Here is a 72,089-nt window from a genome sequence, read left to right as displayed (position 1 = left end):
GGGACCAAAATCAGGGAACAGACGTCCTGTCAAGGCAGGGGCTGAGGCCTGGGGAGTAGCGACTTTACCCAGAGGTGGTGAAAGCCATGTGCGAGAGGTTCGGCCCAGTGGAAGTGGATCTGTTCGCGTCTCGAGAGACATCCCACTGCCCTCTGTGGTTTTCTCTCAAGTGCAGACGTGGCTGCTGCGTCTATGCATTTCCCCCGTTCACTCTGCTCCCGGGAGTCTTGGAGCGGGTCTGCCAAGAAGTGATCAGCCTACTTTTAATAGCAACCTGCTGGCCGACCCAGGTATGGTTCTCGAACATCGTAGCACTGCTAGCAGGCCTCCCGTCTCAGGCAGGGGGCACAATATTTCACCCCCGGCCAGAGCTGTGGAACCTTTGGGTCTGGCCCCTGAGGGGGCCTGGTACCTAGAGGCGGGCCTATCGGCATGTGTAGTTGAGACCTTACTCAGCTCCAGGGCTCCTTCCACGAGGAGATAGTACAGCATGAAGTGGAATGTGTTTTCCACTTGGTGTAGAGAGCGTTAGGTGGACCCAGTCAATTGCCCAGTGGCTTCAGTGCTGGAGTTCGTCCAAGATGGTTTTTTATCCGCCGGTCTTACCCCATCCACACTTAAGGTGTACGTGGCTTCCATTGCAGCTTTCCACTCGTCTGTAGGTGATGGGCCTCGGGGTAAGCACCATTTGGTTGTATGTTTCCTCCATGGAGCTCGGAGGATGAGGACTGCGACTTAGTCCAGAGTCCCAACTTGGGATCTAGCAGTGGTTCTGGAAGGGTTGTCTGCGGCTCCCTTCGAACCGAGTCAGATGAGGCAAAGAACCTGACCTTTAACCCTCTCGAGTCGGCAATCACGCCGGGGTGATTGGCTTGCTTTTTTTCTTATCAGTGCCAAAGAGACTCAAATAACTGTCGTTTTTTATCATTCAGGCAAGTGTCATACATCATTATAATCTGTTAAATTCTATTTTTTTTACTACAGTCACAATAAAAACAAATGGTTGTGCTTTTTGCAAAATAAAGAAATCAAACATGATGCGCAATCTGCAGCCTCTCTGTCAAAGACGTTCATTCAGATAGTCTTCAGAAAATGACCTCTATCTTATTGAATACTTGTCTGACAAACATGAGCCATAAGTCTAAAGAAACGCTGAAATGTCAGGTTTTAAACACTGTAAACCAAATCAAAAACAAATATTCTGTGTTTATGTAATCCGTTTGAAAGCAGATCGATGTTAGTTATTCCTGAGCGGCTCATTATAGACTAATGCGACCACGGCCACGAAGCATGCGCTCTATTGAGATTCAAATACTGAGGCGACGCCCACACACACATCAGCTCAAACACATTGTGCACGAGGGCGCACTGAAGAAGATATCTTCTTCATGCATGATATACATCTGCATGATATATATCATGCATGATATATATATACCTGACATATATATTATATATATATGTCAGGTATCACCATGTGACATTGACATAAACAGCTTCCAGAAATCGCTCTAACAATGTTAGACTAACATGCAGATAGACAAGTTTGAAGATAATAAACACACAATTGCAACAATATATGGCTTATCTGTGTTATTTATACCATGTTGGGTGTTTTCATAATAGATTATATATATAATGCAATGCAACTCGAGCTTTAATAATTATGCAGAATATTGTAAAATATATTTTCTGTCTGATTTTTTGATCCAAAGCCAAATGAGATCACATAAGGTTATTTAAAACAATTGGTGTAATAAATCATAAATTATAGTTTAATAAATCATAAATTCTTGTGGCAGAGAATATAGATCCTTTGTTCTGTTGCTCTCTGTCACATAGGCCTACCTGCAGCTCATTCATTATGCAGCTCATTAATGCGCGTCCTTTGTTATCTCAGGTGCTATCTCATCATTATTCATTAGATACCACGCCTCCTCGCATATTGGCTTTGTGAAGAGAAACTGTCTTACAAATTTTAAATCAGTGTATTGTTTTATGTGAATGAGTAGGCTCAATGATTCTCACATCAGTATAAAGAAAAAACTCTATGCAAATACAGACAGGAGTCAAAAGTCTTGGGAACAGATACCTATTGTGTGTTTTGAGGCCTTAATTTTAAAACAAATTTTTTTGTTTTTTCAAAATCTGTGCATAAACATTTTTCTCTCAAAAATACAAGCATGTACATACATGTTGCTCACATATTATAGTAGCCCAGTTTGTGCTGAATACAGTGTAATTACACGTTTGCCATTAATGTGTTTATAAGCAACTGAAAAAATACAAATGTCAGAGCATGTCAAAACTTCTAAAGGGCCCCAAAACAGCTCAGACTCCTAGGAGTTAAGGTGGCCTTTCTTCTTGCTATCACTTACTGAGGAGGGTGGGGGACCGGGGTCGGTTACGCCAACTTGCCTGGAGTTTGCCCCTGGCGGAGTTAAGGCCATCTTACTTCCAAGGCCGGGCTATGTGCCCAAGGTGCCATCGAGTGTGGCACGGTCAGTGGTTCTTTAGGCCTTCCATCCTCCACCTCACGTGACGGCGGAAGAAAGGAGACTTCACCTGCTCTGCCTGGTCAGAGCAGAGTTCTGGAAAAAAGAGTTTATCTGGAGAAGTCTTCACAGTGGATGAAGTCAGACCAGTTGTTGGTGTGCTTTGGCTCATCCAAGAAAGGGCTCCCTGCGCCAAAACAGACAATCAGTAAGTGGATTGTCCAGGCTATAGCCACGACTTATCAGGTGCGTAATTTGCCTTCACTGATAGCCGTGAGGGCTCATTCCAGAGACATGGCATCCTCTGTGGCCCTCCTTTCTGGAATCTCGCTTCAGGAGGATCAGCCGGGTGGGCCACCCCGCACACCTTCATTAGATTCTACAATCTGCAACTCCCTGCGATGCCTGGCGCTAGGGTGCTCGCGTCCTAAGTGTGCCTGGGTTCCAGCTTCACACTAAGGTGGGCGTGATTCTCGTGTGGCCTAGTGGGTATTCGTTCCCCAAAGTGTCGTTAGATGCAGTGCGAGTTCCCTCGAAAGGGAACGTCTCGGGTTACAACTGTAACCCTTGTTCCCTGAGAAGGGAATGAGACGCATGGAGCGTCTTCTTGATCGCTATGCTTAGGAGCAACCCCAAAGTGTCGTTAGATGCAGTGTCTCGTTCCCTTTTCAGGGAACAAGGGTTACAGTCGTAACCCGAGATGATTTCTTTCACCTGAATCCACAATATTTCCCATTTGCAGATTTGGTTCTGATCTTATTTTAGGATTAAACAAGAGAGGAGAAGCGTGGAGGAGAGGAGGAGAAGAGAGAGGAGTGAACAGGAGAGAACAGGAGAAGAGTGATGTGAATTGGAGAAGAATGAAGGATGAAGCCTGAGTTCTCAACCAAACAGCTGAAGAGAAACCTGCTCAGTCCCAACTATACTGCTTGCATAATATGTCAGAAAACAGACAGTGACGCTGGTCCTCTTCAGAAACTGACAAATCAAGGCTACCCTTCCCTCCTATATGCTGTAACCAACAGAAAGGATGATGTCTCATACAGACTTGACAATGGGCTGAAACCTCAATGTGACTTTCTGAGGAGGAATACTTTGTGGCACACACAATGTTGTGCGAGGTACACAGATCGTAAAACTGTTGACCAGAAGAGGAAAAAAGTTGAAAAGCCAGAAGTCAAGCTCTTTCATCCAGCTCATTTCAATTATTCCATGGTGACAATGCGGGCAGATCAGTAAAGCATGCACGACCAGGGGGAATAGATCCCTCATTTTGATCGCCACTTATGACAGACAGAATGTTTGGGAAAAAGCAAACAAACTTGAAGAGGAAGAGATACTACACAAGATTTGTGGTCCTGATGGAAACAAGTGTACTGATATAATTGCTGAGGTCTTCTGGTAACACAAGGAATGCATGACCAACTACCTGACAAAGCGTCTTCGTTCACAGGAAAGGGCTAGTACTGCCACCACTCCATATGATGCTGCACTGAACCAACTCATATCTAGGATAGATGAGCCCTTTTTCAAAGAGCCATATTCTTAGTTACAGCTTTGAGGGATGAATTCTGTAAATACTTGGAAAGCCATGGAGTTCAGAATGTTACCTCATACAGATGTCAGTCCTTGATTGCCCGCCTTAGAAGGCACAATGAAGTAGGTGGCAATTGTAAAATAATGGAACAGAAAGTATGTTCTAGCCTGAATGTTCCAGCAGAAATTAATGTTGGCTGCATGCTCTCAAATTTGAAGGAACTTTAAGGGTTACTTCAGGGATTTAGCATTAAGCTTTGAATCAGTAGAAACCTGGTAGTATATTCAAATTATGGTACTTTCCCCCTCATATCCCCCTGAGACGAGAGAATTATGGATTTTATTTCTGGAAAAAATCCTCAGATGATGCAAATATCTGAGTTGACACCAGATGACACCATAGTCTCTTCCTACAACACTGCAAAGAGAATATGGAAGGACCTCCAAAACCAATGTAAGCAGATCCTGAAGGAAGCAAGAGAAGCCAGAACAGCTCAAGCCAGTGGAAGTCAGCAGATGCCTGGAAGTATGACTGAAGACCCGTCACTGCAGCTAGAGATATCATACCTAGAGACGCATCCCGAAGAGTGAGCTCTAACCTGTATAACCACCTGGCATGGATGATAACAGATGCAACTCCACAGTTAGGTGAGGACGACCGGGTGAAAGTCAGTCCTAAGCAGCAAGAACAGGTTCTCAACCTTGCCCAGGATGTCTGCCAAGCAGTTGCCAAGATCACAACACTCTTCCATTGGGAGAACAGGGTTATGTTGAAATTAAAAAAGATGCCTAGACCATGATGTTTAATAATGTGGACATTAACAACCATGTTAAATATCCAGTATGTCTATCGGAATTTTGAGAGTAGCCTAAAATGCTATTGAGGTTCTGAGCTTGTTGATCGCCAACCAGTAGTGAAATCATCACAGATCCATTGATTTTGGTTGGATTTTTATAAATTTTTCTGTGGAATGAGTATACTATTTGGTGAAAAGAATGGCATATTGACAGATGTCATAACTTGGGGGAATAGTTGATTGCCAATGAAGTAAAGATGAAAATACTGGGAAAAAAAGTGAGAAAACGCCTATTTTTTGCATTAAATTGATGCAAAATCATGTAGAAATGTATTTTAAAAGTTATTTTTTCAGTGGATGTTGTCAGCACATGTGTTCTGTGTATCTGGAATACATTTATTAACAGCCTACCCAACCCACTGAGGATTTGAGGAAAAAAATCATTTTTCACATTTTTCTGATAAAAAATAAAGGGTGCATACTCTAAAATGGCCACAATTTTTTTTCGCGATATTTCCGGCAGAGCAGACCCTCCAATTATTGGTTCTTAGGGTCAACGTTAACAGAAAAAACACAAATAAAAAGTATGGCAGACCATGTCAGGTTCAACCCATTTTTGAGACTTTGGCTCCCCGACTATGGGCAGCGTGAGAGCGTGAGACAGAGCCTGAAAGCGTGAGTGTCACGCCAAATGCGTGAAAGTTGGCAACACTGCATATGGCAAGCTGGCTGCACAGTGCGGTCGATCGGCAGACAACTGTTAACGTTAATATGCTAATATGAAATTAAATAAGTGGTGTAGTCATGGCTACTATGTGTTTTATAGCTACCTGGGCAGAGATGCTAGTACATTTGATAGGCTCACTTGTTTCAAGCAGCACCTGCTAACATCGCCACTGTGTTGTGTCTATATAGACTGTTAATACACATAACGAACACTAGGGGGATAAGTAACGGGGAGAAAGTAGGAAGTGTACAGACATGGAGGAGTTCGGTCTGGATTAAAGAGTAATCCAAGGAATTCTGTTGTCATCGTTTTTTATTGTTTTGCAAAGTTAAGTGACAGTACAACAAAATGGCGACGAGGTTGTCTGCATCTATATTTCTGCCTTTCCCGGGTGAGCCCAGCATTTCATTCACAACGTGGATCAAGATGTTCCGCAACTATAACCTCGTCGTGGGAGCTACAGGTGATGCTTGGCCGGAGGGAAGGAAAAGAGCCTTGCGGCTTCACTGCTTAGGAACTGAAGGGCAAAGGATTTTTTATACTTTACCAGAGACTGGGGATACTAGTCTGCTATCACTGCATTGAGTACACATTTCACACCTGCCATTAATGTCGTGGTTGAACGACATAATTTCCGTAAAAGAGTGCAAGGTGCTTACGAGTCCATAGTGAATTATATTGCTGCACTGAGACAGTTAGCTGCTGCGCATGCACACTCATGTTTTCGTTGTGGGTCTAGTGGACACGCAGACGTTTCACACTGCGCACAGATCATCATAGCGCTAAGAGCTGGACGTGCAGGGATGCGCATTGCTCGGTGGTCAGCTCGCCTTCTGTGCTTCACATATGACACTGTGTATCGTGCTGGCTCATCAAATCACGCTGCTGACTGCCTTTCACGGTTACCCCTTCCTCTTACTTCTGCTTTCAGCTCCGATGATGATTAAGGAAAGATTATGTTAAGGAAGTAAAAAAAAAAGTTCAAATAATTGTACTTCCTTGGATCCATGTTCAGCTGCTTGTTATTTAAAATGTTCTTATTGCTTAGTGGTAAGATTAAGGCAGTGAAGAAAATGTATTATGTGTTGGGGAGATGTTGTCTATACTGTTAATACACATAACGAGCACTAGGGGGAGAAGTAACGGGGAGAAAGTAGGAGGTGTACAGACATGGAGGAGTTCGGTCTGGATTAAAGAGTAATAATCCAAGGAATTCTGTTGTCATCGTATTTTTTTATTGTTTTGCAAAGTTAAGTGACAGTACAACACACTCTAACAACATTTAGAATGGTGTTTAAAAACGCAGATACGTAGGTAATAATTAGTTGCACACTTGTCCTCAGTTATATTTTTAGATAAATTCTAATAGTTCTAATTTGTTACACTGTTTATTTAAATTTAAGTTATATTTTTAGATAAATTCTAATAGTTCTAATTTGTTACACTGTTTATTTAAATTTAAGTTATGTAATATTTTCCTCTATTATTTTGATGTTTATTATCATCATTAATATTATTATTAATGTTCATGTATAATTATTTATGTTTATATATTCATAGCTTTGGCAATATTGTATTATTTACATTCATGCCAATAAAGCAATTTTGAATTTGAATTTATATTTTTAGATAGCACAGATTAAATTTCAGGATCTTATGCGATCGAAATGGTTGCAATTTCGAGCCTTCAGGAAAAGTAAGATGTGTTGTTTTATGGACAGCAGGAAAAACAAGGTAGCTGGGTGTCTTTGACAGGATTTGACCGTGATTATGTTAGTATACTTTTGCATTACTAATTCAGATGCAGAGATTAGACTGTAGTGATGTACGTTTAGTAGTCTGTCTGTTTTTGCTGCAGTCAATTATTGACAAATTTTTGGTTGAAAAAACCATACAGCTATTTCTAACCCATTACTTAAATAAGTTACATTTAACACTGATTTTTAACCTTATTCTAACATGCATTTTTAGATACCCAAGCACTTTTGTGACCTGGGGTCTTCGAGCTTCACGTCCAGGAAAGAAAAACTTCAGAATAGATACAATTACAGCTATAACTATTCCCAGGTAAGTAAAACATAGATACAATTGCAAACAATAGTGTGGGCTCCATACAATTACATTTGTGAAAACGTTTTTATGTACCAACCACCAATAGAAGGCAGATATGATCACCTTTCTGTTTCCTCCTCCCCACAAAAAATCACCAAATAGAGCAGTTTCTTATTATCAGTCAGTCTTTCTCTGAGGCAGTTTCACAAGCTGTCAGTTGCCACTAACATTTACTCAACTTTTGTATGTGATAATTTAAGGTCCTGACATGTGATGACTTAAATCCTTAATCTAGTTAAATATAGTGTTGAACTAAAAACAAGTAAAAAAATAATACATACAGTACATACACGGCTATCACTCATCACACGGCTAAAGAAGTCAACAGTATCTTTTTCATGCTGTGCCACATTCAATTGAATTTCACATTGCTCAATTATGGTAATGGCCCATAGTTGTGAAGACGGGGCACATAAGGCAACAAACTTGACTAAAGATTACATGTTATTCTTGCTTTTTTCATACTTAAAAATAACTATATAGTGAATATGTTTCTTTATTGCTTGACACTATCCATGATTTTCATTGGATTGAAAACTAATTTGTATCCAAAACTCTCATGTTGTTTAAATCACAGACAAAAAAACATATCACTTTTGGTATGCGACTAAGATGGTATACTTCTCTTTACAGATCTTTACAGAGTTCCTGAAAATCAGTGGCATATCACTCTTTACACATAAAAGGTCCACTAAAACATGTTTAAGAAAGCATTTGAGGTGAGACATAGCCAATGTACTATTAGAAGCTTGATTCATATTGATGAACACAGCCTACTTGGACAGTTAAAACTCAATTTTGTGAACTGTCCCCCTCGACTTTTTTTGAGTAAAAAACATGCACATGTTTAAAGCTACACTGTGTAACTTTTTTAGTCTATTCTTAGCTAAAAACACTTAGTTCTTTCAAAAATATATGTGCTCATTAATGTATATTTACTTCTTTCAAGTAATAAAGTATTCTCGTAAGTTTATAATATGCCATTGAAAATACATAAGGTAATGGGATCTAACGGTGGTCGCCATGTTGCCCCTCCATCTTGAAAGTACATCAGCCAAAGAGGGACATACCCGTAAATTCAAGCTTCGCCTTTCGCGTTTTAACCGGTTTTAATACTCGATGGCACTGTACAAAATTCTCTGCCTCGCGCATGTGCGCGTCTCCGCGTCAACTTGTTCAGACTTGTCTGGTGCATGCGCAGAGAGTTTTCATCTCAGCAGCGTCCAGTAACAGAGTTATATGGAGTTTTCCTGCCTTGTTTATTCCTCAAAAGTCTGTTTTTCCTTGTGTGGTATTTCTGTGCGTTAATAACTCCGTAAGTAATAATAGTTATTTTCATTGTAGATGTGTTTCAGAGTGTGTCATGGCGTAATTCAGTTGATGTCACCTCAGAAGTATTTTTGTGTCAACATACAATAGCGTAATGCTCACCTAATAATCATTCAGTTATTTTGTTATCAACAATGTTTATTCGTTTTTAGAAAATATTTGCTTGTAATGTATGTTGATGGAAATATGTATCAGGTCTGATCGGCATATTAACAATTGTTATACAGAGCGCACTGCAGTGCTAACGTTAAAGCGGCGCACACACTTTTGTAACCGGACGCCGCTTGTTAGCAGCAGCAGCGGCAGATCTGCTCCTTTTAATGCAGCTGCATTTAGCGCCTATATATGGTACAATAAGCTCTGGTTTACGGTTACATTATACAAATGTAACTTATAAGTATAGTTATACAGTTCATTGTATGTATATTTACCACCCTTATTTGTTCTCTCACAGAAACCACATTTATGTACATATCCACGCAAACCTGTTTATGCCTTGCAATTGGATGACTGAATAAACATTACTATCATCAAAGTTCACTCTGGATTAGCTGCAGTTCTTTCTAGCCGAATAATTAGGCCAGTTGAGTTCTAACCATCACACTGCGCACAGAATATCCCACAGGCACCATGTCGAATGTGGACGAGGTCGAACTGGAAGCCATGTTAATCTTGGACTAAATCGGCCACCGTAGGAGTTGAAACGAAATCGGAATTGAGAAGAACAGAAACTAAAATTCACTGGATGGTCATATACCTTTTCACCACTAGATGGGGGAAAATATCACACAGTGTAGCTTTAAAAAAAAAAAAAAATGAGATGATGGTGTTAGTGTGAGATCTTATAGTACAGTGTTGTATATATAGTAGGACCTTTTACAGCAATCTGTCATCAGGCTGTGAATTTTGATCAGATTTTACTTTTTGACAGGCACCATCTGCCTCTCTGGAGAAAAGGAGAGAAGTGGTCCTGAGATGCCTGATTGAGTACATGGGGGAGAGACAGGAAGACCTCATCAGTGTCCACCACATATGTATTGGGCTTAAAGCTACTTGTCTATTTTTCTGTCTGTATGTATTAATATTGTGATGATATGGGGTAATTATGTTTGCTCTTGAAAGATATTTAAACTCTGTAGTTTAAAGGATTAGTCCACTTTCAAATGAAAATTTCCTGATAATTTACTCACCCCCATGTAATCCAAAGTGTCCATGTCCTCCTTTCTTCAGCCGAAAAGAAATTCAGGTTTTTGATGGAAACATTCCAGGATTATTCTCCTTATAGTGGACTTCAATTGCCCCCAGACAATTGAAGGTCAAAATTACAGTTTCAGTGCTGCTACAAATGGCTTTAAACAATACCAGCAAGGAATAAGGGTCTTATCTAGCGAAACAATTGGTAATTTTCTCAAAAAAAAGAAAAGATAATGTGTATATACTACATATACATTTAAAGCTTTAAATGTATATAAAGATTTTTGAAGGATACGGAATCGCGTTCTGCCGGAAAAACTTGTGATGTGATCATTTGTGTCTATAGTATAAAGCAATAAAAAGAACAAAAGAAAATGTATATATACATTTTCTTTTTTTTAAAGAATATTACCAATCGTTTCGCTAGATAAGACCCTTATTCCTTATCTGGGTTCGTTTAAAGCCCTTTGAAGCAGCACTGAAACTAATTTTGACCTTCAGCCATTTGAGGCCAATTGAAGTCCACTATGAGAAAAATCCTGGAATGTGTTAATCAAAAACTTAATTTCTTTTCGACTAAAGAAAGAAGGACAAGAACATAATGGATGACATGAGGGTGAGTAAATTATCAGGAAATTTTATTTGAAAGTGGACTAATCCTTTAATAAACAGCAATGTGATGACCAATCGATACAGGCAAATACAATTGCATTGTTTTATTGTAATGCATCCTTTGAACCAGAAAAAGACAACACTCATGCTTAAGTAGATCATGATAGTTTTGTACCCACACTCAATGGCATTGTCATGGTAGACTTCACTCTGGTCACATGCTCTAGTCACTGTCTTCTACCTGTCTGCTATATTCATCTCATTAAAGGGTTAGTTCACCCAAAAATGAAAATTCTGTCATTAATTACTTACCCTCATGTCGTTCGACACCCTTAAGACCTCCGTTCATCTTTGGAACACAAATGAAGATATTTTAGTTGAAATCTGATGGCTCTGAAAGGCCTCCATTGGCACAATGCATGGTACACTCTCAAGACCCTTAAAAGGTACTAAAGACGTTGTTACAAAGTCCATCTCACTACAGTGGTTCTACAATAACTTTATGAATCGGCGAGAATAGTTTTTTTGCGCAAAACAACCCTAAATAACGACTTATATAGTGATGACGATTTCAAAACACGGCCTCATGAAGCTTCGAAGCGTTATGAATCAGTGAGTTGATTCAGCAGTTTGGATCGCCAAATTTCAGCAGTTTGGCGGTTTGACACGCGATCCGAATCATGATTCAACTCACTGATTCATAACGCTTCGAAGCTTCATGATGCCGTGTTTTGAAATCGTCATCACTATATAAGTCGTTATTTAGGTTTTTTTTGCGCACAAAAACTATTCTCGTCACTCCATAAAGTTATTGTAGAACCACTGTAGTGAGATGGACTTTGTCACGACGTCTTTAGTACCTTTTAAGGGTCTTGAGAGTGTACCGTGCATTGTGCCAATGGAGGCCTTTCAGAGCCATCAGATTTCAACTAAAATATCTTCATTTGTGTTCTGAAGATGAACGGAGGTCTTACGGGTGTCGAACGACATGAGGGTAAGTAATTAATGACAGAATTTTCATTTTTGGGTGAACTAACCCTTTAACTGTTTGTCTGACCAAAATCATGATCTTTTTTGTCTCCACCTATAGAGTCGTGATGAAACCGAGGTGCACGCTGAGCTTGGCAGTTGCCCACTGAAAATGTACATGTGCCATCAACCCGACACGATTGGGATTATCATAGAAGGACAACCCATGGTCAGAGGTGTACCAAACCTGTCGAAAGCATGCTGCTTCCTGTTTGGACTTATGCCCTCGACCTCAAGTAACCCCAAAGCTGATGTATACTTTTGAGACATATCAGGGGCTCTTTGTGGGACTGATACTTAATTAATGTGGACTTTGAACTGTGTTCTGTGCTGATCATTACCTCATGAGGTATATACTCAACAGCATAGTGTATGTGATGTTATGGCTTACATTTACCTTCTTCTAAATATTGCAGATTGGGCAGTTTGGATATTTTACTTTACTGTTCAGAACAGGTTGAAAATACACTTATGCAGTGTTTGTTTAATATTATTGTGTATATGTGCATATGTGTATATGTTTTGTAGTCACTGTTAAAAGTGACACTGGTTGATATTGAATAAATATTATTGTCTTCAATCTATCTACCCATCTTTTTTCTTCAATTGAACTTGTAATTTGTATTGACAAAGTATGTTTCTGTAAAGTGGATCACTGAAGTGTTTAGAATAGACATTTAGATTTATTTTCTGAGGTTATAGCCAGGACTCAATTAAAATGTTTATTCACATGTGATTAGGTAAATTTTACTAAGAACATGAATTTCATAAAACCTAATTAAAATGAGTACAGGTTTCTTGTAGCAACCCATAAATAAGTTACCTGTACTAAGAAAAGTAGGTTTATCTAACTGAGTAATACTAGTATTATTAGTTAACTCAACTTGATTTTGTTGCGTTTGTATTAAGTAATGTTATAGTGTTTATTATACTTAAAAAAGTCTGCAAGTTGGCTCAACTTAAAACATTCAATGCAGCCACTTGCCTCACTTTTTATAAGTTAGATCTAGGTATTACTTTTTACAGTGCAGGTTCTGTCAACACTGCATTGGCTCCCTATTAAACATTGCATACATTTGAAAATCTTGCTGATTACTTACAAAGCTTTACATTTAAAAAAAAAAAAACTTTTTAGTACTTGAGAAAGCTCTTAACGCATTATAGCCCTACACGTTTATTGTGGTCTCAAAATTCTGGCCATTGATAATACCTAGAATATCATAATCAACCACATGCAGGATCCTTTTCCTATTTAGCACCTAAACTCTTCCTACCATTGTTCAGGAGGCAGACACACTAAATTTAGATTAAAGATACATCTCTTTAACCTAGCATACATAACAGTTTCACATTTTAATCATTCACATCGTTAAAGGCTTGTTAGGCTGCATTAGGTCAACCAGAAGCAGGGACACTTCCCCTAACACCTGATGTTGTTACATTGTATAGAAATGGCATCTACGCTTATATTAGTCTGTCTGTCTCATTCTTATCCCATGGTTACCGTAGTCAGACAGATCCAGACCAGATGGTGGACCTCAGGAGCGACTACAACAACCCTTCACAGCCCGAAGACCTTGACGGGACAGATCCTCAGTGAAGACCTCAGTGACTATGAGCCCTCATGCACAGATCCCTATGGCCAGCTATGAACCAGTTGAGACCTATTCAGAGTTTTAACAAGAAGGACGTTCATTGTGCTTAGGGCCACAAATAAGCCAGTCCTGTACTGGCTAAACGGCAACTCTACCTTCATGTTTCAGCCTGCTGGACAGACTACAACTCTTCCTTCCCACCCAATACCTGTGGGACATACTGTATTCCGATGTCACCTGATGGAGTTTGGGTTCCTTGACACCGTCACCTTTGGCTTGCTTAGTTGGGCACACTTAATATCCAGCAATATTGTTGTTTTAACTGCTCTGAAACTATTGGATGAGGACAAAACTTGAACTGAATTGAGCTGAATAATGACCTTGGAATTGTAAGGCTAATCTGACATAAAAATAAATAAATAAATAAAAACTCAGGACAAACAACCATCATAAAATAACAGCCGCAGATCATCCAGGTAACGGGAATCTAGAGTACATCAACTTTTGAAAGGGGTAATTTTTATCAATTCAGCTTTGTGTCTGGTGGATGTAAACATCTTTTATGTAAAATATCTTACTCAGGACAGTAAAACAAATAACATGCATTTTGTATAATCCTTATTTTGTTAAAATTATTTACATTTTCACAGATTCTGCAAGGGGTGTGGAAACGTGTGTGTGAGCACCAGGGAATACAATTTCCATGAAAGGGTGTATGGTCTGCATCTGCAACAATGCTTATAGGTGGTACGTGTCAAAGTAACATCCACATGGCAGGACCCAAGGTTTCACAGCAGAACATTGCCCAAAGCATCACACTGCCTCCGCCGGCATGCCTTCTTCCCATAGTGCATCCTGGTGCCATGTGTTCCGCAGGTAAGCAACGCACCTGGCCATCCACGTGATGTAAAAGAAAACGTGATTCATAAGACCAGGCCACCTTCTTCAATTGCTCCGTTGTCCAGTTCTGATGCTCACATGCCCACTGTTAGCGCCCCATAAGCCACAAACTGCGTTGCACTGTGTATTCTGACAACTTTCTATCAGAAAATGATATTGCTAACAGGTCAGTAAATTTTTTGTCTGAGGAATTAATACTTTTGTTCAATAAGGGTGCATTAAATCAAAATTTCACAAAATGCTATTCTTTTGAATTAACTAAAGAATGAGAAATGTATCATTGTTTACACAAAATATTAAGCAGAACAACTGTTTTGAGGTATGTTCAAACATTTTATTCTAAACATTTATTCTAAATTGTAATATTTTTTTTGTACAAATATGGGAATAGAAGCTATGTCAACGTTTGTGACATGACCGAAGGAGAAAAAACTAAACAAATTGTGTTCCCGTGTTCAATTGTGAACTCCTGGCTAATAATCAGCTCTCAGCAGGTTAAAGATGACATTCGGCATATGAATGATGTCACTGGTCAACCTGAAGAAGCACACAGTCCTTGCCACCTTTCTGAATTCTGCACGCTCGCGATCCTCCCTGCCGCTGACGTCACGAGCGCATCTCTGTCCACTGTGTCCAGCAGCGCGCGACTCTATCACTGCCGAGGTTTGCGAGCGCGGAGGAGGAGCTGTCAAAGTTTACAGCTAAGTCGAGCGAGTTTTCTCAAGAAGACGAGAAGCAAGGTCTCTGTACGTTTAGAAACCCTTGAAAGACGAGCTCTTCAAAACAATGGAGTGAAGCCTGAGAGGTTTTAAACACAAGAGATGGCGGGACCAACTAAGATCGGACTGATTTTTATCTTAATGCTCTCGGGGAGCTTCTGTGCGACGCCGGAAAAGAAAGGTAGGAGTAACGTTATTGTGAAACGGCTTGTTGTGTAAGGTTAAACCAGTTGATGATCTCCAGTAGAGCTTGATGGGAAATTCGCACATTCAGTTCAGAGATGTGCGTGCGCTCAGAGAAACCTCAGTCTGTCAGCGTGGGAACAAACAGGGTGGAAGTTTGTGTTCCCTGTCCCACAGAGAACTTACACTTGGACTCTAGTCTTTTAAATCACCCTTTTATCTAACGTAACATATACAGATAATAATAATTATCCTTCTAGAGCAACTGAGTGTCTATAGTTCAAGTCCTTTGAACCTTCAACTTTCCACTTACCAGCCCAAATATCAAGGCTATATGACCCCACCCCATACTTTTAATAAGGTTGTGATTTCATTAGTGAACTGATGTGATTTATATTGCACAGGAGAGGAGAAGAGAAGAGGATATTGCCTTGAACTATTACTGCACTAAACAGTTTAATCAGGTAAAATGTGCTTCATGTGGTAAACCGACTGGTTTTATTCAAGTCAAAATATTACTGAACAATTTTGAAAAAAACGTAACTAAACGCACTTAACTTAAAAAAAAGAAAGAAACTCGTAGCCTTAATATTAAGTAAATAAATAATGTGTAATTTAATAAAAAAAAATAGTGGAATGAAAATGAAAGAATGAAAGAAATGAAAGAAAATGTGGAATTGTCAAGTCCACACAACCTTTTTTTTTTCAATTATGCATATTTCAATTTTTTTAAGTTAAGTCAACTGATCACCTTTTACAGTGTTTTACAGTATTTCCTTGTGTCTATTGATTGATTGATTGATTGTCAAATTTGTCTGCTGTGTGGTGTCAGGCTACCTAAAAATTATTTTATCATAATAACAAAACATGTTTATCATAATCATTCATGATCATAACACATCTCTGTTTTTCACAATTAGGCCTATGTCTTTTTTACTTCATCTTTTATGTTTCAATTTGATTTTCTTAATTAAATTCCAAGTGGTTAAAAAAGTCGATTGAACAGTTATGAATTTTGAATCACTTTGATTTGAAATTTAGTTTGTCATTTTAGTGTGTTGACATTTATTTTAAAAGTGAAAGTGTGTAGTTGTTAACTGAAGGACTTCTACCTGATCTGACCCTAAAACGACTGTTGTCTGTTTAACAAAATGTAGTCAGGTTAATTCAGTCATATTAAATATTATATTTGACTTCATATTGATTTTATTACATGAAGCTTCTATAGGTTATCTAAAATAATATGTAGGTCCACTGCATTTTCTTTGATATGAATTCAATAAAGCCATTTATTTACTCCATGATGTTAGTGTTAGAGATTGTCACATTTATTAGATTTGTTAAAGTGCTTATATGCCACTCTGCATATTATTTAGACCATCTCAGGGGTGTCCTGTGTGTAAACACATGGCTGTGCCAATTCAGACAGATGGGACGCAAATCACTTTATTACAGTCTGCTTCCTCATTTGGACTCATTCAGGTTTACAGTCATGGTGCCAAGAGAAGAATCACCTTCCTTTAATATAAGTTCTGTTTTGACTATCATCAGTGACGTGACCTTTTAGATGCAGATGTTTGTTTGTTCGAATTGGGTACCTTTGGCTTTCTATTACATATGGCATTTATATAGTGGAAGTATAATAAAATGAGATTAATAAACAAGTGGTTTTGCATGGCACTCACTGTCATTGTGAAATGCACTGATTGCCAGTTTTCCAGCCCTCATAGTGGTTTAGAGGACGGGTATAATATTAGGCTTGTTTGAGATGAGCGAAATCTGCGCAGAACCGATCCCCGGTGATCAGCGCGAGATGCATGCCGGTTAGAAAAGTGTCCGAGGGCGGTCCGCCTTGCTCTGATGTCATGCCGACGTATGTCAAAAAACTCTCGGGGACGAAAGGCGGATGTGTCGGATTTTGCAGTCGAGCGCAGCTGCTCTCCACAGACTGCGCGGAGCAAAAGCATGATGGGAAACGACTTGCTGACGACACAGCTTAATGCTTATTGGTTTAAACAACCGTGATGTATGGTTCTTTTTCGAAATGTTTGATTTTAAAACTCTGATATCATGTTTTTATGAGTGAATATTCCCAAACTCTCTAACAAAGGCGATCTCTCTGTGGGTTATGTGATTGTTGTCATATTTATATAAAAAAATATATATATACAAACATGTATGTAGGCCTAATTAAAGTAAAAATGATTAGGCTTGTTTGAGATGCGCCTCGCCTCGCCTGAAATTCAGCCGAGACTAGGCGGCTGCAGTGAGGGGAGGAGTGAAAAAAGTGCAGGCAAGCCGGACAGTTCTCTCTTCTCGTAGTGGATCAGACACCTGCGAGATCAAAGGCGGATATCGTGGGATTCACACTCGTGCGCTTTGTTGCTGATAAACTGGATGTAATTTAAGTTCTGTTACTTTTATATGAAAATAAATATTATGAACAAGACACCCAAAGTTTTTGTTATTTATTTCCATTCGAAAGACGTGTTTATCAATCATTTTTACTTTAATTAGGCCTACATACATGTTTGTATAAATATATTTTTTTATAAATACAACAATCACATAATCCACAGAGAGATCGCCTTTGTTAGAGAGTTTGGGAATATTCACACATAAAAACATGATATCAGAGTTTTAAAATCAAACATTTTTAAAAAGAACCATACATCACGGTTGTTTAAACCAATAAGCATTAAGCTGTGTCGTCAGCAAGTCGTTTCCCATCATGCTTTTGCTCAGCGCAGTCGGTGGAGAGCAAATGCGCTCGACTGCAGAATCCGACACATCCGCCTTTCGCTCGCGAGAGTTTTTTGACATACGTCGGCAAGACATCAGAGCAAGGCGGACCGCCCTCGGACACTTTTCTAACCGGCATGCATCTCGCGCTGATCACCGGTGATCGGTTCTGCGCAGATTTTGCTCATCTCAAACAAGCCTATTGATAAACACGTCTTTCGAATGGAAATAAATAACAAAAACTTTGGGTGTCTTGTTCATAATATTTATTTTCATATAAAAGTAACAGAACTTAAATTACATCCAGTTTATCAGCAACAAAGCGCACGAGTGTGAATCCCACGATATCCGCCTTTGATCTCGCAGGTGTCGGATCCACTACGAGAAGAGAGAACTGTCCGGCTTGCCTGCACTTTTTTCACTCCTCCCCTCACTGCAGCCGCCTAGTCTCGGCTAAATTTCAGGCGAGGCGAGGCGCATCTCAAACAAGCCTAGTATCAATGAGGACAGTCATGACGTCCTATAATGTCTTCGGGCTCCCTGTTGTGCCTCGCTCAAGGTCAGAGAAATGAGATGAGCGAAATCTGCGCAGAACCGATCACCGGTGATCAGCGCGAGATGCATTCCGGTTAGAAAAGTGTCCGAGGGCGGTCCGCCTTGCTCTGATGTCATGCTGACGTTTGTCAAAAAACTCTTGCGAGCGAAAGGCGTCCGATGTGTCGGATTCTGCAGTCGAGCGCATTTGCTCTCCACCGACTGCGCTGATCAAAAGCATGATGGGAAACGACTTGCTGACGACACAGCTTAATGCTTATTGGTTTAAACAACCGTGATGTATGTTTCTTTTTTTTAAATGTTTGATTTTAAAACTCTGAGATCATGTTTTTATGTGTGAATATTCCCAAACTCTCTAACAAAGGCGATCTCTCTGTGGGTTATGTGATTGTCGTCATATTTATAAAGTAAATATATATAAAAACATTTATGTAGGCCTAATTAAAGCAAAAATGATTGATAAACACGTCTTTCGAATGGAAATAAATAACAAAAACTTTGGGTGTCTTGTTCATAATATTTATTTTCATATAAAAGTAACAGAACTTAAATTACATCCAGTTTATCGGCAACAAAGCGCACGAGTGTGAATCTCGCAGGTGTCTGATCCACTACGAGAAGAGAGAACTGTCCGTCTTGCCTGCACTTTTTTCACTCCTCCCCTCACTGCAGCCGCCTAGTCTCGGCTGAATTTCAGGCGAGGCGGCGCATCTCAAACAAGCCTAACGTTATGCGTCGCTCCGTTGCTCTGATTGGTTGTAGGTCTATCCAACTGAGGTCTTTCCTGGTTCGATTGAAACACGCCCCATAATCACAGCCCAACGGAGCAGTATCAGACTCAAATTCTGACTAGAATTGTAGTATGACGACGTCAGGCTATGCTTTTATAGCTGAAATTGTACAACTTTATCAAAATGTTACTTTCCTGTTTATTAATATGAAGCTGCTTTGAAAATGTGAAAAAATATAAAGCTGCTTTGTATAAAGCGCTATATAAACGTGACTTCATATTCATTTTTTGACTTCAACTTTCCTTTTTTTAGTTCCTTGGGGAAACATTCAGGGTTTAAAAAGTCTGCAGGATAAATGTTTTATATAATCTTAAAAGCATGTAATGCATCTTTTGATTCATATTTGGAATTCTTGGACACCTTTAGTGTCAGGTTTTATGTACTAGATGGGACGATTGTGCATCTTCATCCACGAGTCTGCTTGTTGAGTCAGGCCTCTTCTAATCAATTGCAACTTGCTTGTGTTTGTGAGCCAAAAGACAGATCTCCCAAATATTTCAAAACAGCTAAACAAAACAGTCCTCTCACGTGCTGTACCCTTGCTTATCGAGTCGCTGGCATGTTGTGCAAGGCGTGCTTAGGAACGTTTGAGAGTATCAGTAAATAAGAGAATGATCTTCTAGAGTTTCCATAAAAGGAATAGTTCGCTCAAATATGAAATGTCTATCATTATCTACTCATCCTCATGTCTTTCCATACCTGTATGACTTTTTTACTTTTGTAGAACTCAACATAATGAATGAGGAGCTTTCGAAATTCAAATAAGATGCAAAAGCACCATAAATATCCTAAATAAGTCCATATGAACCGTGCGCTCTATATGCCAAGTCTTCTGAAGCCATACGATAGTTTAAGCCATACGATAGTTTTTTAACCACTGCAGCCAGATCATTGAGTCAGTGAGTGGAACTCTGAGCCGTATTTTAACTTTGTAATTTTGATATCCGATATTTGTATTATATAGACATATATTATTATATTGTCTTATTATAGTGATATACCCAATATTGTCAATTTGCCAAGGAGTTGGTGGGATTAAATGAACAGTTCACCCACAAAGGAAAATTCAAAAATGTTGCACCAAATCTGTATGACTTTCAGTAAGAAATAATATCAGTAAGATATTCTGAAGATTTTTATTGGCCATACAATGAAAGTCATTGGGTTCTTATGTTGGTAAAACAATAAGAAATTTTTCTGTACCACTGCAGTTATTCCTGGGTCAAAAATGGTCTTCAGTATGGCGGACAAACACAATACCCTACCCCCTAACCCTACCCATGTGACCTGTACTGACAATACATTCAAAATAAATGCAAATAAAAAGTTGGCAATATTACCTTATCCTATTTATTCATGAAAACAATTATCACTGTCAGGATCAGATCATAAAACAAAGTGCTTAGAACTATTTTATATTTAAAAATGTAAAAAGTCATTGAGTGACTGATTTGAATATTTAGTAATACAATTAACAACAAGTAACACATTACATAAAAAGTGGCTGGTCTGTTATTTTCTATTTACGTTTCTTTTATTTACGTTCCAAGACTTGATACGTGCACAGATCATTTGACAAACAGCATCCAGATTATTGTGTTCCATCCATTGCTATGGTTTCAGTTTCAGATTCAGTTGCGCATTTAAATACGGTTCTTAATCCAAAAACTTTGCAATGTGTAGTTAGCAGCATAAAAAATATTATATACAGAAAGCGGGCAAAGATCACTGCCATTATAATCACTGAATGTGAGGTACACAAGGCTGCACTCATGCACAAACTCCCATTATAATCAATGAAGCTGTCTAAATTGTGCAACAAATCTCTTATTGACATCTTGTTTATTTTGTTTGTTATAATGAAAGGATTTGCTAGTCTGCAGAACTCATGCTGAACAGAAACTCTGCCGGTTTGAGCGGTGTGAGTGATTCTGATTAACTTCAGCACATCTCATAGGCAATTCACCCTTCACCGGGAGTTTGATTTATAGGCGATCTGTCCAATCATAATCCGCCATCCGCCGAATCCGCCATTTTTGTCCGACTAAGCAGTCAAGAGAGTTCGAGAGATTAGCATCGGTGGACTTGAAAACGGTGTGTACTGACGTCTTTCCACAGTTGAAACAACATTCCTTCTGAAGTTCATTCATGTTTATTTGATACTATAAATTAACTAGAAGGAAGAGATGATCGGTTCACGAGCAGCTTTAACTGAGGCACTACAGCGACCTGTCACCACACATTAAAGAGACACAAAACGGTATTTATTGTTTACATTTGTTTCATATTAAAAGTAACCTGCTCTGTCCTGTCAGTCAGTGCTTTGTCAGTATCCTCTTTGCCCTGCGATGTGTTTTTCACTGCGTGAGAACATGATGTGTGGTATGAGAGCGCGGCTTGTCAGACATAGCAACAGTAACTAAAGGGGGTCAATTGCGCTCACACGTTCAACACATGTCTGTGATTGGCTAAACACTGCAAAAACACATTGTAAATAGAAACCTTTGAAGTTCTTCACAGAGCGCTTACACAAACACACACGGGAGCATTTTAAAACAGCTTGCTATCAACAGGTACTGCAGAACAGCAGGTATCGTCACATTAAATGATGAAATACTTATTTGGCGGAACAATATTCAAGATTCATTTTTGCGGCAAAATATTTGCATTGCAGGGATTTTTTTTTATCAGTTCCTTTACGTTTATCCAGGTTTAACTCTCCATTTGGAATTCCTGTTCATCTCAGGTCTCTCTCATTTACTGAAAAATCTGATTGGCTTTTTTACCTGTTAATGATGAAGGTCAAAGATGTATTTGTTTTGCGCTCTTGTGGGGGTTTTGCCTCAGCCTCAGGCATCATACCATTTAGATTTCTTTGGAAAACACCCTGATATCCTTGCCAATGCTGAGACCTTATAAAATTTAGCAAAGACAGACCATTTTCATAATTATAGACTCGCCTAATTTTCAAAACACAGATGCAAATTACTCCATGTTCCTCAGGTCTGCCAATTCAGCTTGTGATAAATAGTCTTTTTGATTTGTCATGTAGCAGATAAAAAAATGCACTGTAATCCAATTGTCCACTATTGTAGTCACATATCCTTCTTCAAAAAGCCACTAATGGCGGTAAACCATCAATGTTCTCCATTGGGATTATGAATTGTTTAGCCAGTGATCTTGGAAAAGACATCAACTCTGTATTTTCCCCTAATTGTGAGATGAATTTAAGATGTGATACGGCTCTTCTTTCCCATTACCTTCCTCCCCCGCGTGATGGAGGACCGTTGCGTTAAACTGTCAGGCATCATTTCATCGCGTTGTCATGGCAGAGAAGAATAAATGTTAATAACATGTGCAGTTGGATTCTCTGGAACATCTTGGTCAATTAATTGACATGGGAACAGTGTTTGGCACTGGAATGCTAGTGTCATGCGACTTTAACAGTGATGACAGGTCTTTCTCTCTTTCTCTGACTCTAACTTCTCAGCAGATAAAAATCATTGCAAAGGAATGCTTTGAGCCTACAGAGTTCCTGTAGTTCAACAGGTACAGCATGGTGCAAAGCGGTTGAGATAACTGGAAGTTTTCTGCCTGAGTTTTGGCTAATTCAAAATGCTTTCCATCATTTTTAGAAAAGAGCAAGAGAAAACGTTTAAACTTTAAAACTCCATTAATATCTAATATTTTACAATTATCATCATCATGAGCACTTAGCCAGAATGACAGCAATTAGTCCCCAGACGGCTAGACAACAGGGCCCTCATTTATCAACAGTGCGTAGAAAATATTCTATTTTTTGTCCTATGAATGAAATTTAGAATGTGCCTAAGTACAATAAAATCCATATTTGTCAAACGTGCTCACACAGTTCTTAAGCACATGAGTAAGCAATCATTGTTGATAAATCAAGCATGTGCGTAAGTACCATACTTGTTCACGTTTACGGTCATTAGCATTCGGAAACGCCTCCATGGGACCATATCATGTTATTGTGATTTTTCCTCACCGCAATAATGGCAAAGGAGCAAAGAAGAGGAATTTCACAAACACAGAACGAGTCTTGCAATGAAGTTTAACAACAACAAATTTGCATCACATATGATTTGCATGTTAACAGAACGAAACCCTTTTCTATTTACATCATTAAATACGTTGCTTGATGGTGCTTTTATGGCAATGTGGGTGCAGTCTATGGCTCCAATTATGTTTGGGAATCTGGCGATAGCACGAAAGCCCCATTTTATTTTGGCTTGATGAGGATTTTGGTAAGGGAAGTGAATGTAGGTTTGGGCCAAGGAGATAATTGCATCCAACATTTGTCACAAATTTGTTACAGGGGTTAACACCAATTGCGCATTCAAACTACAAAATGATAAATTGAGTGTTTTATAACTAAAGGAAACACAGGACATTTGTTGATTGCTTAATGCACACTGTGACCCTCTTAAATGCTTTTTATGTGTAGGATCGCTATTCTACCACTAGATTATCTGTGTAAGCATGCTCAGAGGTGTGCTTATATTTACACACATTTCTACGTATAAGCATGAAACTGGTTTTATGTGCTCATTATGCACAAATCTGTGTGTACGCACCGTTGATAAATGAGGGCCCAGGACTTTATGCATAGCTAGTGTTCTACTTTCCATGTGAAGCAAATGTGCAGCATAATTATTATTCATAATTTACTCACTATCATGCCATTCCAAAATGCTATGACATTATTTCTCCTGTAAAAAAAAAACAAAAGCCTATATTTTAAAAATGTATTTTTGTGTAAATGTGTGTTTCTTATACAGTGAAAGTACATGGGGCCATGGTATTTGTGTTGTAAAAATCAACAACATGTCAGTTTAATTTTGTACATCTTTATATTTTTGTGTTCCTGGGCTCCTGGTTGATAGCCACTGTTTTAAAGCAGCCTTCCTTCTTGCGGAAGCGCAAACGTGCTGTGTAACACGAGAATGAACCTCATTGGTTCTTGCAGAAGCTCAAATGTGCTGCGTAACACGAGAATAAACCTCATTGGTTCTTGTGAAAGCTCAAATGTGCTGCGTAACACGAGAATGAACCTCATTGGTTCTTGTGGAAGATCAAATGTGCTGCGTAACATGAGAAAGAACCTCATTGGTTATTGTGAAAGCTCAAATGTGCTGCGTAACACGAGAATTACCCTCATTGGTTTTCTTGCAGAAGCTCAAACGTGCTGCGTAACACGAGAGTGAACCTCATTGGTTCTTGCAGAAGCTCAAACGTGCTGCGTAACATGAGAATGAACCTCATTGGTTCTTGAGGAAGCTCAAACGTGCTGCGTAACACGAGAATGAACCTCATTGGTTCTTGCAGAAGCTCAAACTTGCTGCATAACACGAAAATGAACCTCATTGGTTCTTGCTGAAGCTCGAACGTGCTGCGTAACACGAGAATGAACCTCATTGGTTCTTGTGGAAGCTCAAATGTGCTGCGTAACACGAGAATTAACCTCATTGGTTCTTGCAGAAGCGCAAATGTGCTGCGTAACACGAGAATGAACCTCATTGGTTCTTGTGGAACCTCAAATGTGCTGCGTAACACGAGAATTAACCTCATTGGTTCTTGCAGAAGCGCAAATGTGCTGCGTAACACGAGAATGAACCTCACTGGTTCTTGAGGAAGCTCAAACGTGCTGCGTAACATGAGAATGAACCTCATTGGTTCTTGTGGAACCTCAAATGTGCTGCGTAACACGAGAATAAACCTCATTGGTTCTTGCAGAAGCGCAAATGTGCTGCGTAACACGAGAGTGAACCACATTGGTTCTTGAGGAAGCTCAAACGTGCTGCGTAACATATGAGAATGAACCTCATTGGTTCTTGTTGAAGCTCAAACGTGCTGCGTAACTCAAGAATGAACCTCATTGGTTCTTGTTGAAGCTCAAACGTGCTGTGTAACACGAGAATGAACCTCATTGGTTCTCGCAGGTCAAGCAAGCATGCTTGAGCTTCAGTTTAACAAACTGATGTGTGAGTTGATGAATGTTTATATCATATAAGTGTCTCTTCAGAAAATGTGGACTAAAACGCTCAATTCATGTCAATTAACTTTTTGAAGCGTCAAAGTGGTAGGTGTGTAGTTGCCAATGGAGGGACAGAAAGCTCTCAGATTTCATAAAAAATATCTTAATTTGTGTTCTGAAGATGAACGAATGTATTGTGGGTTTGGAATGACATGAGGGCAAGTAAATGATGACATAATTGTCATTTTTGGGTGAACTATCCCAATCAAAAAAACACAAAAAACAGATTCCATGGTACAACTTGACTTTGTAAATGATTATACATCTCTACATAAATATAGTGTAAAATGGAAATTACAGGGACAATCTGATTTCTTGTTTCATTTGCAAGAGCTTTGCTTGCTGCCTTCAAATGCTTATTTTTGCAAATCAATTGACACAAGTCTCTGCCCACTGATTAACCATAGGTCACCCACTCCATGTGCCTGACACCATGAATTGTTGTCTAAATAAAGTTGTTTTCTATTTACACAATAAAGTGAAATGCAAAATGCCTTGAAACATCACAAACTCTTCACCATCCGGATTTGCTGTCTCATTGTCCTCATCTGTCATCGAGCTCCCACACAGTTTGCACACGCTTTGCATGACCCCGTGATTGGTTTTGCAGGCAGCCGGCTGTGATTTCTCTCAGCAAAACCTAATGCCCCCCAGCGTCAATTTCCTGTCTTTAATATCTGCATACTTCCTCCTCCACCTCTGCTAAGTTTTCATCAGCCGTCCTGAACGCTCTTTCAAGATGAGTTACCAGAGCCCACTCATGGCTCCATATTGAGCTCCCGGGAGGGCGATTGTAAAAAATTGTCCGTTTAAGGGGCCTTCAGCATGTGAAGGCTGGTTGTTTCTGGGTCTTGATGCCTCTCTCTGGTGATTGGCTTTGCTAGAATCACATCTGCTGAAGCGGTTGGAGTTTCAAGAGTCAAATGATTTTGTCGGGGGAAAAACAGACCTCCTGCTTTGATAAACTGTTGAGGCAAGGCAAGTTTATTTGTATAGCACATTTCATACACAGTGGCAATTCAAAGTGCTTTACACAGAAATGAAATAAAAATATTCGTTAGATAATTAAAACAGTTATAAAAGAAATAAAAAATAAAGAAAATATTGAAAGATAAAAATAAACAGTATAATTAAAACTAAACATAAAAACAGGGTTAAATTTAAACATATAAATTCAAATGCAAGCAGTTCGGACAAAGCACGTACAGTGGCACAGTGCTCATTCAGTAAATGTTGAGCAGTTTCCTAAAACTGGCGAAGAAGTCGGTGCCTCATTTTGCTGGAGTGACTCTCTCTCTCTTTGGCAGAGAACAATGAGGGTTTTCTTCAAGCAGTTTTTGAATGTTTCTCCATACGACTGCTATAAAGGAAAGAGTTTTGTGACAGAAGTGTCATGTTTTTTAGTTATTTTGTCATTCACAGTCGTGTGGCGGCTCTGACAGTTTGAATGTAAGCTAATTGCGACTGAGCTTGAAATGGCCAATCTAAATCTAAATCTAAATCTATTTAGAGCTAAATGCTTTGATAAGATAACCTGTGACAGACTTTCTTTTTCTTTCTTTCTTTCTTTCTTTCTTTCTTTCTTTCTTTCTTTCTTTCTTTCTTTCTTTCTTTCTTTCTTTCTTTCTTTCACAAACTTTACTTATAGCTTTATGCTCTCTTTGGAGTTCTGGTCTCCTTGTCTCAAGCTGGCTCCTCTAAACTGTGTCAACATACATTGTAACGGTGGTACACCCACTGGCAAAATTATTATTATTATTTTTTTATCTACTGGTTTCTTCCCAGAGGACATCAAGAGAAATGGGCAGTGCAAGATCCTCTTGGTGAGTAGTGAACATGCAACATTCTGGTTTGACATGCATACAAGATAAAGCATCTGGAGCAACATTGAGTTTACCTTTTCGATATTCTATCACAAAATCTAATTTTTGTAGGCGGAGAGCCCAACAAATTAGACAACTTGTGGTCCTAGTGGAATTCATCACCCACTGCAATGCTGAATGGTCAGTAACAATGGTGAACAATTTTGATTCAAGATAGTGTTGCCATCTCTCTAATGCCCAAACCACGGCAAAGCATTCCTTTTCAGTGGTGGAATAATGAGTTTCAGTCTTGTTCAATGCTCTACTAGCATAAGCGATGACTACTTCTTGACTCGATTATTTTCTTTGAGTTAGTACTGCTCCTAGACCAGTACCACTGGCATCTGTGTAGACAACAAATGGATATTTGAGATCTGGATGACCCAGGATAGGTGGAGATATTAGACAAGCTTTTAACTGATTGAAAGCTTGCTGGCACTGAAGTGTCCATTCAAATTTCCGTCCTTTTTTCTTCAGAGCATTGATAGGTTCTGCAAGTTGGGAAAAATGAGGTACAAAGCGATGATATCACCCTGCTAACCCAAGGAAACGTTGAACTTCTTTTAGATTCTTTGGTACCGGGTAGGTTCTGATAGCTTCAACTTTGCTGGGGTCTGCTGAGATACCTTTGAGACTAACCACATGTCCAAGAAAGGTTAATTCCTGAAGACAGAATTTACTCTTCTTCAGATTGATGGTCAAGCCTGCAGACTGTAATCGAGAAAGGACAATTTGGAGGTCATTGAAATGCTGTGTCAAGGAAGGTGAGTATATAATGATGTCATCAATGTACACAAAACACACGGTTCCTCTTAATTCTCCTAAGACAGTTTGCATTAGCCTCTGGATTGGTTCTGGGGCGTTTTTTAATCCAAAAGGCATGACGTTGAACTCATATAGCCCAGAGGAAGAAACGAAAGCAGTCTTTGACTTACTTGCTGGATCCATCTTGACTTGCCAGTAGCCACTATTTAAATCTATGGTGGAGAATATGGCTGCACCTGAGAGAGACTCAAGAATTTCAGTTATGTTTGGTAATGGATAGGCATCTCTTTCTGTAACAGCATTCACTTTTCTGTAGTCTACACAAAATCTGGTGCTTCCATCTTTTTGGGGGACCAACACGACAGGTGATGCCCAAGAAGAGTGTGATGGTTCTACAATACCTTTTTCTAACATTTCCTTTACCTGTTCTCTCACAATTTCCTGTTTTTCTGGAGTTACGCTGAATGCTCGTTGTTTAATAGGTACAGGATGGGTGGTGTAAAGAACATGTTGAAGAACAGTAGTCATTCCAAGCTGGTTGGTTCAGACATTGGGATTAGATGATAAAAGGTGAAGTAGGTTCTCTTTCTCTTCTGATAATAAGTGTGTCTTGGATACCGCATCAGATATGAGGGCTTGATCATCCATATCATCAGGCTGTACAGATGGGAACAAAGGTGGAGGATTAGAACTAAGCAAGGCAAATGTCTGATGTGAACTTCTGTTGTGCTGTCTTTTTGTCAGTTTCTTGGTTTTTCCAACCGGAACACTAGCTTGTCCAGGTTGAAAAAGATACTCTTCATCAGGAGTCAACTTGAATGAGTATTTTCGGTCAGCTACATTGATGTGTAGGCCACTGGAAAAAATAAAGTCTAAGCCTAAGACTAGAGAATATGCCAAGGCTCTAGAAGTAAGAATAACGGCCTGCATAGGGAAAACTTTGTTGTGAATTAAATAAACACACTTTATTTACTACGTGTTTTAGAGTGAAGCACAGCACTGTGTTCTTTTACACTTGAGCAGCTTGTGATCCGGTGTTTTTAGCGTCTCCATCTCTGTATCTGAGTTAGAGTGACTTTTAATGTGAATTTGGGAACATGCAAAGAAAACGTATAGGAAGCACTTATAAACCGGCTGTTGTCAACAAAAGAGAAGCTTTAATATATATATATATATATATATATATATATATATATATATATATATATATATATATATATATATATAAATATATATATAAATATATATATATATATATATATATATATATATATATATATATATATATATATATATATATATATATATATATATATATATATTAGGGGTGTAACGGTACACATATTTGTACCGAACCATTTCGGGACAGGGCTTTCGGTATGGTGCACGTGTGTACCGAACGGTTCCGAATGCAATCTTTAACAGTTAACAGTAGGCTTGTTTTAAGCATGGAACATACTTCAATCCGAGTTCCCACACAAACATATTAAGTATTCAGTCCATTTTATCTCAAAATTCAAAGAATAAATGCCATTTTGAAGCTCTTTAATGTGACGTGACTGATAACTGTATAGGCATGTCAGTTCAAGCGGCGGTGTGGCGCGCAAGTGAACGCGATAATCTTTTCTTAAAGAATAAACATGAATTAATATCTTAAGGTATGTTGAGGATACATTACAACTTACTGAAACATGAACAGTATCATATGTCATGTAATCGCTCAATCAGTGTTTCAACTGTGGAAATACATCAATAAAACAGCTTGTAAACAATGTTACATAGCACAATACCTCATGCAGTCATTCAGTGTCCACAGCTGGTTAGTTCACTAGAGAGATGAACTCTTTCACTAAATATAAGCACTATATTAGCCGATATATATATATGGCTAAGATAGGCTAAGATAGTGATGTGCTTCACTCTATATATATATATATATATATACAGGGAGTGCAGAATTATTAGGAAAATTAGTATTTTGACCACATCATCCTCGTTATGCATGTTGTCTTACTCCAAGCTGTACAGGCTGGAAAGCCTACTACCAATTAAGCATATTAGGTGATGTGCATCTCTGTAATGAGAAGGGGTGTGGTCTAATGACATCAACACCCTATATCAGGTGTGCATAATTATTAGGCAACTTCCTTTCCTTTGGCAAAATGGGTCAAAAGAAGGACTTGACAGGCTCAGAAAAGTCAAAAATAGTGAGATATATTGCAGAGGGATGCAGCAGTCTTAAAATAGCCAAGCTTCTGAAGCGTGATCATCGAACAATCAAGCGTTTCATTCAAAATAGTCAACAGGGTCGCAAGAAGCGTGTGGAAAAACCAAGGCGCAAAATAACTGCCCATGAACTGAGAAAAGTCAAGCGTGCAGCTGCCAAGATGCTACTTGCCACCAGTTTGGCCATATTTCAGAGCTGCAACATCACTGGAGTGCCCAAAAGCACAAGGTGTGCAATACTCAGAGACATGGCCAAGGTAAGAAAGGCAGAAAGTCGACCACCACTGAACAAGACACACAAGCTGAAACGTCAAGACTGGGCCAAGAAATATCTCAAGACTGATTTTTCTAAGGTTTTATGGACTGATGAAATGAGAGTGAGTCTTGATGGGCCAGATGGATGGGCCCGTGGCTAGATTGGTAAAGGGCAGAGAGCTCCAGTCCGACTCAGGCGCCAGCAAGGTGGAGGTGGAGTACTGGTTTGGGCTGGTATCATCAAAGATGAGCTTGTGGGGCCTTTTCGGGTTGAGGATGGAGTCAAGCTCAACTCCCAGTCCTACTGCCAGTTTCTGGAAGACACCTTATTCAAGCAGTGGTACAGAAAGAAGTCTGCATCCTTCAAGAAAAACATGATTTTCATGCAGGACAATGCTCCATCACACGCGTCCAAGTACTCCACAGCGTGGCTGGCAAGAAAGGGTATAAAAGAAGAAAATCTAATGATATGGCCTCCTTGTTCACCTGATCTGAACCCCATTGAGAACCTGTGGTCCATCATCAAATGTGCGATTTACAAGGAGGGAAAACAGTACACCTCTCTGAACAGTGTCTGGGAGGCTGTGGTTGCTGCTGCACGCAATGTTGATGGTGAACAGATCAAAACACTGACAGAATCCATGGATGGCAGGCTTTTGAGTGTCCTTGCAAAGAAAGGTGGCTATATTGGTCACTGATTTGTTTTTGTTTGGTTTTTGAATGTCAGAAATGTATATTTGTGAATGTTGAGATGTTATATTGGTTTCACTGGTAAAAATAAATAATTGAAATGGGTATAAATTTGTTTTTTGTTAAGTTGCCTAATAATTATGCACAGTAATAGTCACCTGCACACACAGATATCCCCCTAAAATAGCTAAAACTAAAAACTACTTCCAAAAATATTCAGCTTTGATATTAATGAGTTTTTTGTGTTCATTGACACATGGTTGTTGTTTAATTATTAATGTTGTAAAATTAATCCTCAAAAATACAACTTGCCTAATAATTCTGCACTCCCTGTATATATATATTAATTATATTCTAATTAACCTGTTAGTGATATCTTGATTATTTAATGTATGTTTAAATAAATCTGTCATGAAAATGATAGCCACTGTGTATAAATGATTATATTTCAACAACGAATTGGAGAAGAAAAAAAAAAATTATTAGATTTAGAAGTTAATGCAAAAACGTCTCGGTTACGTATGTAACCCTCGTTCCCTGAAGGAGGGAAAGGAGACGTACGTCGGAACTGACCGACGAATTGGGATCTATTTTCAGAGACCAATCTACTTTGAGTGTATAAAAACTCATACGGTTCACGCACCGCCCCGCAGCGCGGGTATAAAACACGGAAGTGAACAACGCATACCGCTTTTACAACTGAGGAGCCGAGATGTGACTCGGGCCTGCAGCTGAAGCACAGCACCTGGCGACGGGACGTACGTCTCCGTTCCCTTCTTCAGGGAGCGAGGGTTACATACGTAACCGAGATGTTCCCTTTCAGGAACTGACCGACGAATTGGGATCTCTATAAAAACGGCAGGGTGCTGGCCCTTCCAGCGCCCTGCTTAATCTCACTGGTGCTCCTAGTTGGGGCAGCAGTCAGGGCTTAAAGCAGGGAGGTCCGACACTGCTGTTTCTGCAAGACCCACTCAGCGTGACTATTGGATAAAGCTGGGAAAGCGTGCCCGTCTCGGGAGATGATACGCTGCGGAGCCACGTCCTCCGGAGGAAGAGAGGTGGAAAATACTCATACGGACTAACCTATCTGGGTAGTAACAACATATGGCAGTCTCTGGGGTGGTTCCAACCTGGTTCCAGGGGGGAAAGAACACCACCAGAGACAACAGAGCGGGCTCTGTCAAGGGAAAGACACGGGGCTAGCCGAGTAGGGTAGCAGGTACCGTGGAATACACATATGGGGTCGCCGTGAGGGAACCGCTACATATGGACCCAGCCTAACACACACAATCCCCAAGCATACGGGTGCAGACCTGGCGTCAGACGGCTGCCACGTCTGACACCGGTGACAGAGGAGCTCGACAGGGTTCACCATTTCTGGGGAACACAACTGGAGAAAAATAACCGCACGTATCCGGCCATAGGTGGGAGTGGCGTAGCAAGCCAACACAGGAACAGGCACTTCGTGTCTACCGGCCGTTGGAGGTGAGTACACGGGAAGAAACCGGCTCCACACGGAGGCTATAGAATCTAGTGAACGTGTTAGGTGTCGCCCAGCCCGCAGCTCTACAGATGTCTGTCAGCGAGGCGCCTTGAGCCAGCGCCCAGGAGGAAGCTACACTTCTTGTGGAGTGCGCTCGCAACCCGAACGGGAAAGGCACGTCTTGCGATTGGTACGCTAAGACGATAGCATCCACTATCCAGTGGGCTAACCTCTGCTTGGAGACAGCCTTTCCCTTCTGCTGGCCTCCGTAACAGACGAAGAGCTGCTCTGAGGTCCTAAAGCTTTGAGTCCGGTCTATGTAAGCGCAAAGAGCGCGGACGGGACATAACAAAGCCATGGCTGGGTCTGCCTCCTCCGAGGGCAGCGCTTGCAGGTTCACTACCTGATCCCGAAAGGGAGTGGTAGGATCCTTGGGCACATATCCGGGCCGGGGTCTCAGGATGACGTGAGAGTTACCGGGCCCGAATTCTAGGCACGATCCGTTGACCGAAAGCGCATGCAGGTCCCCCACCCTCTTGATTGAGGCCAATGCAGTCAGGAGTACCGTCTTCATAGACAGGATTTTTAACTCAACGGACTGCAAAGGCTCAAAAGGAGGGCCCTGAAGTGCTCTGAGCACCAGGGCTAAGTCCCAAGAGGGTAGCGAGATAGAACGAGGAGGATTTAGTCTCCTTGCACCTCTGAGGAACTTGATGATTAAGTTGTGCTTCCCTAAAGATTTACCTTCAACTACATCGTGATCCGCCACTATTGCTGCGACGTACACTTTCAGGGTGGAGGGAGACAGCCTTTGCTCCAACCCATCTTGTAGGAAAGAAAGCACAACATTAATCGAACACTTCCGGGGGTCTTCGCGGCGGGAAGAACACCAGTCAACGAACAGGTTCCACTTCAAAGCATAGAGGCGCCTCGTAGAGGGGGCTCTAGCCGAAGTGATGGTGTCTACCACTGCCTGTGGTAGGCCACCTAGAACCTCCGCGTCCCGTCCAGGGACCAGACATGGAGTTTCCAGAGGTCTGGACACGGGTGCCATAGAATGCCCCCTCCCTGAGAAAGAAGGTCCTTCCTCAGGGGAATCGACCAGGGTGGGGCTGTCGCGAGGCTGAGGCATCTGTGAACACCACAACATGCCTGGACACCTGTCTTAAGGGCACTCCAGCCCGTAAGAACGAGGGGTCGGACCAGGGGTTGAAGGTTTGGCGACAGTACGGGGTAACTGGGACCTGATACTGGCCGCTCTGCCACCCCCACCTCGGGACTCGGTCGTGTAGCCAGCGTTGAAGCGGTCTCATATGAAGGAATCCGAGTGGCGTTACCGCGGCTGCAGATGCCATATGCCCCAGGAGCCTCTGAAAGAATTTCAGTGGGACCGCCGTCCTGCTCTTGAATGTATTCAAGCAGTTCAACACTGACTGGACTGGTTCCTCTGTGAGGCGCGCAGTCCGGTTGACCGAATCCAGCTCCATGCCGAGATAAGAGATCCTCTGCGTGGGACAGAGTTTGCTCTTCTCTCGGTTGACCCGAAGGCCCAACAGGCTGAGGTGACGGAGCACCAGGTCCCTGTGTTCGCACAACTGCTCCCGAGACTGGGCGAGTATAAGCCAGTCATCAAGATAGTTGAGAATGCGAACACCGTGTTCTCGGAGTGGAACAATGGCTGCCTCCGAGACTTTCGTGAAGACGCGGGGCGACAGGGACAGCCCGAAGGGCAGGACTTTGTACTGATATGCCTTCCCCTTGAACGCAAAGCGTAGGAACAGTCTGTGTCGACGAAGGATAGAGACATGAAAGTACGCGTCCTTCAGGTCGATCGCTGCAAACCAATCTTGGGGACGGATGCATTCGAAGATGCGTTTCTGCGTTAACATTTTGAATGGAATTCTGTGCAGGGGCCGATTCAAAATGCGCAGATCCAAGATTGGCCGTAACCCACCCCCTTTCTTGGGTACAATGAAGTAGGGGCTGTAGAACCCCGACCTTATATCGGCTGGAGGAACCGGCTCGACCGCGCCCTTCGCCAGTAGGACATCGATCTCCGCCCGTAATACATGGGCATCGCTGCTCCGCACTGAAGTGAACAGGATGCCCTTGTATTTGGGGGGCCAGTGCGTGAATTGAATCGCGTAACCGAGTCTGATGGTACGGATGAGCCAGCGAGACAGCCCCGGGAGCTCTAGCCAGGCTCCCAGAAACTGAGCAAGCGGGACCAACGGCACCACAGACGTACCCGGGGTGAGGCAGCGAGGTGGAATGTTCAGACATGACTCGGACGGCCCGGAGTTGACCCTGAGAAGGGTCTGAACATTCCAAGGTGGGGCAGTGTGTGGGAGAGAAGGCCCGGGGGCGTCCACTAGCCTCACACTGCCCCCTGGCAAAAAGAAGAGGGGAAGACTGGAGTGGCAAGGCCCGGGGGCGTCGCGCACAACGATCTTGGCCCTCTTGGGGCCCAGGGACATAGGAAACTGCTCTTTTATTGACAATGTGGGGACCACTGAGCTCCGAGGAGCTAGTGGCAGAGATGTTATGTTGTTGGCCCCCTGGTCCTTCTCCGGGGGGGGGGGGGGGGGGGGAGTGCGGACACCATCTATGTTTACCGGCAGACTTAGTGGGGCCCTGAGCGGGTTGGGCGCCCCCCTTGCGTCCGGCACCCCTGTTGGAGGCTGCTGCTTGGGTTTAGCAGGGGCGGAGGCGGACACAGGAGGACGCCCTCGGCGATGAGCAGGAGGAGGCGCCGAACCCGGCGGAGGGGTGAAGGCAGCAGCGGTCCGCCAGGGCAGGATGTTCTTGATCGCCTCCATCTGCTTCTGGGCCACCGAGAACTGTTGGGCGAAGCTCACGACGGCGTTGCCAAAGAGGCCGGCCTGACTGACAGGGGCGTCGAAGAACCGCACTTTGTCGGTTTCGCGCATATCAGCCAGGTTCAGCCACAGGTGGCGTTCCTGGACCACCATAGTGGACATCGCCCGACCCAGGGAGCGGGCAGCGACTTTCGTCACCCGGAGGGCGAGGTCCGTCGCTGTCCGCAGTTCCTGCATGATCCCTGGGTCGGCACTACCCTCGTGCATCTCCTTGAGCGCTTTGGCCTGGTAGACCTGCAGGAGCACCATAGCATGCAGCGATGATGCGGCTTCCCCGCAGGCGGCTTAAGACTTGCCCAGTAACCCGGACAAGAACTTACACGCCCGGGAGGGGAGACGCGGGGCATTCCGCCAGTCGACCGCGGCCTTGGGACACAGGTGCATCACCACGGCACGCTCGACCGGAGGTATTCCCACGTAGCCCTTAGCCGCACCACCCTCGAGGGTAGTGAGGATGGAGGAGTCAGTCGATCGATGACGGGCGCTGTAGGGCGCCGACCACGACTTTGTGAGCTCCTGATGCACCTCCGGGGTAGAATGGCACTGGGGCGGGGCGCTGAGAACCAGCACGGGTCGCCCCGAGATACCAATCATCCAACCACGAGGGTTTGGGACACGGTGGAGGGTTCCACTCGAGCCAGACACTCGCGGCGGCCCGGGAGAGCATAGCCGTAAGTTCTGGATCCGGCTCGGACAACGCTACCACACCCGAAGGGTCAACACAGCGGGGTCGTCATCTCCAGAACCCATTAGCTCATCCTCCAATGCAGCCAGCGAAATCGTGTCCTCAGCCGGAGCCCCAAAGGAAACGGCCGGCCCCCCGTGGGAAGGACCAGCGCGCTCCTCCGGAAGCTCCACCGGAAGCTCCACCGGCGCAGCGGAGGGTGGGAGGGGCCCAAGGGGTTTTTGGCCCGTCGGGGAAGCCCTGACCGTCACCCTCAGATCTCCACCAAAGGCATCAGCCAAAGTAGCAGCCCTCTGCTTTGCAGCGGGAGGACCACTGGATCGGGGGATGCGCAATGGGACTCCACCACGTCTGAGGTATTTGAGCCTAGATCTAAGCACCGCGATGGTCATGTTCCTGCAGTGGGAACATGAGTCATTCACGAACGCTGCCTCAGCGTGCTGAACGCCCAAACACGTGAGACAACGATCATGACCGTCAACTGGGGACAGAAAACGACGGCATCCAGAAACACACGGTTTGAATGACATCTTGAAAAAGACGCAGGGTATTTTCAAACCGTGTATTTTGCTCTTTTGTGAATGGAAAGAATGCTCTTTTATAGTGCTGAAGCACTCAGGGAGATGGCCGCGGCTCTCCGCGGTCTGATAGTGCAAGCCCGCGGGTGAGCATTAAAGGGAAACGCCCAGCGAACCAACACAGGAACTTTTTTTGCAGCCACTCGCTGACTCGCACCGTCACGCCAACAACAGGAATAGCACTCTCCAGACTCGTTCACTGAACACTCTCGGTAGAAACAGTCTTGTGCAGGTAAGCAACAAAACCATCGGCTCCGAAGTTGAAAGCGTTATGCGTTGTTCACTTCCGTGTTTTACACCCGCGCTGCTGGGCGGTGTGTGAACCGCATGCCAATGTTTATTGGCTCGTTTTTATACACTCGAAATGGATTGGTCTCTGAAAATAGATCCCAATTCGTCGGTCAGTTCCGACGTGCGTCGAACGTGACCGACTGAAAGGGGACTGCCTTATTTGAAGTTTACATGTTACATACAATATGTTATTTGAGTGTTAATTATTATATCTAAAAAATAAATAGCAACTGAATTTAGGCTAATATTTTGGGCTCTGTTGTTAACCTTTACTATTATAGTAAAAGTAAGGGCTCCCTATATAGTTTACAGCATTATCTTTAAGAATCTTTTAGTTATAAATTAATTTGTTTAAGGACAGCATTCCATGTTTTGGAAGTTAAGGAAAACATTCCATGTTGGCATCTGTTAAATTTCATTATCTTCTACCAAAAAACTGATGAATTTGCACCAAAATGCCATAGAGTTTGATTTGAATCTTATTTTGCTTGTTCAATGTTTTACTCTGCAATTCAGAAAATTATTTACTTTCCTTAAAAATATATTTTATTTTCCTAATGATGCATTAAAGCTTTTTTTTTTTGCACAGTTGAAGAACACTGCAATTTACAATTGTATAATGATAGAGATAGTGAGGATAAAGTAATTAAAAAAATTGAGGAGGAGGAAGAGAAATGACTGTAGTAGAACAGACCATGAACCATCAACCCATCATTGTTGATTCATTGTTTTGTGTTTGTATTGAGATTACTTTGTCTGTCATATTTGAAATGCTCTTTTTCCTTCAAATGAGTGGGAATTCCCATCACCCTTGCTAATCAAGTGATGTCTTAGGAAGTCACTTTTGAAATGACTGGATCTGTCTTCTGTTACACAATAACTTAATTATTACTTATGCAGTTATGGAATTATTCACAATTTTACAGTCTGATGCATCTATTAGTGGAAACTGCCAATATGTTGGTCTCATCGGGGATATCTTGTGGTGCAAAATAGGGGTTGTTGATGACTAATTTTGTCATTAATCATCGACACCTCACACTTTTAGCTGGTTTGATTGCGGCCGTGTTCTGAATCAGAGCTCATAATAGTGTCTCTGCAGCAATATAGACCACACTAAGTAAATGTACTAGTCTTTTTTTTATCAGATGAGTGTGTGAGAAAGAGTAAGTTCTCTTAGCATTCAGAGGAGCTCTGTGCCACGAGCACTATTTATCTCGGCCCACCACAGAGTCTTTCCGTTGCCGCTCAGAGCACTTAAAACAAACGCCCACCTACACTGAATTCTGATTCGTTCATTAGCTGCAAAAGACACCTACATGCCTCAGATGGACTCAGATGGTATAGCATTCACAGTTGATTCATTACAATCATTTTAGTCCTTTATTTGTATAAATAAAGATTTTGAAATGGCTTAGCCAGAGCCTAGACCTGAATTCAAGTGAAAACCTGTGGTTTGACCTGAAAATTGCAGTCTACATATGCACTCCATCTAATTTGTGTAATTGGAACAAGTTTGCATTGCAAAATGGGCTAAAATTCCACAAATATGGCATAAACAAGAAGGCTCAAAACTGTAATTGTTGTTAAAGGACTGTGTATAAAGCTTTTTTTAAGTCTTTAATGCTCACCAACACTCTAAAAAGTGATCAGTTGACTTAACTTAAAAAAGTGAGGAAAAATGCTGCCTTAAAATTATTAAGTAATAAACTTCATGTTTAATTGAAAAAAAATTTGTTATGTGAACTTAATTATTTTAAGGCAATGGGTTTCCTCACTTTATTAAGTTAAGACAACATATTTAAGAAATATTATTACAAAATAAAATAACTGTTTTCTAGTTTAATGTTTTTTAAAAAGACTATTCCTTTGACGGCAAAAGTGAATTTATTCCTAATCCTTCAGAAATCATTTTAATTTGCAGATTTGGTGCTCAAGAAACATTTCTTATTATTAATGATGAAAATGGTTGCTATATTAGAGGAAATCATATTCATTATTTATTTGAAATAGAAATCTTTTGTAACAAATAAAAGTCTTTACTATCACTTTTGATCAATTTAATGCATCTTTGCTGAACTATTCATTTCATTTAAAAAAATCTGTCTTACTGTATCATTGAATTAAATTCTGAACTGATTTCAATGTGTTCAAAAGTATGTACAAAAATATTTTGGTTGGGAGATTCAATGGATGAACAATGGATTTTTGCTTCTATTGGAATTTGCCTTTTATTGTGGATTTAATTGTTCTTTCTTTCTCTCTCTGTGTTTAAGTGTGTCAAGGGACGAACATCCAACTGGTCCTTCTGGGAACAGTGGATGAGCATTATCAGATTCTGGTAAAAATGTACAGCAACTGCACCGTGGTTCGGGAAAACCTGGAAATCGCATATATGACAGAAACACATGACTTGACTTTTCTCAGGGTATGATACATCCATTTACAAACACAAAGTTCAGTGATATTTTACAGTTTGGTTGTATTGTAAGTCATCTGTAAACCAATGATTTTAGCATGTTGCTGATTATAGTTTGTTTTTAATGACAGATGCCTCAACACTATTTAAATCATGCTGTATAACAACTCTTCATATAGTTTTAGTGTTGGATGCTTAGTAAGTTTTATGTTTTTTAGAGCATCCAAGAAGTTGGTGGCTATGTTCTTATCGGGGTCAACTCGGCTCCCATCATCCCCCTTGAGAATCTGCGCATCATTCGTGGCCACTCCCTTTTTGAAGACAAATTTGCCTTGGCCGTCCTCCTAAACTACAACAACAGTATCGGACAAGGCGTGAGCCAGTTACCACTGACTAGTTTAACTGGTATGTGGTTATATAAAAGTGTTCTTTGTCCTATTTGTTTTCCAAATGGGAATAACACATGCTTCTAACTAGTGTTGTCCACCTTTGTCGAGTTTGAGTCAAGTCCAAGTCTTAAACAATCAAGTCCGAGTCCAAAAGGGGCCGAGTTGGACTCAAGTCTGAGTCCGAGTCGAGTCCGCCCGAGTCCAGAGTGTAATTAAATTGAAAAAAGATTAGAAATTGCTATTGTAAATTTCTATCTTCTATTAAAGGGTTAGTTCACCCAAAAATGAAAATTCTGTCATTAATTACTTACCCTCATGTCGTTCAACACCCGTAAGACCTCCGTTCATCTTCGGAACACAAATTAAGATATTTTAGTTGAAATCTGATGGCTCTGAAAGGCCGCCATTGGCACAATGGCACGGTTCACTCTCAAGACCCTTAAAAGGTACTAAAGACGTCGTTACAAAGTCCATCTCACTACAGTGGTTCTAAAATAACTTTATGAATCAGCGAGAATAGTTTTTGTGCGCAAAAAAACCCTAAATAACGACTTACATAGTGATGACGATTTCAAAACACGGCCTCATGAAGCTTCGAAGCGTTATGAATCAGTGAGCCGAATCATGATTCGGATCGCGTGTCAAACCGCCAAACTGCTGAAATTTGGCGATTCAAACTGCTGATTCAGCTCACTGATTCATAACGCTTCGAAGCTTCATGAGGCCGTGTTTTGAAATCGTCATCACTATGTAAGTCGTTATTTAGGGGTTTTTTTGCACACAAAAACTATTCTCGCCGATTCATAAAGTTATTTTAGAACCACTGTAGTGAGATGGACTTTGTAACGACGTCTTTAGTACCTTTTAAGGGTCTTGAGAGTGAACCGTGCCATTGTGCCAATGGAGGCCTTTCAGAGCCATCAGATTTCAACTAAAATATCTTAATTTGTGTTCCGAAGATAAACGGAGGTCTCACGGGTGTCGAACGACATGAGGGTAAGTAATTAATGACAGAATTTTCATTTTTGGGTGAACTAACCCTTTAATATGTTAACCTTTCAACCCATTAAACCAATGGCAATATAAAATTTAACAAAAATACCGCTATTACATTTAGCCATTGCCATTTATAATTTTTAGTTTGTCAACAGATCAACTAGTTTCCATATATATAACTTTTATTATTTCAAGTGCAAGAAAAACACAAATTAACCAGTTTTATTATATTTCAATTATTTAATGCCTCTGGTATCACCAAATGCTAATGTTTAGGGGTGGGGGATAATAAAATCTTATTTCACGATAATGATATGTTTTCTCAAGTAGGATTATTAAAGTAAGAATAAATACTATAGAAATTGAATAAAACAATTAAATGTAAAGTAAAACAAACTGTATATTATATGTACAGTGATTCTTATTAAATTTACTAAAGTTAGTCGTGAGTGAGTGAGTGAGTCACAGGCACACTCAAACAGAGCCGAAATAAGATGAGAGAAATATTTCAAACAGAGAAAAAAAAAATATATATATATATTAATTAAATGCAAAAACGAAAAAAAAAAAAAAATCACAAGCGTGTATTCAACCGTGAATGCCGTACCGAACGGTTCAATATTATATTAAGAATTGGCATCCATACTATGCATACAAAATCCGATATATATCGTCATATCACCCAGCCCTAAGTTATTTGGATTTAAGTTGGTATTAAAAGGTATAATAAGCAACTTACATTTCTCTAGGTTTTCTTTGAACATGTCGGTAGAAAGTCATGCCAGACACATCAGTAAGAGTCGATTTGCAATCCGCAGAGTGCTTCTTTTTACCGGATTTCTTGCTAATAAATTCTTTATGGCTTTCAAAAGCCAATACAAATTATTGCTGACTTTGAAGACATTGTCCTAAACACGCATTGCGATCCAGTGTGTGATGTGTGTATTGTCTGCAAGCATAAGATGATGCTACTGCTGCCTGCCGGTGTGGTGAAATAAAATGACAGGCGGGGAGACGTTCATTAATTTCTTATCTTAGTTTAATGCCGGTATTGTTGTTACACATGACGCGGACTCGACTGCACTCTGGATATTTTCCGAGTCCAAAATCACCCGAGTGCGTGACAAGTCCGAGTTCATTCAAAATTGGACTCAAGTCCGAGTCCAAGTTCAAGTTCGAGTACCCCGACTCTACTTCTAACTGACCTGTATTTATGTCTTTCACACATTTTTTTTGTAGAGGGAATAACATTCATTAATCTCCATGCCCAGTGCTGAAAGTTAAATTTGGAAAATAATAATAGACCTATATTTCAACTCTTAGTGAAGTTTGTCATACAGTACATTAATGCATTGTTCAAACACTGTTTTCCCTCCTAGAAATACTGAAGGGTGGAATAAAATTTAACACTAACAATCATTTATGTAATGTGGAGACCATCCAGTGGATGGACATTCTGAACATGGAGAGCCAGCCTAAAATTCAAGTGCCAGCATCAAACTTCGCAAGACACTGTATGTCCCTGGATTGTCTATTTTTTATATATATTATACACATATTAAATGGTACTAATTAATGTTGCATGTTGATTAAGAATGTTCTACTCTACCTCCCACAGGTAAGAAGTGTGACCCGAGCTGTCACAATGGTTCCTGTTGGGGCCCTGGCCCTCAAAACTGCCAAACAAGTAAGTGTTCCTAAACTACTCAAGTGACTGAATCTGAATGTTTTTCCTACTTTCAGGATTTTTACTAAATTAGTGAAAGCACGCTATGTAGAAATGTTTCAAAAAATCCTACAAAACCAAAATTACATAAATCTTTTAGAAGCTAGCGACTATAAACACATACTTTTTACTACCATTCAAAAGTTTGGTTCTGAAAACTGCAATCTCTCTAAACCCTGTCTTTCCGACAGCCTACTCTGCTTTGATTGGTCAGATGGCCCAGTTTGTTGTGATTTTTCAACATTTGGACAACACGAACCAAACTCTTCCAGGCCTCAGCTACAACTACAGTGCTTTAGGGTCAAAGTAGACGTTCACGGGCAGCCAATCAAGACTGTAGACTGGCATTATGCAAATGTGTTACATTGGTATGTAACCGGAAGTGAGACTGGAATTGCTGATGACTGTTTCAGCAGTTTAGAGTCAATTCTTGTTTTTTAGGAGACAATAAGCACTTGTATCTTTGACAGCTATATTACAAACTACATCAAAGGTACTATTTGAATAAGCATAATTGGGACGCTTTCATATTTTTGTGGAAACCATGATACTTTTTTCAGGATTTTTTGATGAATAGAAAGTTCAAAAGAACGGCATTTATGTGTAATAGAAATCTTTTGTAATATTATAAATGTCTTTACAGTTTTCATGCTGGGTTATTGCAAGGAACGTGTACGATGAAGGAGATTAGAACAGGGAACTGACTTTAATGAGTCATCAGTTTTCAAAAATGTTCGCACCTCTTGAAGGAAATACATGTTGTGATGATATTTACATCAAGAGATGCATCAATGTCTGTTCAAGATCTTGTATTGACAATGCAAGAGTCCAGCACTCTGTAAAGTCTCCTCCAGCACATCCCAAAGACTTTCAATGAATTTAAGGTCTGGACTCAGAGGTGCCAATTCATGTATGAAATTGATTCTTCATGCTCCATCCCAACCATTCTTTCACAGTTTGAGCCTGATGAATCTTGACATTGTCATCCTGGAATATGGCTATGATTCATGGGCGTAGATTACGCGCACTTTTACCGGGTCGCACCGGTCCTAGTCGACCCGCTCCGTGCGGGATTCAAACCGACGTCTAGTCGCACCGCTCTTACTGGCCTACGTCTGTTACACAAGCAAGTTCGTTTACGTTGAAGCCAACGTAAATAAATCTAGATTTAAATTCAAAGACACAAAATAATCTATACATTACCTGTCATTTTATTCGTATCCAAAAAATGAGGCGATCTGAACACTATGGAATGCTAACACTGTCTTGTAACACTCCAATTCATACTCGAAGCCATAGGGCGCGCTCTCAAAGAAAAAACTGATTCGTAGAAGTAAAACCCTGTCACGTTCCAAAGGCATTCAGCGCTGTAGCAGCAGCTGAATACAAATAATCGCTATGACTGATTAAACGTGACAGCAAACAAGATTGCGACAATATATGGTTTGTGTTTTTCCAGCCATCTCAAGGTATTTATTGACAATAAAGAATATGAATAATGCAGTGCTAACTGACAGCCTTTTTAGTAACCTATCTTCTGCTTGCCAAGGCTGCATTTATTTAATAAAAAATACAGTTAAAACATTAATATTGCAAAATATATTCACATATATATTCACAGATGTTTTAATTTGTAATGATATAGTAAAGTGTAATTTATTCCTGTGATCAAAGTTGAATTTTCAGCATCATTTCTCCAGTCTTCAGTATCACATGATCCTTCTGAAATCATTCTAATATGATCATTTGATGAAAAGGAAACATTTATGATTATAATCATTGTTGAAAACAGCTGTGGAAACCATGATGCATTTTATTTTTCAGGATTTTTTAATGAATAGAATAAATGAACAGCATTTATTTGCATTTAATAAAGCATGTATAAATCTTTTGTTATATTATTAATGCCACTTGATCAATTTAATGCATGTTTTATGAATACAAGTATTAATTTCTCTCTTTTTTATCTTACCACAAATGTTTGAATAGTTTCATGATTTCCACAAAATAAATCAGCACAACTGTTTTCAACATTGATAATAATCATAAATGTTTCTTGAGCATCAAATGAACATATTAGAAAGATTTCTGAAAGATGTGACACTGAAGACTGGAGTAATGATGATAAATTCAGCTTTGATCACAGGAATAAATTACAAAGATTTTTTTCTTTTTTACTATATATTCACACAGCTGCTTTACATTGGGATAATATTTCACTGTATTACTTTTTTACTGCATTTTTTATTACATAAATGCAGCCTTGGTGAGCAGAAGACTTATTTCAAAAACATTTAACAATTGTAATGTTTCCAAACTTTTGATTGGTACTGTATATTTTCTGCCTTATTCAGTGATATTTTTTTTTTACAAAGCATAAAATCCATGGGGACTTAATGCACAAGTGTTTGTAGTACATAAACCAATCATAAAATTGGCATAGGGCCTAACATATAGGGAAAACATTATAGATATTAGTGGTTATTGTTCAGCAGTGTATTTGATATCTTATTGAATTAAAAGCAAGAGATGAGATCAATTAAATCTGTCAATTAGTCAAAGGTCAGAAAAAAACTGGTATTTCACCTGACATTTCTGTCCCCCTCACTTCTGAAAAGATGGCTACGCCCCTGCAATGATGTGTCTTCCTACATGGTTGTTTAATAAATGAAAAGGTTAGGGTTAGAAGAACTGTTGCCAAACATATAACATGCTAGAAACATAATAATCACTGCAATAATGATCCAATCATTGACTCTTCAGCATTTGCCTATTTAAATCCAAAAAGTGACTTTTCTTTTTGGCCGGGCAGTATATTTCAGGACTGCTGAAGAACACTACTTGACCCCTGAAGGACTGTTTTGAAAACTCTTCAGAAGAATATTGAATTGTTGTTGCTGTGTTCAGCTGTAGCGAACACTGATAGGGCTGTTAGGATCTCTGAAGTTCCTTCTCTCTCTGAATCCAGTGACTAAAGTGATCTGTGCGGAGCAGTGCTCGGGCAGGTGTAAGGGACCCAAACCCATCGACTGCTGCAATGAACATTGTGCCGCCGGCTGCACTGGACCCAAACCAACCGACTGCCTGGTGAGAACTACACGTGTGCAGATTTAATTTCCCAACCATTCATTTGTTTGCTCATTCATCATTTAGTACATACTGAATGCTATATGTGAGCATAAAAACAGTTTATAACAAACAATTCTGACTTTATATTGTGCAATTCTGACTTTATATCTCGCAATTCTGACTTTATATCACACAATTCTGACTTTATATCTTGCAATTCTGACTTTATATCTTCCAATTCTCACCTTATATCACACAATTCTAACTATAAAATGCACTTCTGACTTTATATCGCACAATTCTGACTTTATATCTCGCAATTCTGACTTTATATCGCGCAATTCTGACTTTATATCGCACAATTCTGAATATATCGCACAATTCTGACTTTATAACTCGCAATTCTGACTTTATAACAAACAATTCTGACTTTATATCTCGCAATTTGTACTTTATAACAAACAATTCTGACTTTATAACTCGCAATTCTGACTTTATATTTTCCAATTCTGACTTTATATCACACAATTCCAACTTTATAAAATGCACTTCTGACTTTATATCGCACAATTCTGACTTTATAACAAACAATTCTGACTTTATATCTCGCAATTCTGACTTTATAACTTGCAATTCTGACTTCATATCTTCCAATTCTGACTTTATATCACACAATTCCAACTTTATAAAATGCACTTCTGACTTTATATCGCACAATTCTGACATTATATTGCACAATTCTGACTTTATATCTCGCAATTCTGACTTTATATCGCACAATTCTGACTTTATATCACACAATTCTGACTTTATAACACACAATTCTGACATTATATTGCACAATTCTGACTTTATAACTCGCAATTCTGACTTTATATCTCGCAATTCTGACTTTATAACACAATTTTGACTTTATATCACGCAATTCTGACTTTATAACACAATTTTGACATTATATTGCACAATTCTGACTTTATAACTTGCAATTCTGACTTTATAACACACAATTGTGACTATATCGCACAATTCTGACTTTATAACTCGCAATTCTGACTTTATATTTCGCAATTCTGACTTTATATTGCACAATTCTGACTTTATAACACAATTCTGACTTTATATCTGGCAATTCTGACTTTATAACAAACAATTCTGACTTTACATCTGGCAATTCTGACTTTATAACAAACAATTCTGACTTTATAATTTGCAATTCTGACTTTATATCTTCCAATTCTGACTTTATATCACGCAATTCTAACTATAAAATGCACTTCTGACTTTATATTGCACAATTCTGACTTTATATCTCGCACAATTCTGACTTTATAACACAATTCTGACATTATATTGCACAATTCTGACTTTATATCTCGCAATTCTGACTTTATATCGCACAATTCTGACTTTATATCGCACAATTCTGACTTTATAACACACAATTCTGACATTATATTGCACAATTCTGACTTTATAACTCGCAATTCTGACTATACCGCACAATTCTGACTTTATATCTGGCAATTCTGACTTTATAACAAACAATTCTTACTTTATATCTCGCAATTCGTACTTTATAACAAACAATTCTGACTTTATAACTCGCAATTCTGACTTTATATCTTCCAATTCTGACTTTATATCACACAATTCTAACTTTATAAAATGCACTTCTGACTTTATATCGCACAATTCTGACTTTATATCTCGCAATTCTGACTTTATAACACAATTCTGACATTATATTGCACAATTCTGACTTTATATCTCGCAATTCTGACTTTATATCGCACAATTCTGACTTTATATCGCACAATTCTGACTTTATATCGCACAATTCTGACTTTATAACACAATTTTGACTTTATTTTGCACAATTCTGACTTGAAATCATGCAATTCTGACTTTATATCGCACAATTCTGACTTTATATCACGCAATTCTGACTTTATATCTCGCAATTCTGACTTTATAACACAATTTTGACATTATATTGCACAATTCTGACTTTATAACTTGTAATTCTGACTTTATATCGCACAATTCTGACTTTATAACACACAATTCTGACTATATCGCACAATTCTGACTTTATAACTCGCAATTCTGACTTTATAACAAACAATTCTGACTTTATATCTCGCAATTCGTACTTTATAACAAACTATTCTGACTTTATAACTCGCAATTCTGACTTTATATTTTCCAATTCTGACTTTTTATCACACAATTCCAACTTTATAAAATGCACTTCTGACTTTATATCGCACAATTCTGACTTTATAACAAACAATTCTGACTTTATATCTCGCAATTCTGACTTTACAACTTGCAATTCTGACTTTATATCTTCCAATTCTGACTTTATATCACACAATTCCAACTTTATAAAATGCACTTCTGACTTTATATCGCACAATTCTGACATTATATTGCACAATTCTGACTTTATATCTCGCAATTCTGACTTTATATCGCACAATTCTGACTTTATATCACGCAATTCTGACTTTATAACACAATTTTGACATTATATTGCACAATTCTGACTTTATAACTTGCAATTCTGACTTTATATCGCACAATTCTGACTTTATAACACACAATTCTGACTATATCGCACAATTCTGACTTTATAACTCGCAATTCTGACTTTATATCTGGCAATTCTGACTTTATAACAAACAATTCTGACTTTACATCTGGCAATTCTGACTTTATATTTCGCAACTCTGACTTTATATTGCACAATTCTGACTTTATAACACAATTCTGACTTTATATCTGGCAATTCTGACTTTATAACAAACAATTCTGACTTTACATCTGGCAATTCTGACTTTATAACAAACAATTCTGACTTTATAATTCGCAATTCTGACTTTATATCTTCCAATTCTGACTTTATATCACACAATTCTAACTATAAAATGCACTTCTGACTTTATATTGCACAATTCTGACTTTATATCTCGCACAATTCTGACTTTATAACACAATTCTGACATTATATTGCACAATTCTGACTTTATATCTCGCAATTCTGACTTTATATTGCACAATTCTGACTTTATATCGCACAATTCTGACTTTATATCGCACAATTCTGACTTTATATCGCACAATTCTGACTTTATAACGCACAATTCTGACATTATATTGCACAATTCTGACTTTATAACTCGCAATTCTGACTATACCGCACAATTCTGACTTTATATCTGGCAATTCTGACTTTATAACAAACAATTCTTACTTTATATCTCGCAATTCGTACTTTATAACAAACAATTCTGACTTTATAACTCGCATTTCTGACTTTATATCTTCCAATTCTGACTTTATATCACACAATTCTAACTTTATAAAATGCACTTCTGACTTTATATCGCACAATTCTGACTTTATATCTCGCAATTCTGACTTTATAACACAATTCTGTCATTATATTGCACAATTCTGACTTTATATCTCGCAATTCTGACTTTATATCGCACAATTCTTACTTTATATCGCACAATTCTGACTTTATATCGCACAATTCTGACTTTATAACACAATTTTGACTTTATTTTGCACAATTCTGACTTGATATCATGCAATTCTGACTTTATATCGCACAATTCTGATTTTATATCACGCAATTCTGACTTTATATCTCGCAATTCTGACTTTATAACACAATTTTGACATTATATTGCACAATTCTGACTTTATAACTTGTAATTCTGACTTTATATCGCACAATTCTGACTTTATAACACACAATTCTGACTATATCGCACAATTCTGACTTTATAACTCACAATTCTGACTTTATAACAAACAATTCTGACTTTATATCTCGCAATTCGTACTTTATAACAAACTATTCTGACTTTATAACTCGCAATTCTGACTTTATATTTTCCAATTCTGACTTTATATCACACAATTCCAACTTTATAAAATGCACTTCTGACTTTATATCGCACAATTCTGACATTATATTGCACAATTCTGACTTTAAACACACAATTCTGACATTATATTTTCCAATTCTGACTTTATATCACACAATTCCAACTTTATAAAATGCACTTCTGACTTTATATCGCACAATTCTGACTTTATATCGCACAATTCTGACTTTAAACACACAATTCTGACATTATATTGCACAATTCTGACTTTATAACTCGCAATTCTGACTTTATATCTCGCAATTCTGACTTTATGACACAATTTTGACTTTATATCACGCAATTCTGACTTTATAACACAATTTTGACATTATATTGCACATTTCTGACTTTATAACTTGCAATTCTGACTTTATATCGCACAATTCTGACTTTATAACACACAATTCTGACTATATCGCACAATTCTGACTTTATAACTCGTAATTCTGACTTTATATTTCGCAATTCTGACTTTATATTGCACAATTCTGACTTTATAACACAATTCTGACTTTATATCTGGCAATTCTGACTTTATAACAAACAATTCTGACTTTATATCTTCCAATTCTGACTTTATATCACACAATTCTAACTATAAAATGCACTTCTGACTTTATATTGCACAATTCTGACTTTATATCTCGCAATTCTGACTTTATAACACAATTCTGACATTATATTGCACAATTCTGACTTTATATCATGCAATTCTGACTTTATATCGCACAATTCTGATTTTATATCACGCAATTCTGACTTTATATCTCGCAATTCTGACTTTATAACACAATTTTGACATTATATTGCACAATTCTGACTTTATAACTTGTAATTCTGACTTTATATCGCACAATTCTGACTTTATAACACACAATTCTGACTATATCGCACAATTCTGACTTTATAACTCGCAATTCTGACTTTATAACAAACAATTCTGACTTTATATCTCGCAATTCGTACTTTATAACAAACTATTCTGACTTTATAACTCGCAATTCTGACTTTATATTTTCCAATTCTGACTTTATATCACACAATTCCAACTTTATAAAATGCACTTCTGACTTTATATCGCACAATTCTGACATTATATTGCACAATTCTGACTTTATATCTCGCAATTCTGACTTTATATCGCACAATTCTGACTTTAAACACACAATTCTGACATTATATTGCACAATTCTGACTTTATAACTCGCAATTCTGACTTTATATCTCGCAATTCTGACTTTATAACACAATTTTGACTTTATATCACGCAATTCTGACTTTATAACACAATTTTGACATTATATTGCACATTTCTGACTTTATAACTTGCAATTCTGACTTTATATCGCACAATTCTGACTTTATAACACACAATTCTGACTATATCGCACAATTCTGACTTTATAACTCGTAATTCTGACTTTATATTTCGCAATTCTGACTTTATATTGCACAATTCTGACTTTATAACACAATTCTGACTTTATATCTGGCAATTCTGACTTTATAACAAACAATTCTGACTTTATATCTTCCAATTCTGACTTTATATCACACAATTCTAACTATAAAATGCACTTCTGACTTTATATTGCACAATTCTGACTTTATATCTCGCAATTCTGACTTTATATCGCACAATTCTGACTTTATATCGCACAATTCTGACTTTGTAACAATTCTGACATTATATTGCACAATTCTGACTTTATAACTCGCAATTCTGACTATATCGCACAATTCTGACTTTGTATCTGGCAATTCTGACTTTATAACAAACAATTCTTACTTTATATCTCGCAATTCGTACTTTATAACAAACAATTCTGACTTTATAACTCGCAATTCTGACTTTATATCTTCCAATTCTGACTTTATATCACACAATTCTAACTTTATAAAATGCACTTCTGACTTTATATCGCACAATTCTGACTTTTTATCTCGCAATTCTGACTTTATAACACAATTCTGACATTATATTGCACAATTCTGACTTTATATCTCGCAATTCTGACTTTATATCGCACAATTCTGACTTTATATCGCACAATTCTGACTTTATTTCGCACAATTCTGACTTTATAACACACAATTCTGTTATTATATTGCACAATTCTGACTTTATAACTCGCAATTCTGACTTTATATCACATAATTTTGACTTTATATCGCACAATTCTGACTTCATAACTCGCAATTCGGACTTTATATCTCGCAATTCTGACTTTATATCACGCAATTCTGACTATATTGCACAATTCTGACTTTATATGGCACAATTATGACTTTATATGGCACAATTCTGACTTTATATCACACAATTCTGACTTTATATCGCACAATTCTGACTTTATATAACACAATTCTGACTTCATAACTCGCAATTCTGACTTTATATCTCGCAATTCTGACTTTATATCACGCAGTTCTGACTATATTGCACAATTCTGACTTAAAATTCGCAATTCTGACTTTATAACTTGTAATTGCGACTTTATGTCGCACAATTCTGAGAAAAAAAAGTCAAGAATTGTGAAGAAAAAAAGTCTGAATTGCGTTATTCTTTTTATTCTGTGTCGGAAACAAGCTTCCATTATAGTTTACTATATATAAGCCTTTGAAAAAAATACAAGAAGCCTTTTAGAAGTTATTTAGCGGCTAGAAACACTTTTTGGCTTGAATGTCCTAATAAAAACTATAACACTTCAGAAATTATTCTGATTAAACACAGTGCATGTCAACAATATTACATTGAATCATTCATTACCAATGGAGTGCACAGCTGCAGTAAATGTAACCTCAAGGGCAATGAAGATGCCTCATGGGAAATGCTGTTTGTGTGCTCGCGTTCTGCAGGCCTGTAAGGACTTCCAGGATGAAGGGACATGTAAGGACGCATGTCCACGGCTCATGCTTTACGACCCCAACACCCACCAGCTTGTTCCCAACCCCAACGGGAAGTACAGCTTTGGGTCGACGTGCATCAAGATATGCCCACGTAAGGCGAGGCTGAAGTCAGAATGAGACACCATTCTTCACTATGTTTTTTTTTTTTTTTCTACTTGAACACACAACCAGATTCTAATTATATCTTTCTTGTGAATTCAAGCTGTTAGGTCTTGCATTGCTGCATTCTAGAGATTAATGTTTTAGGTGTTCAGTGTTAAAATATAAACAACACAATTCAGGTAAAGAGAATCACTCTGGTGTGGATCATGAGGCTGCAACTCAAAATCTGGTTTCTCAATAACATCTCAGAAAGCATGATAACCATGACAGAATGATTTTAGGCATTAGGATTGTGTTGCTCGTTGGTTGTGGTTAATGACTCTGGAGTGACTGATGGTTTGATGTTTTTCTCAGACAACTATGTCGTGACAGACCACGGGGCATGTGTAATAACATGCAGCCCTGGCACCTATGAGGTGGATGAGGGTGGAGTTCGGAAATGTAAGAAGTGTGATGGCCGGTGTCCAAAAGGTATGTCTTTTATGAAAGAAGTCTCTTATCTCTCAGCAGGGCTGCATTTATTTGTTCAAAAATATTATTACAATATAAAACTTATTTAACTTGTAAATCATTTATTCCTGTGATGTTAAAGCTGACTTTTCAGCATCATTACGCCAGTATTCAGTGTCACATGCTCCTTCAGAAATCATTCTAATATGCTGATTTGGTGCTCAAGAACCATTTCTGATTATCATCATTGTGAAAACAATTATTTTTTGTTGTTTTAAGTGCATTTTGTTCAGGATTCTTTGATGAATAGAATGTTCATGAAAGTTGATGTATAGTACAGCATTTATTTGAAGTACAAATAGGATAAAAGTTACATACTGGCTCAACATATTTAATAATTCAATTTATTTAAAATCTTGCTGACCCCAAAACTTTGAAACCTTTGATATACACATTTAATTTTATGTTTGCAGGATATTTGAGAAACACAAATTCCCTTTCAGTCGGTCACGTTCGACGTATGTCGGTTGCACCGACGAATTGGGACGTACGTCTCTGTTCCCTCCTTCAGGGAAACGAGGGTTACCATACGTAACCGAGACATTCCCTTTCAGTCGGTCACGTTCGATGTACGTCGATTGTAACGACGAATTGGGATCACTTCAGAGAGCCCCTATCAGCTTCGAGATTTAGAGAACGGGCCAATGGGCCATTGGCGTGCAAGATTTGCATCTCACGCTCCGCCCCGCGCGGGTATAAACAGGAAGCGAGAGCAACGCACTGACGTCATTCACTTCGGAGCCAAACTGCGTTGCTGAAGATAGACTGCCTGCTTTTCAGCAAGAGATTTTCAGAGAGAGAAGAGGACGCTCGTGTTGGCAACAAGGCACAGAACAGCGTGACCGCGTGCTCACCGCTGCACAAAAACAAACTGCTGTTTTTACAGCAAGCAATTTCTGTTGGTTCGGTGAGGGCGTTCCCATTGGTGAGAGCAGATACAGGCTGCACTATTTTCCTATATTCTGCCGCGGTCTTCCCTGGGTGCTTCAGCACTACTGAAAGAGCGTTTCCTCACAAAGAGAGCAACACGGGTGTGACACTGCGTCTTTTTCAAGATGTCATTCCACCCGTGCGTTTCTGGATGCGGTCGTTCCTGACGGTCACAATCGTTGTCTCACGTGCCTGGGCATTCAGCACGCTGAGGCAACTTTTGTGGATAGTTCATGTTCTCACTGTGGGAACATGACTATTGCGGTGCTTAGGTCGAGACTCGCCTAACTCCGAGAAGGTGGAGTCCCCCTTCCCATACCTCGATCTAGAGCTATCTCCCAAGATAGACCTACTTCGACGGATGGCCGGGGTGACCTGAGGATCACGTTCAGGGCAAACCCGCCGAGCATACCTCCGCAGGCCCCTGAACCCTCACAAGCGCCGCAGCCGGTGGTGCTTCCGGAAGAAGCTGCTGGTCCCGCCCATGGGCGCCCAGCGGTGAATTTCGGGGCACCCGCGGATGAGCAGATGTTGATCGCTGCATCAGAGGGGGAGTTCCAGTCCTCGGAGGATGAAGACTCGGCTGTACTGCCTCCCTCTGGGAGAGTGGCAATGGTCGATTCGGACCCTGAGTTGACGGCTATGCTTTCCCGGGCTGCCGAAAATGTCAGGCTTGTGTGGAACCCTCCACCACGTCCCGAACCTTCTAGGTTGGATGATTGGTTCCTGGGGGGGCGTCCCGCCCCAGTGCCATTCTTCCCGGAGGTGCATGAGGAGCTTACCAGGTCATGGACGACACCTTTCAGTACCAGAAACAGACCTCGTGGCTCCTCCCTCCTCACTACCCTTGACGGTGGGCAGGCCAAGGGTTACGAGAGAATCCCACCAGTTGAGCCAGTTGGGTCGTCAGTGGGTTGCTCTCGCTTCCTGTTTATACCTGCGGGGCGTAGCGCAAGATAAAAATCTTGCACGCCAATGGCCCATTGGCCCGTTCTCTAAATCTCAAAGCTGATAGGGGCTCTCTGAAGTGATCCCAGTTTGTCGGTACAACCGACATACGTCGAACGTGACCGACTGAAAGGGAACGTCTTGGTTACGTATGGTAACCCTGAAGGAGGGAACGGAGACGTACGTCCCAATTCGTTGGTACAACCGACGTACGTCTCCGTTCCCTCCTTCAGGGAACGAGGGTTACCATACGTAACCGAGATTTTTTTTTCTAAAGTTTTCTAAAGACATTCATACATTTAATGCCTTCAGATCCAAAGTTTTTAAAGATAATTCAAAGCATAAATTCTGTCAAGTTTTTACTGGTTGCATAAGTACTGAATTTATTATTGCCTTCAGGGCTAATTCTTCACCTAAGAAAAGAGTTGCAGTTAATATTTAATGTATGTGCTACCATCCCCAGTTTGCAATGGGCTTGGAATGGGGCCTTTGGCCAATGTCCTGTCAATCGATGCCAGCAACATCGACTCCTTTGAGAACTGCACAAAAATCAACGGAGGTGTTGCAATCCTCACCATAACCTTCAATGGGTGAGAATGATGTTTTACACGCTCTGATAACAAAGAATTGAGTACCCAATGCTTAGTACCATTCTATGTTGCTGAAAGACAATTATCCTTTGAATATTTTTGGTTACACTTTATTTCAATAGTCCACTCATTCTACTAACTATTAGTTACTTTGCAACTACATGTCAACTAAATCTCAGAGTATGTATTAGTAGACTGTTAGGTTAGGGTTTGGTTCGTAGAATAAGTTGACATGTAGTTGCAAAGTTACTAATGTCTGTTTGGGAAGCGTCAAAATAAAGTGTTAGCAGATATTAAGCAGACACTCTACTGATACTCTAAAGATTGGTATTTGACGTTTAGTTGCAAAGTTATCGATACTTATCGGTTCTCATTTTGATTAAAGTTATAAAAGTTATTCAGTGATTTTCTTTTTCTTTGGTGTCATTTGATTAACATTAATGACATAGATACAGTAGTTTTATTAGGCTGCTGTCAGTTTAAGAGCTGCACAGATTCAATATACTGATACACGTGTTTTCTTTGTCAACCATTTACGTTCACTTTAGACAATTCCGACTGTGTTTATGAGGATATTTTGACAATTTTGTGTGTATTTGTCTGTTCAAGCGGAAGAAGATGCAAAGAGAACTCAATTCAGTATTTGCGCACTGCATGAGAGGCGGGTGCTTGCACTTTGGATGTGTGTGCAGCACAGAAAACAGCGCACTAGTGCCGAATTTTGTTTTCTTTCGTGTCTTCTAGTGTGTGGATGGTTTGAAATCACATTAAAATTTGCATCGTTAAGGGGAATGGAAATGCTTATTTTAGTGAAAGTAACAAATTACAAATACACTTGTTACTGTAATTGAGTAGTTTTTCTCAGGAATTGTACTTTATTAAGTAGTTTCAAAACTGTGTACTTTTACTTTTACTTGAGTACATTTTAAGTGCTGTATCGGTACTTTTACTGCGCTTTTTTCCCTAAACCTGCCGTTGCTACATTGTTTATTTTTTTCCTGTCAATGTGATTGGCTAAGACGAATAATCAGTCCTGTGACTCTATGCGTCACGCTTGTGACTCCCGTGAGTCCTGTCAAATCAACCATGATATTAGCGACCAGCCTAGAGTGATAGGCACGTGCGCTTTATGAAAGGGGGCTGTTGCTGGTTACTGTATGATGACTGAAGTCGTGAAATTGCCTTAAACAATTACTAAAAATTGACTGCAGAATATTACATTTTCTAATATTTCTAATACATTTTCTAGCTTGATTGTTTGTCAGGCTTCAAAGTGCATTAGGCATTAACCAATCGTCACTGCTAGATTTTGTCCCTCACATCGATTTCGCTCAGCATATAAACGCATTAACCTGCTTTCTGTCAGCTTATTGAAGTGCATATTTTAACGTAATGTGTTCTCACATGGCGATTTAAAAATTTTGTCCATGTATGTAGCCTAGCAAATAACTTTCATAAAACATCAGATTTATATTTAAATCAGGTTTATTTTTTAATTGCACGCAAAAAAAATGAAAATTGTGAGTTACTCGATTCTGATTTCTGAGGTGTATTCTTTTTACAGAGAAAACCACTGTTCCCATTCAGTCGGTCACGTTCGACGTACGTCGGATGTACCGACGAATTGGGATCACTTCTGGGAGCCCCTATCAGCTTCGAGCTATCTAGAACCGGCCAATGAACAATTGGCGTGCGAGATTTGCATCTCATGCTCCGCCCCGCGCCGCTGGTATAAACAGGAAGCGAGACCGAATGCATGCTGTCATTCACTTCGGAGCCAAACAAGCATATGAAGGACTCACTCATTACATTGAGTATTTTTTTCCCGCTGCTATCAAGCAAGACTATCGAAAGGACCGGAGAACCAGAGGAGGACGCGTGTTGGAGGAACGGCACGTTTCAGCGGGATCCGTGCTGACTCATCGAGCTGCCTCTGAGAAAACAGAGAAAACTGCTGTTATAACAGCAACGCTGTTGGTCTGGGTAGGGCGTTTTCCTGTTGAGTACAGGCACGGGCTGCACTACAATCCCGTGCGCTGTCGCGGTTCCCCCTGAGTGCTTCAGCACAGAGCGTTTTCCTCACAAAAGAGCTTCACGGGTGACGTGCCGTCTTTTTCAAGATGTCTTACCACCTGTGCGTTTCTGGATGCGGTCGTTCCCTGTCCCCTGCTGACGGTCACAATCGCTGTCTCACGTGTTTGGGCACACAGCACGCTGAGGCGGCGTTTGTGGATAGTTCATGTTCCCACTGCGGGAACATGACTATCTCGGAGCTTAGATCGAGACTCTCCTACCTCCGGGCTGGGGGAGTCCCCTTACCCATCCCAAAACTAGGTCTACCCCTAACCCGGGTGGACCTGCTTCTTTGGATGGCCAGGGTGATCTGAGGATCACGTTTAGGGCAAACCCGCCGAGTGAAACTCTGCAGGCCCCTATTCCCTCTACTCCGCAGCCGGTAGAGCCTCCAAGGGAACCCGCTGGACCCTCCCGCGGGAGACCAGTGGTGACTTTTGGAGCTCCAGCAGACGAACAGATGTCTATCGCTGCATCGGAGGGGGAGTTTCAGTCCTCGGGGGATGAAGGGTCAGTTGTACTGCCTCCCTCTGGGAGAGTGGCAACGGCTGCCCCGGACCCTGAGATGGCTGCTATGCTTGCCCGGGCCGGCGAAAGGGTTGGGCTCGAGTGGAACCCTCCACCGTGTCCCGAACCCTCTAGGTTGGACGATTGGTTCCTCGGGGTGGGTCGCGCTGGTTCTCAGCGTCCCGCCCCGACACCTTTCTTCCCGGAGGTGCATGAGGAGCTCACGAGGTCGTGGACGGCACCTTTTTCTGCCAGAAACCGTCCGAAAGCACATCCTGCCCCGGCGGCCCGCTGCTGCCTCCACCCCGCTGCCGGCGGCAGCGCCTCCGACTACTCGTCACCGAGGACGTCCACCCGCCGCCCCCGCCAAGGCACCGCAGCAGCCTTCCACCAGCCGACGGCGTGGGGCCGGCCGTGGGAAGGATGTCCAGCCCGCTCAGGCCGCTGCCAAGCCAGGTGGCAAGCGCCGTCGCAAGCGACCCTGAGACGGGCCGCCCAGAGATGGAGGAAACTGCTCTGAGGGAGATGGCTGCAGCACCACTCCTTCCCCCGGAGGAGGGCCGGGGGAAAATCCTTTGTTTGTCTGTTCCGCCCCAAAACTTCAATAAAAGAGCAGTTTCCAATATCTCTGGGTGCCAAGAGAGCGCGCTTGGCGGTGGTCGACGCTCCCATGCCTCGCCACACTCAAGTACCTCTCCCTTCGCCAGCAGGGGACGCCGGCTGTCGGGACGCACACAAGCGGCCTCCCCACACTCGCACGTCCCCTCCGCGGATGCAGGTAAGTGTTGCACAGCACACTCAGATCCCGCTTCGGGCCGCTCCCATGCCGTCCGAGCCAGATCCCTGCGTTCCGCCTCGCTGCCCCGCTGCGGGTACGTCTGTGGTGGCGATGATCCCCCTTGCTCGGAGTCTGGGAGCCTGGCTAGCGCTTCCCAGCCCGTCTCGGTGGCTCCTCCATACCATCAGACTCGGCTATGCGATTCAGTTCGCCCGGCGTCCCCCCAAGTTCAGGGGCGTTCACTTCACGACTGTAGTGGAGGCGAACGCCATTCCCTCCCCTATGGTAGACGGATGCGTGCGCTTATTCTGCTCCAGTCGAGTTCCCCGGATCGGCGAACCCTGTTGAGTCCTCCGCAACCCGCGGCAGTCGGACGTGGCGGAGCGTTCAACGCCAGGTCTAACACTCGTATGCATTGGTGGAACTTGTGTTAGGCTGGGTTCCATATGTAGTGACCCCCACGGCGGTCCCATATGTGTATTCTTCCACGGTACGGCTCCCTACGGCGAGCCAGTGTCTTTCCCTCGGCAGAGTGTCCTCTGCCGTCCCAGGTACGTGTTGTCCCCCTCCACTAATTGGCCGGGGCCACCCCTGGGACTTCCGTATGTTGTGCTGCCCACGGCCAGCCCATACGTGTATTCTCCACGTGTTAACTCCCTCTGGGCATGATGTGGCTTCCGCAGCTGCCTTCACAGGCACGCTTTCCCAGCGTTATCCAATACAGTCAGCTGAATGGGTCTTGCGGAACAGCAGCTTGGACTCTCCCTGCGTGAACTTTCCCGCCCGCATCAGATCGGGGTCTGAGGGGCTCTTCGCTGGGCGCTGGAAGTGGTAGTAACTATGGCGTTTTCCATAAGGGACCCCAATTCGTCGGTACGTCCGACGTACGTCGAACGTGACTGACTGAATGGGAACGTCTCGGTTACGTATGGTAACCCTCGTTCCCTGAAGGAGGGAACGGAGACGTACGTCCCGTCGCCACAGTTGCTGTACCATCACTGCAGGTTGAGCCACTGCGTTTGGCTCCTCAGTGAAAAACAGCGTGCATTCGCTCTCGCTTCCTGTTTATACCCGCGGCGCGGGGCGGAGCGCGAGATGCAAATCTCGCACGCCAATTGTTCATTGGCCGGTTCTAGATAGCTCGAAGCTGATAGGGGCTCCCAGAAGTGATCCCAATTCGTCGGTACGTCCGACGTACGTGTCCGTTCCCTCCTTCAGGGAACGAGGGTTACCATACGTAACCGAGAAGTTCATTTTATTGATTCACGGTTCTTTAAAACTTGGTACCAATTTTCGATACCCGACCCTTCTTATAGTCATTAGAATGTCTGTTGAAGGAGCTTCCAAATAAAGTGTTAGCAGATATTAAGCAGAGAGTCTAATAATCTAATGATAGTTAGTTGACATGTAGTTGCAAAGTTAGTAGAATGTCTAAAGTGGACCATCGAAATAGTATAGTATTAAAAACATTTTGCCATTTGATTGGCATTTAGATTGATTGAGCCAATTTTTTTTTTTTTTTTTAGTGACCAGCGTACTAAAACTCCAGGACTGGACCCAGACAAGCTCAACGTGTTCAGAACTGTAAAAGAAATCACTGGTGAGAATGCAGTGGTTTAATATTGGATGTATGATGGTTAAAATGGTGTATAGTGTATGTAGGGGACTTTAGCCCCTCAGTGTTCATAAACTTCTTCTTCTCCCAACTCAAAGGCTACCTGGTGATTCAGCAATGGCCAAAAAGCATGTCATCCCTCAACGCCTTTGAAAACCTTGAGGTTATCCGTGGACGGATAAAAAAGCAGTAAGTCAATAAAAAATACTGCAGTCTCAAAAGGGGCTTTCGCACCGGGTAGTTAAATTAACTTAGTTATAGGAACTAGCCACCAGGGCAGTTCCTCAAACGAAATGTTGCTGTTTTCCTGGTTAAATTCGCACCGACAAAAGGAACTCCACTGAAGTGACATAAGCAACGCTTGTGTTTGTGACTTTTATTATGACGGCGCTGAGAACGGCAGAGCCTGAGCACACAGCACTCCCATTCTCCATCTCCATTAGTTAAGATCTGTTTAACAGTCTTGTCTAATACGTTATTAGATATAACTGTTATACAAAAAAGTAGACAGTATATGAAAAAGTATTAGCGTTGCCGTGTGGTTGATGTATAATGTCGCTAGCTGAGCAGAAATACATCAGTCGCTTGGTCCCCTCAAAGTTGCGTTGGATTTTCTCTTTAGCTTGAGATTACGAAAGGTTTGAGAAAGGTTGAGATTACCACCTATCACTGTTTTACATGTTCGTAGAGTTTGTTTGTGGAGTAAATATATAGACCGTAATCTGTCATCTGTGGCTTTTTGTTTTAAAAATGGCAGTCAGTGCTGGTTTAGACCCTACTATGAAGTAGGAGCTAATTTAGTTCCCCCAAAAGACGTTCCTAGAACTAAAATCATTCCAAATTCCTGCGGTGTGAACACCAAAAAGCGGGTACTTCCGCCATTAGTTCTAGGAGCTATGAAAAGGTTCCTCTGGTGCAAAAGCCCCTAAATATGTTGGCAATCTCAGAGAATTTTGATGGATTACGACAAATTAGGCGGCTGCTCCTGAATTAATCATTTTGTTGAGTCTGTTTTGCATGTACAGAACTTCCATCTCTCTCTCTCCTGCTCTCACAGAGGTGCATTCAGCTTTGCTGTCACCAAAACTAAAATCACACATTTTGGCCTGAGGTCTCTGAGGGAGATCAGTGATGGTGACGTGGTCATCACTCAGAACGAGAATCTCTGCTACACCATCCCTGAACACTGGAAACGCGTCTTCAAATCTGAAACCCAGACTGTCAAAATGTCAGCAAATGCCAATGCTTCCACCTGTGGTAAATGGAGTATCACAATAACACCTGTCAAAGAATTTCAGTTTAGTTCACCCTAAAAATGACAATTCTGTTGTTATCTCTCCAAACCTGTATAGTATGTGGCTATAGTATGTCTTTTTCTGTGAAGCACAATTGTTCAAGAATCTTCACACAGTCTTTTTCCAAATACAGTTCACACTGATCACATCTCAAAAAAAAGCACACAAAACATAAAAGCACTCCAAACGACTTCTGCACTTTATTCCAAGTCTTCCCTTGTGAAAACAAATGCACTTAATTGTATTGAGTCATATAATACGAAATTTAAGTTGTTCACTGAAAATTGCGATCACAATTTCTTCCCTATAATGATATAAAGCATATCCGAGTGAAACAGCTTATCAAACAAGAAAACAGTGTAGAGCAGGGATTTTGTTTTTATCCAATGGGAATTGGGTTCTGACCCGGTTTGTCCATTATAATAAATTTGCTTTTAAAACAGTGAAATTTATTTCGAAAAAATTGTTGACACACTCATAAGTACCGTTCCACTACTACATACGCATACATGTAAATTGTAAGAATATGAATAATACTGATGAATAAACAGTATAAGGTAACCAGTTCCAAACTAGTTTTTGCTAATAGAATAAAGTTAGTAAATTGGTATGAGCCACAACAGTCATTTAACAATATACAAAATAACACAAAGTGAAAATAAAGTGGCATTTTGGGAGACCAGAAACAACAGTTACTAAGGTAAATACATAATACTAACAACCTATTAATGAAACATGGAAATTCCTCCTGATGAATAGAATGAACTTCATACCTACATGCAAATCCTTCCCAGCTAACACACAAAGAACCAGTTACATAATTGAATGGTAAATATGGTTACTGATAAGTTTTTATGTACATCTCAGCATTAACCCTTTAGTTAATCACCCACATTATCCTCATTATTTTAATCCTCTTCATATGAATATAAGTGTGGCCTTTTTTCCTTTGTCTTCGCTCTCTCTCTCTCTTTAAGTGAAACATACCCTGGACATATGTTTTTCATATAAGAAGGCTCTACTGGGTCTTGTGGAAAGAGGGTCCCGAGTTTCTCTATTCTTTGCATGGAAGGGAGCTAAAGCACCTCAGTGCTTTGCTGGTGGAAATAATGATTACCAGATGTGTTGTATACATTACACTGATATCACGTGGCTCACGTTCTTATACCACGAGATATATATGATGTAATTCTTTTCCATTGGATAAGTCTGTTCTCCACCTCCTTTCTTTCTCTTATATCTATCTGAGAATTTTTTATTAAATTTTAAGATTTTCCTTCCCTCAGATCTGTGAAGTCATTGTCTTTGAATCACAGAGAAATGCTGAGAAGGGCACGAAACGGGACCAAATAATTGAACCTTTCAGTTACCAACATTCTTCTAAATATCTTAATTTGTGTTTAACAGAAGAAATCATACAGGTTTGGAGCAATATAAGGGTGAGTAAATGATGAGAGAATTTTCATTTTTGCGTGGACTATCCCTTTAAACCAGGGGTGGGCAATTCCAGTCCTCGAGGGCCACAGTCCTGCAGAGTTTAGCTCCAACCCTAATCAAACACACCTGAACCAGCTAATCAGTGTCTCCAGGATTAATATAAAGGCTACAGGCAGGTGAATTTTATCAGGGTTGGAGCTAAACTCTGCAGGACAGTGGCCCTCGAGGACTGGAATTAACTGTGCCTACGTCAACAGCTTTCACGCACGTTTTTCAAAATAAAAGCCTTGCACCAGAAAAAGGGAATTACTGTTGTTGGTGTTTCTTGAACCACACACTCACGACCGACTCTTGCGACCCACCAGTTAAGAAACACTGGTCTAGAGAACACATGAATTAAAAAATATAATAATGTGAAATAATCAAAAATGTATAATAAACACTGCAACATTCAATAAAAAAAACTAAGAATTGTTAATTTTAGTAACTTGACATCAGATATGCCTATGCCACAGATTGGACATCAATGATATCAAGCTTCCTTGGTTTTTGCATCTATCGTGAATAAAGCATATGAAATAAAGTAATTCAGTTTTTGGATTTGTTTGCATGGAAAATAACTGTGAAGATTCTTCAAAATGTTTCCTACATTTGACACAACAACATTTTGCAAAGAGTAAATAACACCATTCTCTCTTTTCAATACAGTCATCCATTTGTAATGGAAAGTTTTTCATTCTTGGTTTTACAGATTTTTAAGGTTGATTTAAAAAATGTGCTTGGTATATCTTTTGTGTTGATATCTTATCTGAGTGTGTGTGTGTGTTTGTGTGTTACAGCGAATCAGAACAGCATGTGTGATGAGATGTGCACTGCTGATGGCTGCTGGGGTCCTGGTCCCACTATGTGCTTCATCTGTAAGCATTACAGCCGTAAAAAACACTGTGTGGCTTCCTGTAACCTACTGGCTGGGTGAGTGAGAGCACTATTATGCCTTCTCAGTTGATCCATGTTCAAACTTGAATTAACAGCTCAACAATAGGCCCAGTCTCTTAATGCACTGAAAGATAATATAATAATCTCAATAAAATCAACTCAATCAAATCATGATTGGTTGGTTGGATGGATGGATGGATGGATGGATGGATGGGTGGGTGGATAGATGGACAGATAGGTGGGTTGGTGGATGGATAGCTGGATGGATGGATTTGTTGATTGATTGATAGGTGGATGGGTTTGTGGATGGATGGATGGATGGGTGGTTGGATTAATGGATGGATGGGTGGGTTGGTGTGTGTGTGTGTTGGTGATTGATTGGTTGATTGGTGATTTGGTTGATTGATTGATTGATTGATTTATTGGTTGGTGGTGGATAGATGGCTGGATGGATGGACGGACGGATGGATGGACGGATGGATGGATGGATGGATGGATTGTTTGATGGATGGATGGGTGAATGGGTGGGTGGATGGATGGGTTTGTATAGGTGGATGGATTGCTGGATGGATGGATGGTTGGGTGAACTGATGGATGGTTGGGTGGGGGCTGGATGGATGATTGATTGATTGATTGATTGAGTGATTGATTGATTGATTGATTGATTGATTGATTGATTGATTGATTGATTGATTGATTGATTGATTGATTGATTGATTGATTGATTGATTGATTGATTGAGTGATTGATTGATTGATTGATCGATCGATTGTGGCCAGCTGACTGTACATTATCTATTTTTTAAAAATAGATTTTTACTAAGAGTAATGTAGAAATAGAACAGGAAATGTTGGGGGGGTAAGAGGGGGGATATCTGAAAAAAGTGGCTCAATTATTAGTAAATTTGAACATATTTGGTTATTTCAATGATGATTTAAACTGAACTCATTTTTGTCGATATAGTGAGCCACGTGAATATGAGGTCAACAATACGTGTGTTGAATGCGACTTTGAATGTCTGCTCATGAATGAAACTCTGACCTGCACCGGCCCTGTAAGTATCAAACCTACAGCACCGCATGTTCTGCTAGATGCTAGTAAACAGTGTTTACTCTTATTTTTGAAATAGCTGATGGCAGCACACCAGTCTCTCAAACCAATGTTGTCTGTCCCTGTAGTGTCCTGGAGACACATCATTAAATTCACATCACTACAAAACTGTAGAAAAGTAGCTTGTTGCCATCTAATTGCCAACTTGTCCAGGGACCCGACAAATGTACAGTCTGTGCTAACTACAAAGACGGCCCGGACTGTGTACCACGCTGCCCGCAAGGCGTACCGGGAGAGAAAGACATACTCATTTGGAAATATGCTGACGTGACGCGCGTGTGCCAGACCTGTCATGAGAACTGCACCCAGGGGTGAGAGAAGCTTCATACGATGCTTTCATTTGAATGTAATGACATGAAACGGTCATTTGTGTAATTCAACCAGGTTCATTGGGGGACTGCAGTGCATACTAGTTGTGATTGTTGGATTTTATTTTTTGCTTTGCAGATGTACTGGGCCTGATCTGAAAGACTGCAAAGATTTCAAAAGGTGAGAAATAAATTTGTCCTTTAATGCTTTGTGATTCTTGGGATATTCCAAAAATGTGTCGTATACGATAGTGTTCATCCGTTAACACTTTATTTTTATTGTCAACATTCTACTAACTATAAGTAACTTTGCAACTACATGTCAACTAACTTAAGACTGGCCCACACTTACCAGATTTTCAAAATGTGAGAGAAAACATGACGATAAAAAAACATAGATTTAACAGTTTTGTTCCTCTTGTGTGTGGAGTGCCACGATGTGACCAAGACACACAAACAAATTCCAATTACAAACAACCAGAGTCCCGCCTGCGAAATCTCGCTAAATCTCTCGCGGCCAAACGTGAAACAAACATGGCAGACAATGGGCAAGAAGAAATGGCAATAATACTGTTTGGACTGCTTTTTACAGAAAATTTGTTGAAAAAAAGAAAAAGGTTTGAATGAAGTTGTGGAGAAGGCATTAGCATGGACTTTATATGTTACAGCATAAGCTGGAGGTGAGTCTTCCATCAACTCGCTTTTTGATTGGATATCGCTTTGTTTCACGTGACAATCTACAGAGTGTGTGCGCGTTTGTCCTCGAGGTTCCCCCCCACACAACAGGATTTCTGATCATAAATGTTCAACATGTTGGATATTTACGATTTCTGATTGGTCACTCTTAACACACCTCTCACACCAAAGGAAAATCTGATCAAATAATCTGTACAACCATCAAGATATTCAGGGGTTTACCTAGGATTGTCGCAAGGGGAGAATTGGACTAGGGTGACCACCATCAAACAAACCAAATGTGGGACGATTACTAAGTTTGTGTGGGACAATGTGGGACATGTTAGCAACACTAAAACATAACCTGAAACTGTTGTATAATCTTAAATTCAACATCACTGAGCCCAAAGGCAGCAGGCATCATGCAGATAACTACTTTTGAAACAGTTCTGACCAAGTGCAACTAAAATCCAACTAAATAAATAATGAAACAAATAAAACAACATTAAATTAGTTAATCTTATATATATATATATATATATAAAGATTAAGATTAACTAATTTAATGTTGTTTTATTTATATTTTATATATATATTTTTTTTTTTGGGGGGGGGGGACTGTAGTTTTTATTTATATATATATTATATATATATTATATATATATATATATATATATATATATATATATATATTCATTTATATACAGAACTATCCATTCGTTTTCTGACAGGGAACACATGGAACGAATCACCGCTCCACATTTTGATTGACAGCCGTCACAAGTAGGTTGTGACGGCTGTCAATCAAAATGTGGAGCGGTGATTCGTTCCATGTGTTCCCTGTCAGAAAATATATATATATATATATATATATATATATATATATATATATATATATATATATTCATTTATATACAGAACTATCCATTCATTTTCTGACAGGGAACACATGGAACGAATCACCGCTCCACATTTTGATTGACAGCCGTCACAAGTAGGTTGTGACGGCTGTCAATCAAAATGTGGAGCGGTGATTCGAATATATATATTCATTTATATACAGAACTATCCATTCGTTTTCTGACAGGGAACACATGGAACGAATCACCGCTCCACATTTTGATTGACAGCCGTCACAACCTACTAGTGACCGTGTTTACTCCTTTCTTTTCAACCATTGGATATGGTTTAAAAAATGGCTTTTGTATTTGTGTAAGGCGGGATGTTACTTCTGACGAAGCGCTGTTAAATAAAGGGTGAAAAACGATGCCGCAAAAATAATAAATAAAATGCTTTCTTAAAAAGGCAAAAGAACGCATGCATGTTTTCTCAATATGATCATTAAAAATCAAAAGACTGGTGAAAATGCGGGACAGGTGGTCACCCTAAATTGGACCCAAAATCTCCCTGAATATCTTGTAGTGTGTACCCAGCTTTAGTTGACATGTAGTTGCAAAGTTACTTATAGTTAGTGGAGTAGACTGCTTAATATCAGCTAACACTTTCTTTTGATGCTCCTTCAACAGACAATCTAGTAACTTTGCAACTACTTGTCAACTAACTCATTAATTTGCCACAACATGTCAATAGGACTGTCTGCTTAATATCTGCTAAAACTCTTTTTGTCAACTTATTCTACTAACCCGAACCCTAAAAACTTACCCTAACCCTACAGTCTACTAATACTCTAATGAGAGTTAGTTGACATGTAGGTGCAAAGTTAATTATAGTCAGTAGAATGTCTAAAGTACGCCATCGAAATAGTTTCTGTCAAGTAATAAAGAGGCTGTGAATTAGAAGATATTTTTAGAAAATGATACCGCATGATCAAGTCTTCATCCCAGTGGATTTTTGTAATAAATGAGAATGATGCATATGGTGAGAAACAGAGGAAGATGCCTTCCTTAAAAGAACAATGTGCCTTTCTGCAGATTGTACCAGATATAGAAATGGGTTTAGCATGTACAGGATGATAATGCATCATCCAATATATTATTAAGGGATATAAATAGGAACATTTGCTCATTTAGTTTTAGCACAAAACTGAAAACCATGAAAGATAAGATGACCAAAAAGCCCTGCTGGAAAATATATATTTTATATTTGATCATAAGTTATGAAATATATAGGTTTTGACATTTACACCTGCCAACCCACCAAATGCGGGTGGATTTCAGCAGTGGCGAGTAACTCCTACTAGGCATCTTGCTGGTTGAATTTTATAGGTTATATAATTGAAGGGGCAGGTCAGATACCTGTGTCTCTTCTTTTATACACCTATCCTTCTCAATGTTTCTTTTTATTATATCCATAACCTGACTAATCGAGGATAATCAAATTAAATATCTCTTTCTCTGCTTTCATATGTTTAGTTTAAAAATGATTGTAATTCTGTGTGATTTTATACTTTTATATATTTAGTTCAAGGATGATTTGGATTTTGTAGTTTTAAATCTAGTCTCCTCAGCTGCCTGTTCTGACCTCCTGCAGGGATGTGTGTTTCTCGCTCTCGAAGGAGAGCGATTGCGGTATCTTTGTTTAGGTATTGGGTGTTCTCTTGATAAAAGGTCAGAGTCCACTGACACTAACTAGAGTGTGATGCCCTAGTGCTTGTATATTTGTGCATTTCACATGTTCTGTGCAGGTTTGTTGGAGCTATCTGATCTGGGCCTGACCCCCCCTCCCGACAAGCAGGCGCCCTTTACGGCGTCCAAGGCCAATCTTACCCATCTGGGAGGGGTTTTGCGACAAGCATCCTGACTAAACGACGCCATTCCGGCATATCTATACATGTGTGACAAATGTTTAGGCTTTTAGGTCTCTGTAGCCAATCAAGGCTTTGGCCATCTGTTATTGTTGATGTAATCATTGTCCTTGTAACAGTATAACTGGTGGGCAAAATTCTCTGGAAGTTAGAGTCTGGCCTGCGATTCCACGAGAGACTCTGACGCTGGCTTCTGCTGATGAAACTGCAAACTATTCTTCAGTAAATTTTTCTTTAATTAATCTAACTCCTGACTCTTGGTCTTCATTTTTCACTACTGGTCCTGGGTCCTAAACTGTTACCCTAACATAATATATAAATTTTTCAATTTTAGTCTTTTAAAAAAAGCATTAAAAAATACCCCAAAAATGTCAAAAATAGATTATTTGATACATATCGGTACTGAAATATCTATAAATATCAGTGATGCGCGGGTCAATGTATAAACAACCCGCACCCGACCGACGTTTTCAACTAACCCGCCCGCAACTCAGACCGCAAAAAAAAAGAAGAAAATATTGTACCCGACCCGCTTCCTGACCCGCATTTTTTAAAAGTAGTAAATGCTCATCGTAGCTCATTGGGCCATTGAGAAAATGTTTCAGGCCCTGACGTGGTGCGCTCAGAGGTGCAGCAGCGAGAGCAGGAAGTTCTTGAGGCGGCCCATCATTTTCCATTTCAGCTGTCTAGATGCATATTATTGATGAACGCGATGTTTATGTTTCGACCCGGCTTGAAGAATTCATCAGCCCACATTTGGAAAACATTTGGAAAAGTGTGAAAGCCCTTAGGAGCGCAAACTGTTATTTTTCTGAATGCTGTATGATATAGCCTAGTGTTATGTAATACAGGCTTGATTTATTCATTTATTTCGTTTAATTTTCTTAACAATTAAGATGCTGCATGTGTTTATCCAGTCTAATCGAAGTGTGCGTCTCTCCCCCGACTTTCCCAACAAAAATCCCGCCCCCTCTCAGAAAATACATAAAACTGACTTTAAATGCGTTTAAAAGTAGCCTATTAAAATGGTACAATGGCATTGCTCAGTTCAACGTTTTGGGAAATCGGGCATTTTGTCCCGCGTCAGCATTTATTCAAAAGTTAATAACGCTCAACATTCAAAAGGTAAATAAGGATTTATTGACGATCCGACCGACCGTGACCCGAATATCATTAAAAATATTTTTGGATGACTCGTAACCGCGGGTAACCGCGGGTGGCCGCGGGCACCCGCTCATTTTGGATCAACCCGCGCATCACTGATAAATATGGAATTTCGACGTGGGATTGCGTGAATTGCACATAATATCAATGTAAAGAGTTGATAAAGAAAACGCATATGTAAGTCTTGGTATTTGGGGGCCAATATGACCCCAAACATTTATAGTGCAATTGTATAAAAAAAAATACACATTTTAATAATACAAATTAAATATATTTTTTGTTTACTTCCCATCTATACATTTATGCTGTGATTTGGGGGATATTTTTTTACCTATTTACTAGGGCTGGGTATTGTTACAGGTGTGCAGGCAGGAACAGGTAGTAGAATACTCCAACAACGTTTAATACTTCAGAAGACTCAAATCAAAGTAGCACACCATACAAACACGTATACACAAACGAGATCGGACAGAGACTGAAGGAATGGGAGGAACTTAAATACAAACACAGATGACTAACTAACGAGGGGCACAGGTGATACAGATGAGGGTAACTAAGGAAACAGACAAGTGGCGGGAAACTCAGACAAAGGAACATGTGATAACTGAAACCAGGAAGTACAAAAAACAGGAACTGTGACATAACGCCCCCCTCCCATTAGGCGCGTCCTCGCACCGTAGAAGACACAAATAGGGAGGGAGGGAGGGAGGGAGGGAGGGAGGGAGGGAGGGAGGGAGGGTGGGCACCCTGGAGTCCTGAGGACGGGAGCACTGGGGTCTGGCTGGCTGGGGTGCCTCCAGGGTGGAGCCGTGGGCGGCCATGGCGGGTCAGGAGCCGTGGGCGGCCATGGCGGGTCAGGAGTCTTTGGACGCCTTGGCGGGACAGGAGTCTTTGGGGGCCTTGGCGGGACAGGAGTCTTTGGGCGCCTTGGCGGGACAGGAGTCTTTGGGCGCCTTGGCGGGACCAGAGCCCCACCCACATGTCTCCCACCCACAGGTATATAGCCCCCCCCAAAAAACTTTCTTTGGGGAATTAAGGGCTGGAATGGAGGGCCTGTGGAATGGGACAGTCCTGCGAGGTGGAGCGGCCTCGTGGAAGGCTGGAGCGGCCTCGTGGAAGGCTGGAGCGGCCTCGTCGAAGCCTGGAGCGGGCTTGTGAAAGCCTGGAACGGAGTCCAGGAAGTCCAGGAGAGCTGGAGCGGAGTCCAGGAGGGCTGGAGCGGAGTCCAGGAGGGCTGGAGCGGAGGGCTGGAGCGGAGTCCAGGAGGGCTGGAGCGGAGTCCAGGAGGGCTGGAGCAGAGTCCAGGAGTGCTGGAGCGGGGTCCAATCTTCTGTTACGGGTGTGCAGGCAGGAACAGGCAAAGACAGGTAGTAGAATACTCCAACAACGTTTAATACTTCAGAAGACTCAAATCAAAGTAGCACACCATACAAACACGTATACACAAACGAGATCGGACAGAGACTGAAGGAATGGGAGGAACTTAAATACAAACACAGATGACTAACTAACGAGGGGCACAGGTGATACAGATGAGGGTAACTAAGGAAACAGACAAGTGGCGGGAAACTCAGACAAAGGAACATGTGATAACTGAAACCAGGAAGTACAAAAAACAACAGAGACAGACAGGAACTGTGACCGGTATTGACACAAATTTCACAATTCGATTCGATTTCGATTCACAAGCTTTCGATTCGATTTTCGCTTCGATTCAATTCAATATCGATTATTTTAGATATATATCAGGTATAATACATGGCCAATTTTCTCAAGGAAAACAAATCTCTGAACTAATGTTGTAAA

At 40.4% G+C, this 72,089-nt stretch overlaps 1 protein-coding gene across 2 annotated transcripts; it reads left to right on the top strand.

Moving 5' to 3' along the window:
• Positions 1-14,977: 14,977 nt before the first annotated feature.
• On the top strand, positions 14,978-69,365 carry LOC307128368 (epidermal growth factor receptor-like). 2 transcript variants are annotated; one of them, XM_079820178.1, is made up of 17 exons: positions 14,978-15,226; positions 39,365-39,516; positions 39,726-39,912; positions 42,272-42,406; positions 42,511-42,579; positions 45,587-45,705; positions 52,491-52,632; positions 52,998-53,114; positions 55,495-55,621; positions 60,506-60,579; positions 60,693-60,783; positions 61,652-61,851; positions 64,166-64,298; positions 65,226-65,316; positions 65,526-65,683; positions 65,820-65,861; positions 69,000-69,365. In XM_079820178.1, exons 1-17 carry the CDS (start codon positions 15,148-15,150, stop codon positions 69,016-69,018), a joined length of 1,935 nt encoding a protein of 644 aa, XP_079676304.1. In that variant the 5' UTR covers positions 14,978-15,147; the 3' UTR covers positions 69,019-69,365. The 2 variants fall into 2 exon arrangements, with proteins under 2 accessions (XP_079676304.1, XP_079676305.1); XM_079820179.1 differs by lacking the exon at positions 14,978-15,226 and adding an exon at positions 26,310-28,000.
• The last annotated feature ends 2,724 nt before the right edge of the window (positions 69,366-72,089 follow it).

Source organism: Gobio gobio (assembly GCF_949357685.1).
Source record: "Gobio gobio genome assembly, chromosome: 6".
NCBI lineage: Eukaryota > Metazoa > Chordata > Actinopteri > Cypriniformes > Gobionidae > Gobio > Gobio gobio.
Note: the sequence above shows the minus strand (reverse complement) of the source record. Positions and strands in the feature narration are given on the sequence as shown.

Excerpts from the sequence above, each read along its gene's own strand:
- LOC307128368 (XM_079820178.1), top strand. The coding sequence starts at position 15,148 with ATGGCGGGACCAACTAAGATCGGACTGATTTTTATCTTAATGCTCTCG. Across the intron at positions 45,706-52,490 it reads CCAAACCAACCGACTGCCTG|GCCTGTAAGGACTTCCAGGA; the intron begins GTGAGAACTACA and ends CGCGTTCTGCAG. Across the intron at positions 60,580-60,692 it reads AACTGTAAAAGAAATCACTG|GCTACCTGGTGATTCAGCAA; the intron begins GTGAGAATGCAG and ends CCCAACTCAAAG.